We start from the raw sequence: 72,089 nt of genomic DNA on the forward strand, positions 1-72,089 counted from the left end.
TGGACTGGTGGTGCTGTATCTGCGCTTACCAGAATGTGTCAGGGTCGAGGATGAGCCCACAAGTTTCGCGTAAGGCGCTTTTCGCTCTCACCGCTTTGTGTCCTTGAGCAAATGAACTATATGAATGAAAGAAATGCACTGTCAAATAAGAATTCGAAGTGAAAAGTGATGAGAAGTATTCCTCTCAAGGAAGTTGAAGTACCTACTTGTGTCCAATGTTGCACCTGAGCAAGAGTTAAGTTTTCTCTTGGATTGCGCATTCACAAGCCGTCAGACACGTACAAGCGCAAGAAAACACGGGCAGAGAAAGACTTGGACAACACGAGCGCTTACTTCCAACTGAAGATTTATTGACCCACAAGCACAATTATATACACCTTGCTGCATGACATCAAACTGATAGGACTGCCGACATCACGTGGCCGCTCTCATTTTAGAGACTGTAATCTTTCTGAAGATCATTATGGATGTTCTGAAAAGAATAAGAAACCATGTAAACCTTTTCAGCGGATGCAAGATTGTGGCCAATCATAGTTGTCAGGATGTTAGAGAAATAATAGAGGCAGATTTGATTAGAAAAGTGGGTCTATCCTGCGTCAGCGCACCATCTGTCACTCTGACTAAAAACAAATAATGTTTTTGTTAGTGGCCACGTGATGTGCGGCAGGACTATCAGTTTGACGTCATGCAGCAAGGTGTATATAATTATGCTTGTGTGTTAATACATCTTCAGTTGGAAGTAAACGCTCGTGTTGGCCAAGTCTTTTTCTGCCGGTGTTTTTTTGCGCTTGTACGTGTCTGCTATGCACCAACTAGCCCAAAGGTCTGTGCTCACAAGGTCTGTGTAGTTTCTTTCTGGTGCTCTTCCGCCGCAGCCTAATTGAGACACAGGGAAGTGTGCGATCTCCTGCTGGCAATAATTCACTAAGCATTGCCGCCAACTTCTCGCATGTGGAAAACAGGCCTCACTGAATGCCGCACGCGATTGGCGCTTTAACTTCGCTCACACTTCACGACGGCTGCACACGTGCCACTGGAGCGGCCGGACAGAGTGTACGTTTCTTGGTGCCAAGAGCTAGTTTCGCCCACCACGGGAATAGGAGGATGCTGTTATTCACCCCTGTGGGGCTCCTACATCAGTGCATCACTGACGCACCGAGGGGAAGACTGAAAGTTTCACGAAAGTTCGTTTAGATACGGCTTCGTATTATTCCTTCACTTCACACTCCGTTGTGGGGCAAGGTCGCCCGCTGCGAGCTGATAACGGTAGGTAAAAACATTTCTTGCCTTAAATACTTTGCTTTACTACAACGCCATTGGTGTCTAAATCTCTAATAAGGATATCTTTTTGTTCAGCGAGGGAAGTTGGGTGGTCAATCCCAAATTTACATGATCAAGTAAAACTGAAAAAAATATACAGAAAAATATACATAGTTCTTCAAGAAATCGCTGCCCGACAAGAAAAACGCTGAGAGGCAAATCTCGGTTGCAATTTCATGTGTATTTAGTGCAACAGGACATGCGAGCTGTCCATGGAAATTTAAAAATGTAGCCGTTACTAGATGAACGGAAAGACAAAAGTTATATCAAGAACGCAGAGAATGAGGCCCATTAGCGTGGGGACCAACTAGATTTGCGGCAACATCGGCCACTGTTTTAAATCACGTTGTGTGCAGCGGCGATAATATATCTGCTGCCGTCCATAATATGCTTATATCTGAACACTTACCGGTATTAGGATTTCTTGGTATGGCAAAAGCTGTTGATAGCTGCAAAACACCTTTACATCAACTCAGAATCAATTACAGCTTAGTATGAAACCAACTTCAACCTTTGAAAAATAGCTGTCTTTTGCGATGGAATTATTGCTAAATTTTCGAACTTCATTTCTGTGCAGAAGCAAATAATAAAACGCTGTAGCTCATATAATCACCATATGTATACTGACCCCATATTTCCTTGGATGAATACAGATACACTTAACGAGACAAAAAAGAAAGACGCGTGGTATCAAAAGTGTACAGCGGACAAAACTAACAGCTTCTACCTACAGTAGTTTAGTGGTATTAGAAACAGAGTGGTCGGTATAATACGTACAATAAAAAAAGAAGTTAATGCCTCACTTGTACAGCAGGGACACGGAAACACGAAAGAAATGTGAGAGGTTGTTAGTACTGTAACAAGGAAATCAACTCGAGAATTCGCAGTTCCTGACTTTGTTGATTCTGACACAGCTGAAGAATTTAATAGGTGCTTCGTGAACATCGGAGTACAACTACCTAGCCGGGAAGCCTTACCTGAGACCGTTACTGATTGTGATGCAGCACAAAATAAATTTGTGCTGGACGTCGCCAGCGATGTTCAAATTTCTACAGTGGTCCCTCCAGAATATTACTCATCTCCAATTATCCTTCTCCAGTAAAAGGCTTTACGCGTTGTAACGGCTTCCAATTGGCGCAAAAAATATAAAGTTCATGTATAAAATTAGTGTACATAATTATTTGTAACAATCACTGCCTTACAATCAATCGGATTGGTCTGCCAACTCGTGAACTAGGAATGCAAAAAACTTCAATTTCCCTGTAACGCGCAACATTCGTGGCCAGCACATTATATATTTTTATGGTGCACAAAAATGGAATACTGTTCCCCTTGACCTCAAGGTATCCAGAAACATTGACTTTTCTGGGAAAACTCTTTTTATTCATAATGTATTGCGACATGCATAGTTTACAAACTTTTCCTGTTGTGTTTCACTAGCCTTTTCTTTGTGTCGGTTTTATATTAACACTGCATTATTTTTGCTGCCAAATATGTATGACTATCGACCCCAACTAGCTTCGGCAATCGGCCGAACAAGTTTTGGCCTACAGTATTTATTGCTGTCACCACTTCGCGCACTTTAGCGCGGCTTCCCAAGCACCCTTAGAGCAGGGGGGGGGGGGGGGGGGTAGCGGTCTCAGACACAAAGGAGATGCCCTCGATTCAGCGTAGCAAGCTCAACAGGGACCAGCTACCAAGTGACAAGATGATTGGTCGTTTGATACCCAGCTTTCGCCGGTTCAAAGCCAGAGGTGGCTCGTAGCCAAAGATTCACAAACAAAACAAACATTATACAGCAAATCATGATGCAGAGGATTTCACAATGACTCGTACGCGGACATACAGAGTGATTAAAGAACAATGAAACTGGGGCAAAGGTACAGTGGAGAGAGATTACCATACAAAAGAAATATTGCTTATAAAGTTCACTAAACGAAATAGCGAGGCAAACAAACTTAACATAATTTGTTCACCGGGCACTGCGACAGTCCGAGGACCAGAGGTTCACGACGGTGCCTTCCCGCTGACTGGCGCGCACGCTGCCTCGTTGGACCGTGGCTGGACGAATGGTGTGGTCCCGGTTTTCGAGCGACCTCGCTTCTCTGAAGCATAAAGGGCGGCTCTGGTGGAACGACAGCGGTCAACGCCCTTTACATATAAAGCAGCTCCGTCTCTGTTCATCGCGCCAAGGCAGGCGCGAATACACGCAGTATCGGCTGTGCAATCTTCTCGTCGCGCCGGGCGCACGTCCCCATTGGTCAGGCGCTGAGGCTGCCTTCCAGTTGCTGCGAGATCTTTCTGTGGCAGCGCCGTCACCGACACACGAATGAAGAGGTGGAGGTCATCTGTTAGCACTGGCAAGGCTATACCCTCTCCGTCAGCAATCAGTAGAAACGCATCCTTTATTCCAGAAGCTTCCACGTCATGGGCTGATGCAATTTCTTGGCGTCGTGCCGGCGAGCTATGGTGGGAAGGGCCGCAAAACACACAAGGCTAGTCGCTCTCCAGGGTTTCCTTCTCCCCTGTTTTAATACGCGCGCTGGCGAGATGCGTCCGCACGGTGCTGTTTTTGTTTCTTTTTTGAAAAATGCGTGGAGTTTTGCGACAATTGTGAACAAATAAAATAAATGGGAATGGGAATAGAAATTCCGATTGGCTAACTACAGCCACTTTCCCCTGCTCTTTAAGGTTAATCAAGGCAATTCATGGGCATCTTTATTCGAGGAAAAGAGCTTCACGAAGTGCGTTTGCTAGACAAGCGCAAACGCAGGCAGTTTATTTGTCTTCTTCAATGCCAGCTGCTGCAACCGCTTCGCTGCGGATGTTTCTCCACAAGTTCATCACCGGCGATACTTCCTCCGTCCGTCTTATCGCAGCCTCCATGCGTCGGAGATGTTCGGGAGAGAAATAGTCTTTCCAGCTGCCGGCCTTGGCTTTTCTTACCAAGTTATATTTACTGCTGTCAGCTTTATATGCATCCTTCCATGCCTCTTTATTGATTTCACTCACTCTATTTGAAGGAGGTAGTGAGTTTATGGCCAAATTTACATTCATCGCTTCTCTCATGTTCTCTGCCTTGCAGCGTTCAAGTACCTTCTGGAGTAGTTGTTCATTTTCTTGCAATTCACGGGCGTAGCTTTCTCCGAGGAAGTGCGCCAGCTTCAGTATCGTACCCTGCGTATCTGCTATGAGATCCTCATAGCAAACGAAGAACACATTAGGCTGGTCTTTAATGGCATATCCGGAAACTATGTGGTCAAAGTAGTTGCCGTGACCGGCTACGTCCTCGCTGAGGAACGCCTCAACGAACTCATCAAACGAGCCATCCTGAAAGCGGTAAAGGTTCAGGTTCGTCACCATGAGGAAAAATGAGACAGCCAAGTCCCACGGGTTTCGAGCAATATAGATGTACTTTGCTTCACGGCTTATGGCCTCTTTTTGCGGTGGCAAGTGTGTTTGCAACAGCCGCAAGGCCATGCTTGGCTTCCAGCCATCCAACAGTTCCGCTCCAAGATAGCGCATGTTATCTTTGAACTGCTCACGCGAGCTCACTGGCTGGCCTCTATACAGTATGAGCTGCACAATGTAGAGAACCCAGTGTGTCCCGGCTTTGGGGTAAGACAGGAGAACCAGGTCGCCTTTTCCTGGAATAAACCTTAGCGCTTCTCTCAAGCGCTCCGGGTTGTAGTGTGGATCCCTGGGTATGCCATCTATAAGCTGAACGTGCGGTTTCCTCTTCGCCATTGGGAGACTTCACACAATCCTCTGCACAAAGAATTTTCGTTTGAAGAATATGAGGCAAATATTCGAGCATGATGATTTTTCTTATTTTATGTATGTCCTTTAATTACACTGCCACTTGCTGGAAGAAATCGGTTTTTTTTCACCGGGGTAGCAATTACATTTCCGAAATCTAGAAATGAAACCAAGCAAAGCATGTAGAATATTTTATTTTGTGAAGGCGGAAATTAGGGAGTTTAATTATTTATGTCAATTATTTAGAGGATATTTTTTTGTAAAAAAACAAGAAAAGAAATGGTGCTCGTGATCATAGCCCTCGACCTCCGCATCTCGTGTAAAGTACTGTTCCAACTAATCTGCAACTCAAGGTAGAGCCCTTTATCGGGCATATGTGGTCTCAAGTTCGAATCACGCCGTTGGCTGGTGGTTGCCTACAGTACTGCTTAAATTGGTTACATAACTAACTACCCCATTTAATAAACTTCAAGGAGGAGTTTCTTTGGGATTTTCACGCTTTCAGCTTCCTTCTATACAACATAATTCATAACGAGCGCCTTCTTTCGACTCCCCATTCTGTTGATGTAGCGACGAAGACACCATTATTGAGTGCCTATGAATGAGAGAAAAAAACAACTAAAAAGTGATCTTCTCACAAGAATCTTTCGTGGGTGAGCTACGCTATGTACTTTTGCAACAGGTTCCAAATATATGGCTTAAAAAGAGATGGTGAAGAAGCGATTCATAAACGTCTTTTCGATACATTTTTGTTCAAGTAACTATTCTTTGGTCTGGAATGAACGGTGAAACTCTCTTTTTACAAGTGATAGGGATATTGCTTGATGCTTTGCAAAGTAAAAAAAAAGACGATGAAAGCGTAGCGCCAGAGTTAAGAGGAATAACGGTCATTGTTCGCTTAATAAAGAGACGCTCCATTTCATTCATAGCAAAAGAAGTTGACGTCGGCAGTGTTGCCTAACTGCTGTGGCGATTTTTATAAGTATTCGAGAACAAATTCCCTACAACATTTGAGCTTTATTAGTTGTTTCGTTTCACGCGATATTTCACGAAATATCGGATGAGTGTAAGGTGACGAGAGGGCTTACGCTGAAGGTGAGCTAAAGCTTTATTGGAGATTACAGGTGTATTCAAGGCTTACAGCAGCGACCTGAAACTGGAGGGGACGGTTATCGCTGCGTAAAATCAGAGTCAGCGATGAATGTCAGTGTACTTCCCTTTCGCAATCTCTGCTGTTTTAAACTCTTAGGCCTACAAAAGGCGAAATCTGCCCGTGCCCAATGCCAAGATGTGAATAGGAGCAGATGAAGAAAGCGTTTTTGCGCTGTGCCTACTAAATCTCTGATGCTTTATGATTTTCGGCCCCAGCTGCCTCGATTAATTCTTAATCAATAGATATTATTTGCACGTATATCCAAAATTAATTTCTATGCTGCAGTGAAGCACGCATAAAATATATATAGTTGCAATCATTTGCTAAAACAATTTTCATTAAAGGGACCGTTGAGATTTTTGTTATGCTAAGAGTGTTGTGTGGTTATTATTTCGCTTGCAGATTTCATCTGAGAAGTGCGTACATCTGCGCGGCGGATGCGTCTACATGTTAGCCTCCATGACTGTTATTTTCATCCCTCGAATATTGATGCACTTTTCAGAGAATATGATAGCAGGTGAAATATCCACACTTACCCCAGTGCGTGCAATATGAAGAGAAAAGCTTGTACCAGGCTGCACAGCGATAAACCAGACCGCTGTGTCGTGTGATGGAGCACAGACTGCGCTCCTTTTGTACAGCACATCTGTTTATCGAGGCCTCAGGGGACGCGCTTTTTGTTTTTTGCTAACTGCGCACCTATGTCCGGTGGAAGAACAATTTTCAGGCGCACGTGCGCTTCCCCTACGCTTCGACCTTTATGATCCGAGGGCTGCGCTAACATGCACCTCGAGGGATTTCTGCTTTGACGTGCGAGAGAGGGCGCTGCCGGAAGCTGCCAAGGAAAACAACAAATGGGTTCAATTGCGCATTCCATTTGCGCATTCTTCAGCATTGAGAAGTGGGTCCACGACAGCTGCAGCAATACTCAGTATGGCCTGCTCACGCCTCGTGACCCTTGGCCGACTGCACTTCTTCGCATCCACAATTTTTCTCTAATCTCGAAGGGAACGGATAACTATGCTCGACGATGTGTTATTTCTACGTTATATGTCTCTTTCTGCGGTACACCCTTGGCGAAATGACTGGTGATGAATTTTTCAATCTTCACTCAGAACACGTGGTGAACTTTACTCCATGACGCACGCTTGGTCGGGATTCGAATCTTATAAACCTTCAAGAGAGTGTCAGTGGCCAATGAGGATCCCTTGCACATCACGGGCGGGTGAAGATAAAGGGACGGGGTGGCATACACACTCTAGTCGGACCACTGAAAATCCACTTGTTCACTAGGGTTTCGTATCTTCACGCTGGAGCTTTGCTCCTCTCGATAGGGTTTATAGGTTTTCTATTTTTCTTCACTGCTTTCATGGGCTTCTGATCCGGTGTCCAAGAATATCTTGAGACTATAACAGCCGAAAAAGCATTTCACATCTCACCAGACAAGCATAAGATTCGCTTTTTGGAGGCATCAGTGAATGGATTGTTTTATTAGTAAATCTACAAATGCTTTGACGTAATGATACGACTATTTTATTTTAAAACGGTCTAGTTCAGGCAAACGCCTTCGCTCACGACATCATACTATAGAGTACCGTACTGATGTGAAAATGGTGCGCACATGACGAAAATACGTTCCGCTGTGAAATATTTTGTGTGGCATTTACCGAACGGTTTGTGCGTCTATGAACTGTACAGCATACCCGTTTATTCATGTGTCTTGAAACTATTTTTCCTCAAGCTGTATGGCCCACTAGAGCTTTAATCAACACGAAGAATAGAGGAGGAATGTTTTTAATTCCTTTAATTTCACAAACCGCATGCCCAATTGAAAAAAATACTGTCGTTTATTTATTTATTTATTTATTTTATTTATTTATTATTCCTCAAAGGTCCAGAAGGACATTGCATGAGGGGTGGGCTGACAAAAATCTATTATTTTGGACACAGATGATCTCGATGGCGGATTTGAAAAGGACTGGATTGATGATGGTCGCCACCTCGGATGGAAGGCCATTCCAGTCGTTGGCTGTTGTAAGAAAGAAAGACTGCTGATATGTTACAGTACGAGATTTCTCGGGGTAGACAGCGTTTGGGTGGGAGTTACGGGATATCCGATGAGCGCGTGTGATACGGGGGGCATCGTGGTTAAAGGTGTGAAAAAATCTGTGATACAAGGAAAGACGGGCGATTTTGCGACGGCAGGCTAGTGTGGGAAGACTGAGCTGGGATTTTAATGCAGAAACGCTAGTGTGATAAGAGTAGTCACACCAAATAAATCTGACAGCACGGTTCTGGACAGATTCGAGCATAGTGATAAGGTTAGCATTGAAAAGATCATACGCTGCACATGCAAACTCAAGTTTAGGACGTATAAAAGTTAAGTAAGCAAGAAGTTTTATGGAACGAGGAGCTAATGATAAGTTACGCCGTAAGTACCCGAGAACTTGGTTTGCTGAATTAGTAACATGATGAATGTGATGGGACCAGGTTAAATCTTTACTTAAGTGTACGCCAAGGTACTTGTAGGAGTCAGCTGATATGATAGGAATAGTGTTAATAATGTAAGTATTATCCTGGTGGTTGCGACGGTGATGGAAAGAAAGAAGGAACGTTTTAGTACTATTTAGTGACATAAGCCAAGTGCGGTACCAATCCTTGATACGAACAAGATCTTCCTGAAGGATGGTGATGTCAGTGTGATCAATAATTGGGCGCAGAGAACACAATCATCAGCAAATAATCGAACATTAGACCTGATGTTAGACGGTAAATCATTTATGTAGATTAGAAATAGAAGTGGTCCTAATACGGTGCCCTGGGGAACGCCAGACAAGACAGAAGAGAGGGATGACGAGTGTGAATTAGTGTGGACGAATTGATAGCGGTCAGTTAAGAAAGCTCGAATCCAATCCAGAACCAATTAAGGGATGCAGATTTAGGCGCGAGAGCTTATGTGTTAGGCGCCTATGAGGGACTTTATCAAATGCTTTTTCAAAATCTAGGAATATGGAATCCGTGGGAATGTCACGATCGAGGCATGCATGTATATCATGAAGAAAGAGAACAAGTTGGGTGTCACAAACTACTATTCAAAAGGGCGGCCAAAAGTCATTTGGCTGAAGGAGACTTGAAAGTTTGCTCGGATAAGGTGGAGGCCGCTGCCACTGGGACGAGGTGAGAGGTCAACTGAAGAAATCTGTCTCCCTGTGAACGTAGTTAGGCTTGTACTGCTACGACTGATTATGACGAGTCTGAACAGAATGATGACGAACCATTCAGAAATATTCGGCTGCAATTGGCAGTGACTATTACCTATACCACAGGTTGTCCTATTCGAATTGGTGCAAAATCCTCAGGCGTGAGGATAGCATTCGTCGCAAAGAAGAAAAGGTCACAAAACACTTTCCGCTGTTAGTGCTATAATTTCTCACGGGTGAGCTAAGTGTAATAATGCTGTGAGCCACTAGCACTGCTTGACTTCTTAAACACGTTTGCACGATGCAGATAATTTTGTCTCATGCGAATAATTCGCTTGCCACGTAGAGCTATCCTCATTCACGCGTATGGAATTTTTTGCTGAGCTTTTTTAGTTCGCTGAATTCCTCTGTTATCTCCGGCTTTGGTATATGTGGAAGGGAAGCCGCCGCGGTGGCTCAGTGGCTATGGTGCTCGGCTGCTGTGCCGAAAGACGCGGGTTCGATCCCGGCCGCGGCGGTTGAATTTCTTTGGAGGAGAAATTCGAGGCCCGTGTACTGTGCGATGTCAGTGCACGTTAAAGAACCCCAGGTGGTCGAAATTTCCGGAGCCCTCCACTACGGCGTCTCTCATAGCCTTAGTCGCTTTGGGACGTTAAACCCCATACACTAAACTATATGTGGAAGGGCATGAGCTGCTAATCTACGAATGCTCTCCTTACCTCGACAGCGGGGTTTGATCGGATGGAACGCATAAATCACTGGCAGTGGGGGTTAATGAACGCTCAATACTACCACGTGGGCGGATCTGGTGATCTCCACTACGGTTGTTTATAAGCGAAATTATCGGCTCATTGCAGAAACACCATTTATCGATTCATTGTGCTGTATCACTCTGCTGTCGAAGCTGTTTAGAAATGGCTCAAGTAATCATAGAGTATTCTTCAGCTCCCCTCATCTGCACCTTAAGGGCAGAGAGGTTAACCACCAAGACCAAATTTGAACAACATTACAAATCCCGTCATAGCATTCACCTGTGATGGCTCTGTGCCATATGCAGGAACAAATATCACCTCTTTTCCAAGAGCATGTCGAGTCAAGTGTCTGTGCGTAACGGGCGCTTTCAGGAGGCGCCATTCAGTAATGATCCAAGTAGTGCAGCATCAGTGCAAATTGTTCGCTCTTGTGAGGCTGTCCTGGTACATGCCCTCTTGACTAGGAGGAAACTTAACCCGTCGCTGGCATTGCTTCTGTTGGCCTTCAAGAGGCTGAGCGTAATGCAAGCCCGGTAATTCAATGTACTCCCAGTTTTCCACTCACACCAACTTTCCAGATGATTCCAATTAACTCTGGTACGATAACTCAATCTTCTCTGCGTAAACCCCGAAGTGGGTGGACCACTTCCGAGTTATAGGCTTTGGCTCGAGTGGAGATCTCGATTGGAGTTGGGGCCGGGGTTTTTGAGTCGCCTATCTATTCGCACTGTAGGTGGACAGAGTCCGACTTAGTTGCTTTGGCTAGTGCTGTGCTCAGACTCGGCTTTTCATTAAACATCAGTCCAGCTCTCCATGATAGTCTCTCTTCTCGGTCCATCTCGGCGATTGCTCAGGTTTGGCGCCGAGATGACTATCACAATTTTCTATCCATGATGCACGAGATTGCAATACCACCTCCACCTTCCCTTCCAAGCTTCCATGATCTCGCTTCTGTTGGTTTTCTGGCGCAGTCCTTACATTTAGGTTCTGAAACGACTAGATGGGCCCTCCTTGTGGCTGGCATGGAGTATGAAGGTCTGGCATCAGCCTTAGCAGTGCTTAAGAGTGGGGCCCTTCTCCACAACCGACTTGAGGGGCCTGTACAGAGCGTTTAGAGTTCGCATCAGACCTCCTAAGCCAAAAGAACAATGTCAGGCCCCGACTCCACCCAGGAGTTGGAGTCGCAGACATAGAGCTCGCTTCCGAGACCACCAGCTGCTCTATGCTTTCGGGCCTTAGGTGCTCGGAGACCATCTTCTCCTAGACGGTACAGCAGCTAGCTGTGGAGTAGAGGACCTCTATTCCTTATGCGACGGTATCGTCGGCAATCCATGAGCACATTTTGACTTCTCCACTTAACTCAGAGAAAAAGCTTCAGGTGGACGATACTCTTATTTTTCGCTGATGAACTGGATCAGGTTCTCTTCAATATGTTGAACCGCTCAAGCCCTGGTCCTGATTGGGTCTCAGAAAAGGGGTTAACTGAGATCCGCATATCGATACTAACAGGAATACTTAATAACTGGTTTGCCTTTGGGGGTCTTCCTCAAGGAATGAAGGAGAGTCAAAACCAACTTCAACTTCTCCTATCTTATGCCGCTCGTTTACCAAAAATCTTTTTACCCATCTCCAAATTTTAAAGTGGGTTTAATTCTTTTCAATCCGGTGTTCGCGATTACACGTCCACTTCAGCCAACCTGTATCTTCTACAAGCACTGATGATGTTTCTGAAAACTCAACGTCGACCTTTCTTTGCTGTTGGTGGTGATTTCAGGAAAGCCTTGGATTCGATCTCAATTCATGTCATGTTCGGGGCTCTTGAGGCTCATCAAGTTCCTTTAAAAATTCCCATCCTCCTCGCAGAAATGCATTTTAATTGCAATACGAAGTTTTCGTGCTCTGGCATTAGCGACAGTGGGCATTAAGCAAGAGGATTCCGTATGCCCTTTTCTTTTTTATTTAGTTTTGCACCTACTCCTCAATAAACTTAACTCCTCAGGAGGGGGTATCCATGTTGAAGACACTTCTATTTATGCTCTTGCCTTTGCTGATGACTTTTTGTTTGTCTCAGACACCTACATGGGCCTATAGACCCTAATTGATCAAAGTCCTATCTTAACAATGTTAACCTCGAAACGAATTCTGCCAGAACACAGTACTTTGGCTGGCGTCCTGACCATCGGTATAAATGGTTTAAGTCTGGCCTACACTCAATAAAAACAGCTAACGTACCCATCCATACCAAACAACACAATGAACTTGTAATTTATCCTGGAATTTCCGCATTTGTTAACAAATCTCCCAAGAAGGCAGCTGCACTGATTGGGCTGGTGGCCAGGGCTTCTCCGAAGCTATTTCACAAATTGCACTATTGGCGGCAGCTTATGCTTCCGGCCTTCTTGTATGGAGCCTCAAATAACTTTTGGTGGGACTGAAGCATGCCGTTTGGACCACCTTGTAAGACTTAGGGTCTAGAAAACCTTTCTTCTCCCAAGTGCCGTCCCCATCTCCTACATATAGATGCATTCTAAATGAGGGGATTGGGGTTTCTCCACCTTGAACACGTAGCTCGAACGGTACATTTCAAATGACTCACCCGGTTATTAAGGTTGAATGAGCGTTTCGTATTTAAAGTATTTGGTCTGCTACTACTGCCCCCCCCCCCCCTATCGGCGCCTTGATGAGCGCTTCGAGGTACCAGAAGGCAGCACTCATGAAAAAATTTTGTGCACGGCTGAGCGGCACTCTGAGAAGTGGTGGCAGCAGTATTTAACTCGGTAAAGATGACCCGAATCTCCTTGGTCATAAACATCAAACTTATTAAAATGCATGCTAAATTCTGATTGCAACCATCTTCGTCATGGGGACCGCTTTAGAGCCCTCAGACTGCGGACAAAACTTTCTTTACCGAACACGGTCTTTAACCATCAAGTAAAGCACCGATCTGAGTGCCCAGCTATGTCGGTGATGTGGACTCTGACGGGAGACCACATTCCACATACTGCAAGAATGTGAATTCATTGAACTTGCTCGTACTGAGCGTCACTATTTTATCTCTATGCAAGTCGCAAGAGCTGCGGCTGAAACTCCTTGGAGCAGATGTTAGAGAGGAGCCAGTCTTAACATCGTCTCGGGAACGCGACTGAAAACGGACATTAATAGATTCAAGTTAACAGGTGGTCGTTAGAGATGTAGAAGTTGTGCGGGACGCCAATGAGGGTGTGCTCATCCGCAATAACTTAGAAAAAGCTGCAGAGTATAGCATGCTTAGGGGCCAACTTCCCGGCAAGGAAGGAATGCCTTGTCTGCGGAATGACCTTCGGAGCCCGAAGCATGCTAAGCCCATCAACTATCAAATTGGGCAAATTACTCGGTCTGTCATATCTTTCATAGCTGTTCTTCCGTGTTCTTCTTGGTGGCGTAATACGTTTAAGACGTTTGGCTAAAAGGACGATTTGTTAGTGTATTTACCTTCTTTGATTTTTAGGGGGGGGGGGGGGGGGAAGGATTCATGAGTATGTCCTCACGTTGGATTATTTCTTGCTTTATTTGTTGTTAGAGGGTTTGGTCACTGCATTTAATATCTTCTTGAATGTGTACTATACTCTTCAAATTTATCCTCACCAGTTCAGCACCTAACTTGAGAGGTGAAAATGGGTTTGCTACTAAAGGCGGTGGGCTACGGCTCACCCATTTTGGACCGAGCAACCATGGAATTCCGAATGAGCGGCCACGAACACTCTAGGTAGATTTGTACTTAGAGCGGTATATATATTGTAGTATAGCAGCCGAGTTCGCTCACTGTGGTGAACTGTGGAGGTGAAAGACGACGACGATCTTTAGGTGTGAAGCTCGCTCGCAGCCGGAACGCTTGGCTGAGCCTTCGCTGAACGTTGCAGAGCGGCCTAGGTTTTGCTGAGCCACAACCCCCTGAGTGTGCTCACGGCGGTGTGGTGAAGACCTACACTCGTCTTCGACTCCGCTTCCACTGGCGGGGAATGTACCGTTTCATTCGACAGTACGTTCGCTCGTGCCGGGAATGCCAACGCCACAAAAGCCCTTCTCGCCGTTTCATTGCCCCGATGCAGCCCTTGCCTTGCCCCACGCGCCCATTCGACCGCGTTGGCATCGATCTCTACGGGTCCCTTCCCATCACTCCGTCTGGACACCGCCGGGTCATAGTGGCAGTCGATCACCTCACCCGCTACGTCGAAACATCATCTTTGCCATCCGCGTCTGCGCACTACGTTGCGTCTTTCATCCTGCATCATCTCGTTCTACGCCATGGTTCCCATCAGGAGCTTCTTAGCGACTGCGGCCGTGTCTTCCTCTCCGACACTGTCGAAGGCCTACTTCGCCAATGCCGCATTGTTCACCGCTCTACAACGGCCTACCACCCTCAAACGAATGGCATTACTGAACGTTTCAATCGCACATTGACCGACATGATCGCCAAGTATGCTGCCTCTGACCACTCAGACTGGGACCGCATTCTGCCATTTGTGACATATGCGTACAACTCTGCAAAATAGAGCACAACTGGCTTCTCTCCGTTGCTTCTTCTTTACGGCCGCGAGTCTACCTGTACCATGGATACCGTGCTTCAGTATCGCCCTGTTGTGTCCAAGTCTCTTACCCTTTCTCAAGCAGCGACCTATGCTGAAGAATGCAGCCAGCTTGTCGCTCTTTTACAACGCAAGATCAGAATAGCCAGAAACACCTTCGCTCCCGTACCAGTCCGCTCAAACTCATTTTAAAGTACCACGGCCCGTACGTGTCGTCTGCCGGACCTCACCAGTCAACTAGATTATTGAACTGCTTTCGCCACCCGAAGATGCGCGCCGTCGTGGCCGTGAAACAGTGCACGTTGACCGTCTCAAGCCGTACTACGATTCGCCTACCGTGTGTGCACCCTAAGTTAGCAGGGTGTCTCCTTTTTCGCTGGGAGGTAATTGTAGTGTAGCAGCCGCGCTCGCTCACTGTGGAGGTTACAGACGAGGACGATATTTAGGTGTGAAGCTCGTCGCAGCCCGAACGCTTGGCTGAACCTTTGCTGAACGACCTAGGTTCTGCTGAGCCACAACCCTCTCCTACAATATATATATATATATATATATATAGTAAGAACGTAGACTAACGTTTGAAACGCTTGAAACAATTTATTGACGTTTCGACCGTGGAACGGCCTTCGTCAGAATATCTGTATCGAGAGGGATGGCACAATATATGTAGGTAAGAACAACGCACAGGATAACAGCCAAAAAAGTCGATAAAAAAGCGATAAAAAAGGCATCAGGCGCATGTCTACAGAACGATAAATGAATGACATTGTCAATCACAAGACGATAAATGAACCACAGTACACAACAGTTACTTTGCGAAATTTAGTCTATCTGCTGCGTTAGCTCCATATAATAAGCATGGCAATGTACTTTGCTTATAATCAGTCCTAAGATGACAAGTGACCATCTTGAACAGCGAGAATGAAGAAGGAAGAAGTTACACATGATCAATGAAACGCATGGAGGCAATGGACAGCATAATCAGTAGAAAGAATATCTATTACTAAATCTAGAAAAGAAACTGATGACGACCCAGAATACACTGACCTAAAAGCGATATATTTGGCCATTAAGAGGGTATGGAACTCAATTTTCCTGTGCTTTCATTTAAACCGGAAGACACTGTATTGAACTTATAGATAAGGTAAGACTCCCTAATTTCCCAGTCATGATTAGTTTTAAAGCCTGATTCCAGAATGGTAGCAGAAATCTGATCAAATGAGTGGCCGGTGAGTTGGACATGCCTTGATAGCGGTAAGTTAGGTAGGGCTTGAACGTGAGCTTTGTGGTTGTTGAAGCGTAATCTAAACGGGGTTTCAGTCTGACCTATATATTGTAAATTACATACGGTACACTGCAGCAGGTAGATGACATTTGCAGTGTCGCAGTTGAAATCACCGCGAATGCTTAAACGAAAGAGAGAACCGGTGCTATTGACGCTACAAGATGTGGTCATGTGCAGACATACTTTACAGCGACTCTTGTTACATGGATGGCAGCCTACAGGTTCGGGGGAATTGGTCTTTGACGATGTCAGTATATCGCGTAGGTTTTTTGACCTTCTGTAAACTACTTTGGGTGGCTCTAAAAATATATTCTTCAGGCGATCACATTGCATAAGAATGTTATAGTGCTTATTTAGGACTGTTGAAATATTTGGAGCAGATGCAGAATGGGTCAAGACAAGTTTGGTATGAAAGTGCTGAACTGTCGGTTTATCTTTGGCAAGTAGACTCGATCGGTGTAGTGTATCAGCCCGCTTAATGGCGTCATCTATCAGTTGTGGTGGGTAATTCTGCTTAGTCAGCGAGTTACGAAGTGTAGCGCAGTTGCGTTCAAAATCAGATTGTTCCGAGCAGATGCGTTTGAAGCGGACCACTTGACTGTAGGGGATGCTGGTTTTAACATGCTTGACATGGCTACTGTCAAAGTGCAGGTACTGTTGGTGGTCAGTAGGTTTAAGGTACACTGTTGTAGTTAAGCGGCCTTCGTGGAGTGAGACTGTGACGTCAACAAAAATTATTGTAGATCTAGAATACGTATGGGAAAATGATATCGAGGGATGCACGCTGTTGAAATCGGCGATAAATGATAGAAGTTCGGCTTCGCCATGGGGCCAAATGAAAAAAATATCATCGATGTAACGCCTATAGCAAAATGGTACTAAAGACCGGCTTTCCAAAAATTTGTTTTCAAGCATCCCCAAAATATGTTTGCATAATTTGGGCCTATACGGGTACCCATTGAAGTACCGCTCGTCTGGACATAATGTTTGCCTTCGAATTCAAAATTATTTAACTGCAATATAAGTTTCAATAAGGTGGCCAAAGTACAACTATCTACTGTTTTTTCTATGCCAGCTTCATTATAGGCAGTCACTATGGCCGGGATACCATCTTCATGCGGAATTTTCGTGTAGAGTGATGTGACGTCGAGCGTGACGAGCAATGATTCCGGAGAAATAGTCAGGTCGATGACGTCAGAAAGGAAGTGCGTTGTGTCTTTTATGTAAGACGGAAATGTGGGCGGAATATTATTAATGAGCGCGTCGACGTACCGAGACAGATTTTCCGTGACACAGCCGACACCGGCAACTATGGGCCTACCTGGAATCTTCTCTTTATGAATTCTAGGTAACAAGTAGAATCTACCAGCTACCGGGCTGAGGGGGACGATTGAGCGAAACGCGCTTTCTGTAATTTGGTTGTCCTTATAAAGATCTAGCAAAGTGTCCTTAAGAATATTTTTGAACTGATCTGTGGGGTCATACTCCACAGGCCGATAGAAAGATTCGTCTGTTAGCTGCCTATGAGCCTCTGCAACATAATCGCTTTTATTCATTATTACCACGGCACCACCCTTGTCAGCCGGCTTAATGATGATATCGCTTCGAGACGCTAACTGCTCCATCGCTTTTGTCTCGCGAACTGAAAGGTTCCGATGAAAATGAATCTGTTTAATATACAGTTGTAGCACATCTTTTTGTACAGCACTAATGTACAATTCTAGACACTTGTCTCGCTGGATCATGACAGGGAAATTAGGGAGTCTTACCTCATCTATAAGTTCAATACAGTCTCTTCCGGTTTAAATGAAAGCACAGGAAAATTGAGTTCCATACGCTCTTAATGCCCAAATATATCGCTTTTAGGTCAGTGTATTCTGGTTCGTCATCAGTTTCTTTTCTAGATTTAGTAATAGATATTCTTTATACTGATTATGCTGTTCATTGCCTCCATGCGTTTCATTGATCATGTGTAACTTCTTCCTTCTTCATTCTCGCTGTTCAAGATGGTCACTTGTCATCTTAGGACTGATTATAGCTCCCATGAAAGGCCGCACATCAGCTATGAATGATTCATTCTTTCCAGATCCAATAGCCCGATGGAATGCCCTGCCTGATAATATTGTTTCTTGCACAGATCGAGCAATTTTCCGTACTGAATTAGCGAATCAACTGCGTCTTGCGTGATGTATTCGGCTTCATCAAATAATCTGATCCTGTGTTACTGTCTGCTTCAATGGTTTTTTTTTGCTCTGTTTCGTTTCATTGCTTTTTTGTTTCTGTTGAGCTGGTACCATATGTTACACACTGCTCTTGCCCCCGCCTTATGTAATGCCCACAGGCCCTTAAGGCTTCAATAAATGAAATGAAATAAGCAAAGTACCTTGCCATGCTTATTATATGTAGCTAACAAAGCAGACAGACTAAATTTCGCAAAGTAACTGTTGTGTATTGTGTTTCATTTATCGTCTTATGATTGACGCTGTCATTCATTTATCGTTCTGTAGACATGCGCCTGATGCCTTTATCGCTTTTTTATCAAATTTTTTGGCTCTGTAGCTTTCGATGGTTTGGTTTTATGGGGTTTAACGTCCCAAAGCGACTAAGGCTATGAGAGACGCCTCGATGGATATATATATATATATATATATATATATATATATATATATATATATATATATATATATATATATATTTATATATATATATATAGCGAAGTATACGCTTCGTTAAAGGAAATATATTTATTCTACTCGACGTTTCGATCGGAAGACCGATCTTCTTCAGGAGTGATTTTACATTGTTAATGCATCCCCTTTTATAGGGGTGGGTACAGAACAGGTAAGTGGGAAACACAAAGCACATAGCAGAAAAATACACATAAAAAATTATTAGAGGCAGCGCGACCCTCACCAAAAAAAAAAGGAGGGGGGGGGGGGCGAGTGTGAGGAACAGGGAGAAAATACAATGTCCAGATGCGGCCTCTGCTTTGTTAGGCAAAACAGGCTTGCTTGTTGACAGGCGTGTCCCACTCGGAGATGCTCGACAGGGGCGTGGCCGTGCAGCAACTCGAGGGCAAGAAAAAATAAAAAATAAGAAATAAAAATCTGACCCTTAACAAAAAGAAACTTAGGGGGAAAAAAAAGCTTAGGAAAAAAAAGGGAAAAGAAAACCTTTGAAGCAGTGCTTTTTCTTCCCACCCAGGAATAATGCACCCATGGCCGGAAGTATCGGAAGGAATGTAAAAAATGTAAGCTTACATTGTGAAAGAAAAAAATATATATTGTGAAAGAAAAAAAATAAAATAATATAGTGTGGCGTTCGCGAGACCACAAAGTGAGCAGACCCAGGGGGGGGGGGGGGGGGGAGGGAAGAAGGCAAGGCACACATGTGGCATGCAGAAAGGGGTATGACCTCAGACGACAGGGTCAGTGTTGCTTTGTTTAATTTCGTAGGCCTCTGACCTCGGAAGAGAGGTGAGGGTGCCGTAAGTTTCATTAATGCCATTTTGTACTGTGTGAAATTTAAAAATAAAATATGATTCTCGTTGCTCGCGCTCACGAGTGTTTTTGAAGCCACTCTGTAGTATTGTTACTTTAAGTTTGTCAAACTCGTGGCCTTTCTCGCGGAGGTGTTTCGAAAGGGGGAGGTTGGGGAGGGATTGGGTATGTGAGCGGTGGTTATTAAATCTGAATCGGAAGGAATTGGCTGTTTGGCCTATGTATTGCATTCGACAGTCGCCACACTCGAGCATGTAATCCACGTTGCTGGAATCGCAGTTTAGATCTTCCCGGATAGAATGCTAGAAATTTGAATGGGTGCTTTTTGCCAGTGCCGTGGTTTCCATGTGTTTGCAGACTTGGCATCGGCTTTTTTCGCATGGTGTGCAACCCACAGCTCTCGGTTTATTGACTGTCGAGTGGACAACACGGTTTTGCAGATTTTTTGGTCTTCTATATGTTACTTGGGGGACCGTTGTGAAAACTTTTGAAAGTCGGTCACTCTGTTCAATGATATTAAAGTGTTTTTTCAGGATGTTGTTAATGTTCGGGAGATTATTTGTGAAGGTTAGTATGAGATTACAGCGCTGTGATGTTGGCTGAGATTCCTTAATGACATGATTAATATTGGTTGCTTCTGCCTTTTTAATGGCATCAACGATGCCATTAAAAAGGCAGAAAAAAGGCAGACTTTGTGGTCCCGCGAACGCCACATTATATTATTTTTTTTTTCTTTCACAATATACATTTTTTTCTTTCACAATGTAAGCTTACATTTTTCACATTCCTTCCGATACTTCCGGCCATGGGTGCATTATTCCTGGGTGGGAAGAAAAAGCACTGCTTCAAAGGTTTTCTTTTCCGTGTTTTTTCCTAAGTTTTTTTTTCCCCCTAAGTTTCTTTTTGGTAATTGTCAGATTTTTATTTCTTATTTTTTATTTTTTTCTTGCCCTCGAGTTGCTGCGCGGCCACGCACCTGTCGAGCATCTCCGAGTAGGACACGCCTGTCAACAAGCAAGCCTGTTTTGCTTAACAAAGCAGAGGCTGCATCTGGACATTGTATTTTCTCCCTGTTCCTCACACTCGCCCCCCCCCTTTTTTTTTTTTGGTGTGGGTCGCGCTGCCTCTAATAATTTTTTATGTGGATTTTTCTGCTATGTGCTTTGTGTTTCCCACTTACCTGTTCTGTACCCACCCCTATAAAAGGGGATGCATTAACAATGTAAAATCACTCCTGAAGAAGATCGGTCTTCCGATCGAAACGTCGAGTAGAATAAATATATTTCCTTTAACGAAGCCTATACTTCGCTATATACTCTTGTAAGCAGTCAAGTACTCCATGCTTTCGCAACCTATATATATATATATATAAAGCCACTTTGAGGGGGTGGAGGCTGAGTGCACGTGCCTTGGTCGGAAGGCACTCGTGAAGGCGAGTCCATGACACGGCGGATAGAGAACAGATGTTTGGCGCTGGATGAGACCGGCATCAGGGGGGATTGTCGGCTTTTGCCCGCTCCTGGAACCAACAAGTAGCAGGGAACTCAAGTGTGAGGAATGCGGCAGGTGAAACGGCTCGACTGCTGGCTGAATGTGTCCGAATGTGTCCACAACGTAGGTGCTGGACACCACCCCACATTGACTGAAGAAGTGTTGAAACACGAGGAGCGGTGGCTGCCAAGCGTATAATACGTGCACTAAGCCTTAGTGCCTACGTAATCAGTTTGTTTGATGTCCGTTCACTAGAAAATGTTGGAAAGGAAAGCAGAAGGGGAAAACGGCTGTGGCAATAAAATGCTGTCAACATCGCTCGGTGTTGCGCAACTAGGGTTTTGTAGCGAAAGCTACATTGGCCACGAACTTGCGATTTCGCAGAGACCGACCGCGAGCCGTTGCCAAGCAACCGCCGCAGCTGGCGGACTCCCCGCACTCGCCGCGCCTTCTGGCATGACGTCACACCGCTTGCCTTGTCGTTGCGCTCGCCTCCGCTCGCTTCGCCAGCTCTGTCGCATGCCAGCTTTCGCTACGTTTATCCTGGCATAGCCGAGCTAAGCCACCGGCAACCCTTCTCATACATATTTCTTTACCTAGTGCATATCGTCGACCCGACCCCTACCTTTCAGCGCGAAGTCAACGAGAGCTCACGTTCTAGGGCATTACTTTTTCGTCTCAAGTGCCTCATAGCTTTTTAGCACAAACGAGGCTTCAGAAATGCGCTCGATGGAGTTGATTTTTGCGTCCAGTGTTGTCATGGGGATCATCAGCTGCAGACCAGGCCTGGTCAGTCGCACATGTTCTCTGCGCGTCTGGTAAGTGCAGCTTTGCGCTCGTACGGGTATAGAGTCGCTGGTCCAGGGAGAGTACAGAAGCTGTCTTTGCCGCTCTCCAAGCCGCAATATTTGTCCTTGCTTGGCGGGGGCCCACTCACTTGGAAAGCTTCCGCGCGTCTAGTGGACGTCAAAGGCACTCCTCATTGGATGTATTTTTAAATAGACTGCCAAAGCGTATGTGTTTTCAAAATATTATGTTTAGCATTAGGTTTTGGTTGCCTGCATAGCTCGTATTGCTGGGTGTGCAATCACCTTTATACCATGGAAGCCTGACTGGTATGTGGTTTTGTCTACGCTTCTTTCCACCATTTTTACGAGGAACATTGATATTGTAGTAGTATGTTCTGCCTAGACAGCGTGCAAATGCTGATGTTTTTTCCTGATGTAATATACTCGGGTTCTACAGGTACCATGTCTAATTTTGCTTCGTGATAGGCGCTGCCGCTCAAGCCAGGATGGCTTTGGTAGGCCTGAATATATGCAAGGGTTTGGCTGCTGGCGATTAAGGTATCATTCTGAATAATATTATAATTCTTCACCTAACTGACTGGGCAAGCATTCTTAGATTGGAAAAGAAAAAAAATCATACAGAGCTTTGCTTTTGCAAGAGACAAATTGGAATGGTGCCATGAGATGGTAATTAAAAAAAAAGCGCATTGCGTGTACTGCACACAGCTTTCTCAACAATTTGTTGCTGAAGGTGTTTGTTTGGAACCCTTCAGGTAGAGGACTTCCACGACTGGAACAATGAGCATTCACTTCAATGGTGGCGGCCTTCTGGCTTTTCAAATATCTTTTCGCTTCACGCCTGAATAAGCGCGTCCATCGCTCAGGACATAACGCTCTTAGTGATGATGACTGGTACTCTACTAATAATCTGCACAAATCAATTTAAATTCCTCAGATTTCATTTAGCATATTATAATAATTATTCAAAAACCAAGCTTTTTTTCTTGCCCTTCGTTATTCATTATAAGCCTCCACTATATCAATGCGTGTGCTGTCTACAGGAAAGAAAGCTCTTAAAAGTTAAGAGAGGTGCCACGAATATGTTAGGCACTTTGAATGCGCACGCCGCTTTATTTTTAAACATTTTAGCTATATTTGATGATTCTTAACGGCAGCACTTTTTCTGTTTATCGCTAGTTAAACTGTTCTTTCCTTTTGCACAGTTGAAACCTTAGTCTGAAAATGAGACTTCTATTTACTTTTCTAAGCAGCTGCATGATGGAACAAGATACACTGCAAGTGCATGTCGAAGGAAAGTTTGGTATAGTTTGGCTTTATATAGAAGAAAAATTCCATGAAATATTCTGGTTTCAGCTGTCTTAATTCATGTGCTCATCTGCCATAGATAAAAGCTGCTCAAAAAAATTAGCAAAAACTTTAATGTGTCTTGCTTACTGCGCCGACGCATATTAGGCTTTAATATTCGTCTATTTAGTTCAAGAAACGCCTTTTGCAGGAAGGTGAACATAGATGCAAAGAGCAAAAAAATAATAAATCAAAGTAGCTGCTTTCTGTTGTCGGCCCAGTATGCAAGCTCAACATTTCACTTGAACGCCGCGAGTGAACATCACTGTCGCCTTGATTCTTTCTCTTTATATTAAATGTGTGTTGACGTATGCGAAATGTAATCCTGAAAATGATTCCTCCCTGATTGCTCGAACGGCACTGTACTCTGTGGAAAAAGCACTTTAAAGTTACTAAGACGCATTGCTCATTATTTCTGTCGATTCTGAATATTAAAGGAAAACAGTGGAGCAATCTGCAAAGATAAAAACTATAGCAAGCAAAGAGGTGTCGTCATTAACATCAAAAGTGAACAGATATGATTATTCTTATCATTATCCTAAGCCATTTATGTCAGACTGATTGCATGCTTGCAACATGGTATGTGCTTAACTTATTGAACAGCACCATGTGTCTAACCTTGATGGAGCTATCTTTTTGTGTAGAGTGCGTGCAGTATGAATTGTAAGTCCACATGGTGCCTAGGTCCGAAAGACCAGCAGGCTCAATTTTCAGGTCTTTCGATATCAGATTCTCTGAAATGCTTAGATGGGTGACGTCATTGGGTGTCTTACCGGCTTCGGGAGGACCCGGAAAGTGTTTAGCTTGAACGGCCATCAGAAGCAATGGTTACGAATCTAGTTAGCATTACTATACAGTGATACAACCACTACGATAAGACTCAGTTATAATGTTCTTTCCTGCAAGCAGTGTTTACAAAATATGAGCGCGAAAACACAATTCCGATGGGTAACCCCGATCGAGATCTTGCGATGTTTGTCAGTTTGTGTCAAGTATCTTGCGATCATTGTGAGTTTGTGCAAAGTAAAATAAATATATAAAAATAAATAAACACATAATGCGCGACTGAGATTCAAACTGGCGGAGGCACGAACAAATTGATTCTCTTGCCAGTGCTCGAGAGCACTAGGCTATCACCGCAGCTGAGCATACCTCGCATTGCTAAACTTCTACATGCTTTCACGCTGTGCAATGCACATCGTCATCTTCTTCAACTTCCAGCTGCTGCGCGAATACACAGAGAATTCTCCGTTTTTATCGCCGTTTTTATCGTTCATGCAGTTATGCTTTCGCGGATTTATAGAATTTAGGCAAAAATTCTCAATCATTTTTGCTCATAAATGAATGCACTGCTAAACAGTCTGCCTGTGATACCGGAGGACGTGAGCAGTAATTCATGGAAGATCTGTTCATCTGCCCTCGTTAACACGAACCTGGCTTAAACCCTGTGCAAGACGCGAACCCGTATGACATGTTCATTGAGCCGAAGTTACCATGTTCGAAATTGTTATGCATTAGTGGTCATAGTCATTTAATTCTTGCTTTAGCACATTGTGAAGTCTTTACCACGGACGCGGCTCCACGCTTAGAGCCAAAAGCGCTGCACACATGTGTCCACGAAGAACAACACACCGAAGAATAGCCCGCAGGCATTCCGTTAATTTGGCCCTCGGAGTGGTTCCGTCCGCTCAATGCATTCTCTCCCAACCCTGCGACCATTACCAGGAACTTCCGACAGCTCCCAGACTGTGCCGCTAAGCATAATGTCCTATCACGTTCTGGTATGCAGCCTTTCCGTGATTTGTTTGTTCTCACGCCTTTGATGGTGTCAACCTGCTATGTTTTAATGTTCAGAGCCATCCGCCATGTGGTGGCAGTGAAGGGAACTAGAAGCGTTTGTGCCACATTCTTCGTAATGGGCCAGCGCTGCTCGCGAGGACGACAGGGGGTGGGAGCTGAAGCTACCCATGGGGGCACGCTAGGGGCTCTACACAGCCTTTTCCGCTACCCCGTCGAGGGACGCTGGAAGAGGAATGGTGGGCCAAAAAAGAGAGTTTGGGAGGATGTCCGTCGCCTCGGACAGTCAAGGCGCAGAGCGAATTCCCAACGCCCAGAGTCAGGAGGAACAGTTCGCAAACTATATGAGTAACTAAGCGTATAAGCTTCAGCGTTATTTCGTGTGTTGTGGTTCTTTTCGTCTGGGACTGGAGAGACCAGTCGGTCTTGCCGCAGACGGTTTGCAGTCGGTTTCAGTCTGGTTGGAGTTCTTCAGGCGCGTCGATGTGATCACTCTCCTACCGACCAGCGAGGAGCACTGAGACTTCATGTCATGCGAGGTTACATTTTACATGCCAGCTGAAGCAGTGGATGAAGAAATACAAACTCTGTTGGAAATTTGCCGCACGCATGCCGTCATCATCAATAGGAGCAGCCTCACTATGTGCATTGTAAAATGAGGGTTGCTCCCAAATATCAACAATAAGTCCTCTCTTGTGCCAGCTGCAGCTGCCCTGTCTCCGCAAACCTCTTAATCACGTCTACTCAAATAACGTACTGCCGCACCCTGCTACGCCTGCTTTCTCTTCGAATCCAGACCGTTGCCCTTAATGACTATCGGCCATCTTGCCAGCGCATCAATGCCTTAGCTGAGCCCAGTGTTTCTTGATTTCGGCTTGGATGTAATTAACCCGAACGTGTTGCGTGACCCACTCCGCCCTCTTTTTGTGTCTTAACGTTACACTTGTGATTTTCCTTTCCATAGCTCGCTGCGTTGCCCTCAATTTAAGATGAACCCTTTTCGTTAGCCTCCACGTTTCTGTCCAATAGGCGAGTACCAGTAAGATGTAGCCGTTATATTGTTTTCTTTTGTGAGACAATGGCGAACTGCAATTCACGATCTGAGAGAACCTGCAGATGTGTGCCAGCGCAACCTTATTCTTCTAGTTATTTAACTCTCGTGATCCGGATGCGAGGTCAGTACGTACCCTAAGTATACGTATTCCCTTTCCATTTGGAATGCCTGGATACCAGTTTTAAACTACTCTTCTCTGCCGAGACTCTTGAACAATTTTCTGTATATTAATTTTAGCCATTGTACTCTTCTCCCTGTCTAAGTCATTGGTCATGCTTTGCAATTCGTACCCTAACTGACTAGGCAACGTAACGACATGAGCTAATCGCAGGCGATGAAGGTATTCGCCATTAATTATTATCCCCCCCTTCTCAAAATCATGGATTCTAAATAGCTGCTGTAAGCAGGCGGCGAATAGCAATGGCGAAATCCTCTCTGCGTGCCTCACATCCTTCCTTATTGGAACCTTACTGCTGACTTTATGCAGGAATATGGAGGCTGCACAGCCGTTCTAGGTATCTTCCGCTATTTTGCATAAGGGTGATTGAGCGCGTTCTGGCACATTAAACATTACCTTCGCGATGCGCGCTGTCGAAGCGACTTGCACGTCATTTATTGAAGCACTCCTGCTGCAAGTGGCGAGAGTGCGACTTGTCGGGAAAGGAACGTCTAACGAATATCGCAAGAACGGTAATAAAACTAACCTCTTTGATAATGAAAGAAATCGATGCCACAGGTATGTACCATGCGTGTCACGCACGAATGTGTCTGCCAACTGCTGAAACTACCCCTGTCAGCCACCACGACGGCGGAGCGGAGCAAGCGGGCCTTTCTTTGAGAAAAAAGAAAAACGCCATGAAAGACAGACTATTGCCCTCGGCTCAAGGCACAAAAATAAACTTCTCTTACACGTTTCATACATTATGTGGCAACCACCTGTATTGGGATTATTGCCTGCCATTTCATTTTTCTTTACTAAACTTATGAGAAACATTCATCTTAATACTGACCGGTTTCACACAGGCAGGTGACCACTCCATTCTCCATTTCGGTATGGCATACATGGCTTGGAACTAAGTACTATTTTATTTACCCAGTTGAGGAAGGAGCTGTTGTTGAAAAATTTATTCCGAACTGTTTAGCACATTCTCATTGCATTTTAAGTTATATGTAGCGCTCTCATGCTTTGCTCCACAAAAACGTCTCGGTGAATGCTGTATGCTTTCTGGCACACGCCGAAAAACCTTTATCCCAGTTTTGCCCCATCCTTGTGGAATCGCTTTTTATCCATCCCCAGCGTTTTTTAGTGTTTTTTGTGTGTGTGTTGCGGGGACGCGCCCTCGTCATACGGCGATGAATGTGGATCCTCCTGGGTATCCGGCCAGGCTGCAGCCTCCTTCCTCGAGTTCTTCAAGGAAGCGTTGCAGCCTTCCGACTGACCCCTTGTGCTGGGGGGGAAATCCGACTGTGCGGCCTGCCCGTGGCCCCCCCTGCCACCGGATACGGGCCGGTGTAGTTTCGGCTACTAGGCTTTGTTCCGGTGCAACGCACAGCGGTGGGTGGATCCGCCGGAATCCACTCTTGGGGTTGCGAATCCCCAGGAAAGGTGCAGCAGACTTTCTGCGACATTGTGAGCGTGTCGCGCCCACGATGCCCTATGCCTGAGTGGGAGGGCAGGTCCGAGAAGGGAGACGGACTGGGCACGTGGAATCCGGCTTAAAAGCAGATCTGGTGACTAGAACAACTGTTTGCTTTTGGCGTGGTCGACCGGGTAGACGCGGTCGGGACTTTGTCGTTTTGCCGTTGGTGCTGGCGCCTCGGTAGACGCGGTTCCGACTTAGCTGCTTTGCCGAGCGACGAGATCGCCCGGGCAGACGCGGTCGTTCCAAAATTCGCAAAAATTGAAAGTCACGGTTCCCTCTCGGTACGAGGGCGTATCACCCAGCCGCGGACGCGTTGGTTTCCGATCATGAAGAGCTCGGTGTCTCGCGGGGGCATGCGGCTGGGCGATCCAAGCTTAGGTTTTGGGGAAGTCACCCTTGGCCTGAAAGCACGAAAAGAGATGGAGTAAGTAGCAGCAAACTCCGAGGCCAGTAAGCTCCGAAACGCGGGAAAGCCCGGCGGCTATCTGAGTAACGGTTAGTAGACTGGTGAAATCGCAGCGAGCATCAAGCCTGGCCCGGGCCCGTGCAGATATACCTTGTGGTAGCACTTGATGTCACTGCGGACATCAGTCGAGACTTCAACCATGACAGAGTGGGCGTATGGATTGAGGTTTCACATACTATGCCAGGGTGATCGTTCTCGATCGCTGCGAAAACTGTGAAAGGATGGCTGCAGCGTGTGCGAGTACTGCAGGAGTAAGAGCCGAAGTACCGAACGAGTGCTGCGAAATATCCGTCTCTTAGTACTGTGGCAGGGTCGGGGGGGGGGGGGGGGGCGGAACCTGGCTTGGGGGAGGGGATCCTGGTCGAGCCCCTCTAGGATTTTTCCTGTCTCGGACGGTCGGAGATCGCCGGCAAAACGTTCTCTGTGATGTGGGAGTACGCTCGACGCCGAGGGCCCACTATTGGTGCACTGAGTGCTCGCCCTTCAAGGAGGCCTGAAAAGGAACTCAGGATCAAATCAAACCAAATGTGGTCAAAATCCTGCGGTCCCCAATCCCACCTAATTCCCATAACCCGATCCAACTTCCAAGTTCCCATCCATGTATCCCATCCCTCCGCTACTTCCCAGGGGAGATCAGGGGAGTCTCCCCGGGCCCGCTCCCCCGGTTGTGGGTCGCTAATGTAGCATTTTCCCTATTATTTTATTTTTCCACCCACGGGTGGCGAAAACATATTTTGCCTACGGGCCTCATCTTTTATTTTTCAATTGGGTTAAGCCTGTCGTGCGTAAGCGGTGCAGGCAGGGGCATATTATTTTTATTTCCTTTTTGGTTGCCCCAACCTAATAAATGACCCCTTGTGCTGCAGTGCAGGCAGGGACATATTCGGAGGTCGTGGGTTCGGATCCCACCGGCGGCATGTGGTTGTTTTTTCTCCTGCTTTTCTAATCAATTAGCTTTAAGCGACAGTAATATTCTGACTTGATCAGCACCGCAAAAAAATAAATTAATTAAAAAAAAAACCTTGTGCTCCTTGGTTTCTGTGGCTGTTGGCTTCTCTCATATATATATATATATATATATATATATATATATATATATATATATATATCAGTTAGGGCTCATATGAAGAGAACAAAAAAGAAACTAAATAAGGCATCTCTAAAGCATAACGACGGATAATGAACCTGCAATGAAGCAGCAAACACTGGAGCTGCTCAGGTGCAGCAGTGAGCAGGAAAATGGAACTGCACTGCCATAGGAGGAATGCAGTCCATTGCTTTTCACTTCAGATTCTTAGGCGACAGCGTCCATCTTTCATCCATATACTTCATTTGCTCAAGGACATGAACTGATGAAAGCGAAAAGGTGCCTCATTAAAGGCATGCAAATTCAGCCTCCCGCCTTACTCATAGATACAAGAGCAGATAAAGCGCCAGCTGTCTCTGAAAATTAGAAATGAAACTTCTAAACCACCACACTATGAACGTGAAATTGTTTGACACCCTGCGGAACACAACACACGCGCCGCGCGCTAATTTTGATCACACGTCACGAGGACAAACCGCGGCTCCTGGGGCTGCAGGACAGAGTTCCTTGGCGCCAAGCGCTGGCTTCGCGCAGGAAGGAAATAGGAGGATCCTGTTATTGACCTATGCGGTGCTCTAATGGCAGTGCAGCACCGATGCATCACTGAAAAGGCTGAAAGTTTTGGCCGAATTCGTTTAGATTCAGCTCCGTGCTCTCCCTTGAATTCACACTCCGTTATTGGGCCAAGGTCAGCAGGGGCGCCGGCAGCAAGAGCTAAAAAGTTTCATGGGTTATAAAATATTGACACAGGGTTTACCAAGTCACCTTTAGTGTCTGAATTTATAATAAGCAGTTCTTTTTATTCAGACATATCTGACGGCTGGTAAATCCTTAAGTTACATGATGAAGTAAAGCTAAAGAAAAATACAGCAAACATGGCCGCGCAAACAAAGGGTAGCTGACCAAAAACATTGTGGGAGGCAATATGGGAAAGAAACTCATTTGTCTTGAGTGGGACAGGACATGTAAGCTGATGGCGGTAATGTAAAAATGTAGGCCGTGGTATATGAATGGGGACGAAGGAAGTTAATCAAAAACGCAGACCCAAGCGGGTGGCGGCCAACTACAAATCCACCAATTGTGAAATACAAGCTTTTTATACTCCTTCTTAAGGTCAAAACAAAGCAATTCGTGACATCCTTATACGAGAAAAAGAACTCGACGAAGGTCATTTGCAATAGAAGAGGAAACGGTGGCAGTTTATTTCTCATATTCTATGCCAGCCGCTTCAGCAGCCTCTTTGCGGATGTTTCTCCACAGGTCCATCACAGGCGATGTTTCTTCCGTCCTTTTTATCGCTGCCTCCATGCGTCGGAGTTGTTCTGGAGAGAAATATTCTCTCCAGCTGCCAACCTTGGCTTTTCTTACAAGGTTATATTTACTGTTGTCACCCTGATATGCGTCCTTCCATACTTTTTTATGGTTTTCACTCCAAGCAGTTCCCTCAGTTAGTGGGCTGATGGCTAAATTTGTAACCATTACTTCTCTCATACTCTCGGCCACGCTACGTTCAAGTAGCTTCTGGAGCAATTGTTCATTTTCTTGCAACTCACGGCCGTAGCTTTCTCCGAGGAAGTGCGCCAATTTTAGTATCGTACCCTGCGTGTCTTCCATGAGGTCCTCATAGCAAACGAAGAACACGTTAGGCTCATCCTTAATGGCATATCCGGAAACTACGTGGTCAAAGTAGGTGCCGTAGCCGGCTATGCCCTCAGTGAGGAAGGCATCAACAAACTCATCAAAAGAGCCATCCTTAAAGCGGTAAAGGCTGAGGTCGGTCACGAAGTGAAAAAGAGATACAGCCAAGTCCCACGGGTTCCGAGCTACGTAGATGTACTTTGCTTCGGCGCTTACGGCCCCCTGTGGCGGTGACAGGTGTGTTTGCAGCAGCCGCAAGGGCAGGCTTGGCTTCCAGCCTTCCAACTCTGATACTCCAAGATAGCGCATGTTCTCTTGGAACTGCTCATAAGAGCTCACGGGCTGGCCTCTATTTAGTATGAGCTGCACAATGTATAGAACCCAGTGCGCCCCTGCTTTTGGGTAAGAAAGCAGGGCCAGGTCGCCCACTCCTGGTAGAAACCTTAGCGCGTCCCTCAAGATGACCGGGTTGTAGTGAGGATCCCTGGGTACGCCATCTATAAGTTGAACGTGCGGCTTCCTCTTCGCCATGAGGAGACTCCGTACCGTCCACCTGCACAAAATAATAATTTTCGAGTAAAGAATTTTTGTAAAATACCAGAACATAACCTTTTTCTCCAATTAAACTTCAATTGGCACTCACATTAAAATACCAACGAACTGTAACCAAATAAAGAATGCAGCATTATTTCTTTTTTTTTGGGGGGGGGGGGCGTGGGGTGGAACATGAGGTGTATTGCAACATAAGTTTAAAGAGCTACAGAATGAAGAAGAATCACAGCGCTTGTGACCAGAACCCGCAGTTTACACATGTCGCGTGGAGTGCGCTACCAAATGAGTCTACCCAGGCGGGCGCGTCTGGCAGCAGCCGTCACCGAAGAAGTGTACTACATTCATCCGCTGTCGCTGCACGCTCCTAGTTCAACGGCAACCGACACTCCCTTTGATTCTTCTTTGAGCCCTCCTCCTCCCACGGGTGGTATCCGTTGCAACCACCATCCCGTTGACCGTTTCACCAAAATCACCATACCCTCCTCTTCACATGCTGACCCTACACTCCTTCCTCTTGGTTTCCATCTTCCAGTTACACAGCCTACTCCCACGTTGCTGAACTCAGGAAAAGGCAATTAACAGCTGTGTCTGGAAAAAAAAGTTTGGAAAGGCAAGCTTTACTCTAAAAAAACAAGGGGCTTTTCTCTGTGTTGAGCATGGTGCCTGTGCTTAGTGACATTTTTCGCGCTCAGAATTGCTGACTGATCGGTGGCCAGGTGATTTCCTGTTATTCGAGGACGTCCAGGCATGTGGACGGTTAATTGGTTTTCATCGACGCCGCTGGTCTCAACAACCAACTCGTAGAAATGCCCTCTTCATAATGCTGTGCCTCAGAGTACACTTACGCTCATAGCGGTAATGCAAAGCCAGCGCCAAATGCGCTCAATGGTGCTCGCCCTGAAACCGATTCAGCAGGGTTCTACTGCGAGTAGAACGAAATTATTTGGCCTAGTCGATGATGCCGCTGTTGAAGTTTCGCTCGGTGCTTTCACACGCATCGTGGACTCGGCGAATCTGGTCGTCGGGAGACGCTAGGTTGCTTGATGTTCGCATAATCAACCCAAAGTTAAACACGGCAGATGCGCTACCCGGAATGTGTTGATGTTGTGAGCGGCGTTCTTTTAGTTGCAACGCAATATTTCGTAGGTTTTGATTTGAGTAAACAATTCTATATTCGCTGCTTTAACAGCTTACACTTGACCCCACGTCGCACGCCATCTCGGCACTCCCCATTAGACAGCCGCCGCCAAATCACAGCGACGCTCCGAACGAATTACAACTGGACTGAACTAGATCGCAAGCAGTCTTCGACTAGACCGATGGCGCTCCCCAGTTGCAGGCCGACGGAATTCACAGGCCGCCGCGGTGGCTCAGTGGCTATGGTGCTCGGCTGCTGGCCCGAAAGACGCGGGTTCGATCCCGGCCGCGGCGGCTGAATTTCTTTGGAGGAGAAATTCGAAGCCCGTGTACTTTGCGATGTCAGTGCACGTTAAAGAACCCCAGGTGGTCGAAATTTCCGGAGCCCTCCACTACGGCGTCTCTCATAGCCTTAGTCGCTTTGGGACGTTAAACCCCATAAAACGAAAACGAAACGAATTCACAGTGTCGCTGACAAAAATCGCTTGCATGTGAAACGGGCCTAACGCAGCGCTGTTGGTTGTCGCGGAGGTATTATGCCCCGAGTGGTGGTCACCTATCTTGCTTTCTGATGAACTTTCGTTCAGCCAAGGTCGCGTTTGCCAGACAACAAAAGCAAATCAGGGATACTATTCGCAGGCGGTGTTGTTACCGCCTGTGCCTTATTTGTCTCGAAGATATGTTCACTCACTGCTGCACTGCAACTGCACACCGAAGCGTCATTGACTTCTGTTCTTCCTGTTTACGAAGCCACTGCCTGCGACCGGATGTGAACAGCATGAATCTGATAAAAAAAAAAACACACCCTCATGTTTCGCTGCAATTAAATGTGCACCCCTTGGGGTGAAAGGCCAAGATAAGTTGTTTTAAAATGCGGTTAAATAGTAGTGGGGTGCGCATATACTTTTTACAGCTACCTCACCCAGATTAACAGATGTATCCATTTTCGAGGTGGCACTCACCGCAGATGGACCAATAAAGCGCCGAGCGTGCGTACTTATGACCGGTCGGATCGTCAGCTAAGACAGCTTAGTCGCAGGCCAGTTGGTGCGACATTATCAAGGAAAAAAAATCTGAGGGGAGACCAGCTCCGCCTCAGGGCCTAGCCTAATCAATTAATTCCCATATATCCAGAACTGGTCTTCACAACTTGACATTGATAGGTTCCTGGGAGTCCTCATTCCCCTCCTGGCGCAGTGGTGCAGCGGTTAAGCGATGCGATGGAAGGCGCTGCCATCGGTGGGGCTTACTTAGGTTCATCTTGCAGGGAACCTTTACCGACCGATCGTTATTTAACTGCCACCTGCTCCGGCTGTTTGCCCACAATCCAATGGGCAGGTTGCGATGGCGCCAAAAGGCTTCGTAACCTAGGTGGCCCACCTGCCTCTTAGCTTGCTTCTCCATAGATTTGTCGTGAATTCTTCGTGCGGTCAACGACGCCGATGGTAATGATGCCGAATTTTCTGCGACACGATCCCCTTGACGCTATACCGTTAAAAACCGAAAAAGAGACGGGATACAAAACTGGACTGCCCTCTGTTGCCGGCTGCCTCTGTGCCGTCGCTTTTCGTAGTTTTTTTCGTCATAATGTCGGATTGTCAGCACGCCTGGGCTCACGCGCTACGTCTGTGTGGCGTCCCCGTGCCGAACTTAAGCACTTCACATGTCGGACATGATGGGGCCTCACAAGCGACTACGACTCCCAGTAGAAGAGCGCCATGATAGTGCCGCGAATCTTTGTTGCGTTTGTTTGTTGTGCTTATTTGTTCATGCTTCAAGGCTGCCACACGCCGCTTTATCGCTTCGTTTGTGACGCAAGACGCGCCTAGAATTATCTCGATTTATCGCATCCAGACGGAGCCGATTCTACTTTGTGCCAGAATGTTCTAGTAACTTCCCAAGCTTTATCTCGAAGACAACTTTAAAAAGAGCACGGCCGACAGCGGCAGGCATTCTGTTCGATGACCGCCGTGCACGCTTGTTGCTACGCCGCCGCCGAGTGATTGAGTTCTTTGCGGGCGCAAGTCAGCCCAAATAAAGAGTTCCGTTTCGAAGACATCCTCGTTGTATTCCTGTTCGCCGTACTGCAGTCACAACTACGTGACAATAGAAAACGTCGACGCGCAGCCGCCAAACTATGCATCGACGATGCAAGACGGTGCGAAGCAGCAGCGGCTACTCCAGCCTCGTGAAGCAGGCCATCACCGATGCCCAGTGGAGGCTGAGAAGAAACGGCGGCTATAACTCAAGCAGTAAGCCGTCCGACAATGGTTCGCCCACTAGACTGCCGACGAACGTGCAGGGAAACTCGCAAATATGCGTGAAATTATGTGTCGTCGTGTGCCAGCAAAACTGTTGGGCTCGGTGCCCACTTCTCGTAACACTTCATTCATGAGGAGTTTGGTGGACCTTGCAGCGTTTGTGATGGACTACGGTTTACGTTGGACCTCGTGCGTGTACAACATCACTATGAGGTACTATTAATGCGCTGTTATTTTAATAGTGAATTGTGTCGTGAGCGTCATGAGCAATGCTCTCTCAGTTCATCGTCAACGAGCACATTCCTTTCTACAACACTTCTCAAGGCTGAATGGAATACGTAAGGCATAGGTGTGCTAAAGAATCGAAGTGAAATCATGTAGCTAATGGTTGAATTCAATACGAATCGAATATTCATAAGAACCTTCCATTCGATTTGAGGCGTGAGAAAACGGAGTGATGGTCGACCGTCGCCCTGAGGTATGACGCTATAAACCATGCAGTTATAACTATAGCTGTCCTATTTGATTTGTGGCGCGAGTGAACACAGTGAAGCTCCATCGACGCACTGAGGTACGACGCTATGACCCATGCAGTTTTGCTGTAGGTATCAAAGGGCTAGCACTACCCTATGCTAAGTGAACGCTACATAGCTAATGTATTATTTCATTGAGCCTACGACTCTCATGTGGCAAGTATAACAAAATTTACTTTCATTAGAGATGCTAACTGCAGCGTGTGAACTAGTGCCATATGTCAGTATATGAGCGAAAGCGAGCTCTTAGCCGACTCAATCTTAGAGGAAATGTATGGGAGAAGTATGAACGTTGCCGAGAGAATGCACCACATAGCGGCGGTCAACCTTAGTGAAATCGGCGAAGGCCGATTTCATATGCTGTGCAGATTATAAGTGGTCACTGTCTTTGAAATAGTCGTCGATAAAATGCATGGCTTTTCTTCATGAAATTTATAAAAAAATAATTGGAATACTTGGAAAGACCTTCGAATAGCGCCCACTTATTTAAAATATTTAGTTTTATTCCTTCGGCGATCTGGTAAGAGGTTATTCAAATAAGTATTAAAAAAAATTAGTACTGGTGGCTACCTATATAAAAGGAAACCACTATACCGGTGAGACGAATTTTGAAAGAACGTACATAACTTTTGCTTCCACGTAATGTGCTTAGAAAGACCCACGAGATCCTTGTGAGCCAGGCGCTTAATGTACCATTCTTCGGAGGTACTGAACTAGACTAGCCAAAAATAAAAAAGGAATCAATTTTGCTCACTACGCCGTCCTTTGCGAAACTGCAAGTATTACGGGGCCCTAACATTCTGGCGAAATATATTTTCGCGCTTTTACGTAGAGGCGGATACGTTTTGCGCGGGAAATAATCTTTACGGCAATGTAGAGAGAGCAAACATTTCATTAACAATCCTTGCCTACAATAACAACTAAAAATGCTATCTTGCTTTTTGTTATTTACCTCTTCTGACTATCAAGTGTGCGTGCATTAATTTTGAATATTGTGCTTTCTGTGAGTCTTTTTTTTTGTTGTTCTATCGCTGCCCGCTTTGTAGGGGGGCTGCGGGCTTCAGCCAAGTCGCTTGTTGTCAAGCGGCTTTTATCCGCAGTCTCCCCCATCACTGATGGAAATAAACACATTATTATTATTATTATTATTTGTTGGAAGGAAAAAATAGGACACTGTATCTATATAAGCCAATCTGAAACGACCGAAGGGATGCCGGTGACACGTGGGCGCCAGAACAGGCTGAGGAAACTGGAGTATTCCATCCTTTCGCTAGTGGCGTCACCGCCTCAAGTTCACGCTTCCTCTGCCTGTCGGTAGCCTTCACCGATCAATGCACCCTACTTGACGCAACATTCGGCTTGACTGCACAAGTGGACAGCAATAGAAAAGATAGCGCCAACACCAATGTTCTTTTCAGCTCTCTGAACACAAAGCCTAATTCCTGCCTTTGCACTCCCTAACGCCAGGATGCGACGAGTTGCAGTTTGCAAACCTCACTGCACTGTTGTTAAAAGCAGCTGGTACTTTAAGAGAGGTTGTACTTCTGCGTCTGGCGTTCAACTCTGATCAATGCTGAATATTTGAAGGTGTATCAAAATTTCACTGCAGTGAACCACTGTGTGAGTCGCCCAAAGTCTTGCATTTATTTGCTGAAACCACATTTATGAATGTCCCGTGCGGAATTTTTTTTTTCAGACTGCGCTTTAGCCTATCTTTATTTCGTTATAAATTTCAATGGCGAAACCTAGAATATATAGAGCGCCGCAAATATTTCTTAAGAAGCCTTACTAGATTTTCTTTTCAGTGCTCTAATGATGCGCTTTGCGACAAGTCGAGAGCCTGTAAAATTACTCCACTTACCCTTCTATAGGCGGTACGAACAGAAAGATGCCTGCGACAAGCTCGACGGCCACAAAACAGGGCTGTGCGCTGTGATAGACGGCAGACTATGCCCTCAGTGCAGGTAGCCTATTTTGTGACACCTGAGCGGATGCACTTTTTATTCTTCACTGCTCACCTGTGTCCCATGGAAATTTTATTGTAATGTTTTTTATCTCTGTCCTGATTCTTCTATCGGACCACTTTTTCTCCCATCTTTCGCTTCAGATGTTTTCCCGACTGCTCTCGCTTTTGTACGGAAAGCGGTGCGTCAAATTGGGGTCAAACACCGCTTGTATTTTTATGGGAGTAATTCCCAGCAGATTTTCTGGTGAAGAAGAAACTTACGCGAGAACGAAAAGAAAAAACGGTATCGGATTGACGTTGTTAGGCCAGCTGCAAAAACGTGCGCTAGCAGGTTGTGTTTTTAAATGTAGATTTAAAAAAAATATTGCTGACGATCACCTTACTTCCTACTGGGAAATTTGAGAGCAGCTCATCTATAGATTCAGGGCAAGAATTTGAGCTAAACATGTGTGTACGATTATAGACTACTGCTTATATTTCACAGGCATTTCTTCTTCAAGAAACATCCCGATAACCTTTCTTGATTGCCATGAAGGAAGCTTTGTGGTCGGAGAAATAGATGAATATAAGCTCGACTACCTGCATGAATGCCTGGCTTTCAAAGACGATGTCTATGCAAGTATTTCGCGATGTTGTCACAGCCATGGGAGGCATTACGAGCGAGAGGAACGGGAAGCCCTCCCGCATAAGTGGTAAGAAATTCCTGTTTGTCTCTATATCCAAATTAAAGTCTCCACCCACCCTGCCACCCTGGCAGGTGGCAGTTAATGGTTGATCGCGAGCACTAAGGCATGCACTAACGCATGCATCCCGCATCTCTCTCTCATCACGCCGTGTAGCCCCATCGGTCCTGTCAACATATCATCAAATCAGCACATTCTACTAACTCAGCCGGATCACATCGCCACCGCCGCGGTGGCTCAGTGGTTGTGGCGCTCGGCTGCTGACCCGAAAGACGAGAGTTCGATCCCGGCCGTGGTGGTGGAATTTCCGTGGAGGCAAAATTCTTAACGCCCGTGTACTGTGCGATGTCAGTGCACGTAAAAGAACTCGAAATTTCCGGAGCCCTTCACTACGGCGTCACTCATAGCCTTAGTCGCTTTGGGATGTTAAACCCCAAGAAACCAAACTAAACCAAACCACCCCATAGTTACTTGTCGCCCTCATCGAGAGCCATTTGGCGACAATTACAGACAGGCTCCTTTATTTCGCCTACAGTTACTCATGCTTTCACCCCACCTTTCTTCCTGATTGCAACACCGGGGGCGTGCCCAGATCCACACTGTTCCACTATCTTTGGGAATGTCCTGCCCCACAGGCAGTACCCCCCCATCCCCACTTCCACTCATTCTTCCTGGGAGGCAGCTTTACGGACCGCTCAGCCGGCCAGCCAGAAACAGCTGGTGGACCGGGCGTTATGTGAAGCACAAGCCTGTGGGCTCCTGGACCATTAGGAGACCACCGTGGAAGATTTCTTTTGTCTAATAAAAATTGTTCCCTTCCAGCAATTCCCACGTACTTATAAGAGCGATTCAGGCGTCCACTGACCCAGGGAGCCAGCTTTGCGCACTTCCTTTCTGTAAAATGGCATAACGTTGCCAATGCGAACGCATGCGGCGCACATCTGTCACCATCCCTGCGTAACTTAATGCACGATTAGGTGTTCACTGTTCCAAGAGGGCAGTTATGCTTCTTTGCTTTCCAAGCTCCCGCTGCATTGCTTTTGCTGCATTGTCCAGTGCTGGTTGCAACGGACAATGGCGACAGCGACGCGACGCCGCGAAGCGCAGAAATGGGCGCCAAAGAGGTGCGCTCTAAAATAAGCTGGGGCTTAACTACTACTGTACCTGGTTAGAAAGCGAAAGCTATGGTGTACCGCGCAACTAGACACCGCTGGGCGTTTGTAAAGATTAGTACATTCCGGACACTGGATAGTTAACGCGGCTACCCTGCTCCCCTTGCGGGTGACATTTAATGGTTGATCGCGAGAGATTGCTCACCCGGTGAACGCTGCGGCCTATTCCTGAATTGCCGCGTGTCTGACACAACGCTGTCAGTGCTAACACATGCAGGCTACATTTCTCTCTCTCTAACCAACACACGCACCTCAAACCGCGATTCAGGCGTCCACTGACACATGGAGCCAGTTATACGCACTTTCGCTAAAGAAATCGGAGTCTAAAAGGTTGTCAATGCCAAATCCAACGAACACAATGAACTCCCAAGGCCTATGGTATCAGTGCCGCGTGTCTGCCGCAACGGTTTCAGTCAAATGTCTCAAAGCGACTATGGCTATGAGGGACTCCACAAACTTCGACGATCTGGGGTTCATTAAAGCGCACTGACAATGCTGACATCGCACAATACAAAGGCCTATAGAATTGAAATTGAAAATTAGTTTTTGGCGAAAGGAAATGACGCAGTAGTGGTCTCAAATATCTCAGTGTACACCCAAAACACGCTGTAAGGGAAAGCATAAAGGAGGGAGTGAAAGAAGAAAGGAACAAAGAGGTGTCGCAGTGGACGGCTGCGGAAAAATTTCGACAACCGGGAGATCTTTAGCCTGCACTGACATCGCAGACCACACGGGCGCCTTTTGCGTTTCGCCTCCAGCGAAACGTTGCCAGAGTACTCAGGTTCGAACTCTAGAATTTCGGCTTCATCGAAATTCGACCACCGTAGCCGGGATAGAACACGCGTCTTTCGGGTCAGGATGCCAGTGCCATATCCACTAAGCCACCGAAGCGGTGTTTCTGCAACAACGTTGCCCACACTGTAAAAAATTTCACACCTTTAAAGGGAACATACTGACAAACACACCCTCGCACCCGACAAAATAGGAGTTTCTGTTACTCGTGCACCCGTCCTGCACCCGTCTGCAACCTAGCATTTTAGGGGCGGGTGCATATGGTCAAAATACCCGCCAGTGCAGGCAAGGGTGTTCCTTTAAAAAATGTAAAGCTGGCTTCACCTCAGTTATGCATGCCGGACTAATTGGGGAAGGGAACTGTAAAAAACATAAAATATAGCTGTAGCTCGTGCGTTTTATGGGACAAAATGTGTTGGCGTGGTTAGTGTGACAACAACACGTGCACGTGTGAAGCAGTAACATGCGTTTTCGGCATTTTATCCACGTTTCACTGATGCATCGACGCGATTGTTAAGGCAACATTCCACATTGCGATCCCAACTTAACTAATTATGAAGGTAGTACAAACGCTCTGACGGGGGCGATAGTATGCGCTTTTGAGGATTGCACTTTGAGGCATGGTTTACATCTTTCGCACCCGAGAACATACATGCAGCGGCGAGAAAAATATTGGTTCACTCGCAGCTGAAAAAAAAAAAGAGTTATTGATTTTATTACGGCCGCCGCGCCGCTGCGGAAAGTGCTGACGCACTGTCAAGCCGCTGCTAAGAGCGGCGGCCGTTCACTTCGCCACGGTCAGCGGGCACACTCAGTTTCCATGCTCAGTTTGCTCGAAAACGCCGTTGAGAGCGTTGCAATTTGGTAGCGCACGAGCGTAGTCACGTGGTATCTTTTCATATTTCGTTGGCTTTCTTTAGATGCCGGAAAAAAGGACCCCGTAGGAGATACGATGCTACAATAAACTGTATTCGTTGTTTATAAACCTGCTCTACAACCTAACGTAATGGTCTTGGCACTAAAGTGAATATATGAAAAATTGCATAATTCATCTTAGTTAATTAATTAAGCGCAATACAAAATATTCTGAGGAGCGCCACATGATGGCGAACAATGCATCGTTGGTTTCAGCTGGCTGCGGTGTACCGCTTTTTTTAAATCCTTGGTTCAAGTTGCGTGAAACACCCTGCATATTTTTCAAACGGAGTACTGTCAGCGCGAAATCATTCTACTTTCCGCACGAAACTACGCCAAAAAACAAGACCAAAATTAGCAATTTCTTGAAGTAACCTCTGTGTCAACTGGAAGAAAGGTAATGATGGAGACCTGAAGTTAATTAGGGTCCCAGAAGAGCTTGAGAAGCTCAAAGAGCAAAGGGAAGAAAACAAAAATTTTATTTTGCCCCGACGTACGTAGCTCTCCAAAACTGAGCGAGTAGCAGAAGGTACCTGTGCAAACCCATTACAAAAAAGTTAAATGCTGCGGTATACAGCGTTTAATGTCTGAAAGCTAAACCTGAGCTATCGGAGACACCGTAGTGGAGGACTCCATACCATTTTCGGCAATCGTGGGTCCTTTAACGTGCACTGACATTCGCACAACACACGGACAATTTAGGCATTTAGTGCTTCCAGTTTCCGTTCTGGACAAACTAGCGAACATCGTCTACGCACAGCAGCGCACAGGACAGAGAACATGAGCTAGAACTTTTAGAACCTTAAGCGAACATTTCGATCCTCCCGCTGATCTCGTAACAGGCGCGCCGCGAGTGGAAGCACGCTGTGCGGGCCCATGAGAGCGCCAAGGGAGCTGAAGGTCTACTGGACCGCAGAAAAATCTGTCGCGATCAGACCTTGCAGTCGGCATTCGGCCTTATGTGTTGCTCTCAATCACCGCTGCGTTTTGTTGATTAATTTAAGTTTATGAAGAGCAATGCCACAGGCCTTGGAGCATTATGCCTATCCATCATAACATAGCGCCCTCCCGCTCATCTTCTACCTCTCTGAGCCTCCTCACCACGAATGCCCTGGCACCGTCCCTGTGCGGCCCTTCGAAGGTGTCGCTTGACGGTGGGGGTGCCGTCCCAAAATATGCTACGCCGTGACTGCCATACATTTCATGCTCCCTCCACTTTCGACGACGATATAGGCTACACTTTTTTATATATATTTCGCCACCATCGAAATGCAGCCGCTGGAGTGAACGTAAAAAGAAAGAAACGGCAAGGGGGCCAATTCATGGTAACTTTTGAATACGAAGAAATATATCTAATTTAATCACTTCGCATTTTCCGTAACTGGTAACGGTTGGCAATCGTTGCGTATGCTGTTCCGATGCTGCAAATACATTCTAGCTTCCGTACGCACTGTAAAAAACCCAATAAACTGAATTCAAAACTGAAAGTAAAACTGAAACTGAAACTACATTTCCGCCGCTAGGCGGCCATCGGTACCGTCGGGCCTTTGTTGATTTTTTCCTGCCTGTTGTGTACGGTGTGGCGTCGGTCGTGGTGTGCGGATTTCAGCAGTTGACGTGAACTGCGTTTTCGACCGCGTTTTTCGAGGTACCGCGTTGAACTGAAGTGTTTTTTGTGCATATATAACTGGAGTAGTGCGTAGGTTCGTTCACTGCTGTCCAAGTACTCGTATCTCACGTATCGGAACAGAAGCACACTTTGGAGGCTCTGCCGAATGCGTTTCTTTGTTGTAGATTGGCAGAAAGGCCGGCGCTCGCTCACGTTTTAAAGGTTTGATATCAGAAATCAGGGGCGAAGTTATAATGTGCGCGTGTTTATGCACCAGAATGCATTTTGTAATGTAGAAACGTCCTGAAGTCGGCGTTAATGAAAAACTAGCGTTGCCGTGACTTGGAGACGTACTTCATCAGCTCGGCACGACTACACACCTGCCTCGAATGGTAAGCAATACTATGTCTTCATGCATGCTGGTGTTCATTATTCAAAGCATATTTTATGGAAGAGCGGCCTCAAGACTTGCCGCTTCTAGTACCAAAGTGCCAAGGTCTGCAGACAGGCAGCTCTTTCCATGTATCCAGGAAGAGAAGCAGCACTGAACAGAGTTCGCCGAGAATGATTCTACTCAGAGCTGTTTTTGGTTTGACGAAACGAATGTTGCAGAGTACTGCCTCATGCTACTTAAGAGCTCTAGTATGTGTGTTCTGTCAAATTTAAAGCCGTTTAACGCTATTTCGTCAAACTCCTTGTCCTACGGTTTATCTGCACGTGGTAATTTTTCCGCCCGTGCGTAAGGTCTATTCCGTATCTGTGCGTAAAATGCGTTGCGTCAGCGTGACGTCTGAGATAAGCTTTCAATTTTGTGTGCTGCAGGCGCTGACCACTGATCGTTTGTGCATCAGGCCATGTTTTTGCATAAATTTGTTGACGCTGCTATCTATTTTGGTTTTTAATTGTTTTTAGAACGGCATCCAGATTAAAGAATCCAGTGCTGTGCCAGCTAGGTATATTTAGCTTGCTTTTTCAAGTTTTTAAAAGCTTCATTGTTTGGCCGTAGTAACCTAATTTCTGAATTTTGGCGGCCTCTAATCGTGATGGTATTAAATGGATGTCTGCAGGGGAAACATCTACATCCACATGGGAGTCCACAGCCACAGCTTGCACCTTGTTGCCGCTGGCAAATATTCACGAGCAGTATGGAAGCAAAGGTGTGTTTTAGTTCTTGCTGCAAGCTTCTTTTTATGTTGTATGCTAGGTTCTTTTTTGGGCCATTTTCCCTTCTTTCCTTCATCAGGCTGCTTCATGAAACAGGGTACATAGCCTAACCATAATCAAGGGTTCAACAGAATCCTGTCTGGCGAGGGAGAGGCATAGTGGTGAAATAAAACGTACACTCGCCAAAAGATGGTTTATAAAAAAAACTTAGTTTGGCGTTTTGGGACCCGTACGTTTCCCCGGAGTGGTGTACAAAATCCCCTGCAAAAACTGCGATGCATCATACATTGGCGAATCAGGCGATTTCAGAAGAAGATTAAGAGAACATGAAAACGACGTCAACAAATGTCGCACCTCATCGAACCCGCTGGCAGAGCATGCTCAAGAAAAGAACCACACCATTGATTGGGAGAACGCCACAATATTAGATACCATGAAACCCACATCGTCACGACTGCTTTTAGAATCTTTTTATATACACACCACGGATCATGTCATTAACAGGACGAAGGGTAATCTCCCGGATAACTACGCCCACTCACTGCGTTGTCAAGTGCGCATATAAGAAGCGGCCCATTCCGTCCATCATTCATTGTGAACAAGGGACCCGTACGGGTCCCGAAACGTCAAACTAAGTTTTTTTTATAAACCATCTTTTGGCGAGTGTACGTTTTATTTCACCACCATAGCCTAACCATGCCCTCATTTATTTGTACATCCTTGCTAGTTCGTTGTCAGCATGGGGTTATTGCAAACCAGTTTGAGTGTCGTTAAACGTAGTTTTCTCGTCATCATCATCATCCTGATTACACCCACTGCAGGGCAAAGGCAGTCCTTTGCCAGCTGCGGCTACCATATCCCTGCGAACTTGGTACTAGCATTTGGTGATAAAAAGTGCGCTACCACGTAATGTCTTAATCTCCTCCTCTCAAAAAGTATGTGTTCACAAACAGGAGAAGTACACAGTCCTGTGTACTTCTGCTTGTGAACGCATCCTTTCCACGAGTGTCTCACAATTTGAAAAGAATAGGAACTAGGCCTGGTGTGCGAGTAGTATTCTCTGCTCCAAGCAAATTGCAATGTCTCCGCAAGAGTGTCAACCGTGAAGGGTTGCCACCTGCAGAATGCGAAAAGAACCGAGAATTCTCTTATGTACAAGTGCCCCAAAAATGTGACGCACAGAAGTGAGCTATCCCGCGCAACGTGCTCTATCAGTCAAACAGAACATGTCTAAACGACTGTCTGAGCGAACACAAGAGCCCCTTAAAACCACCTCCTGAAAGCAATATGGTCAAATATTGGCTGTCGTGTGAAAACTGCACCTCTGCTTTCAGCCGTACAACCATACTGTACACGCATAAGGACCAGCACACGCGGGAGATTGTTGTTGATGCGTTTTATCCGTCAGGAGCAAGACAAATGCATCTGCAAACATTCTGTTGTGCTCAGATGCAAAGAACTATACTTCGTCTCACAAGATGTTTGCAGCACTACGGAAGGTAGAGCTCTCTCGTCCAATCAGGACTGCAGAAACGCAGAAAATAGTCCCTCGAATATTTGAGGAGCGTATGACTATTAATCAAAACAATAAGCATTGCAACTAAAAACATGGTTTGGACAGGTATATTTAAATGGTAGGGAGTGTTTCAATCACTGGTGATATTACCAGACAAAGCCCGTACGGACACAGCTCTGCGGAGGCCTGCTGCGAGGTAGTGATGCGTTGCCACTTTCCAACATGGCGTCGGTCGAGTCTGTTGTGTCTCCTGTGTGCTCTACACCGACAGTGCGCTATTTCCCCAAGCAGGCGAAGCAGGTGGCTTCGCGACAACAGAGGAACTGATCAGAACAGGTTGCGACAAAAAAAAAAGTGGGGCTAGTCCCTTTGGAACGGGCGTCTGCCTGTCCAAAAACAAACCAAAATAGAATAAAAAGACATCAAGTGCCACCTGCTAGAGGTAGAAAGAAGCCACCTGGACATCAGGTGGATTGAGCCACAGGCGCGTAGGAACACACTAATTTAGTGCGCGCCATCCTGATTGGACGAGAGAGCTCTACCTTTCGTAGTGCTGCAAACATCTTGTGAGACGGAGTATAGGCTACCTCAGCAGCTTAGACGGCAGGGTAACAGTTTCTTCTACATTTTAAACATTTTTTTTTGTTTTTATTCACCAGCATTTTTGCCTTTCGCAGTCAATCTTTAATGCAGTGCCACATGTTTTGCAAGCTGGCAAACTGTCGCGAAAAAAAATGTTTATGCTCTTTTTTCACCTGTTTATTGTGTGGCAGCAATTAAGATCGTCAGTCTTGAGTCAGCGCCTAGTCTGTCTTGTTCTTTCATACCATTATAGTCATGCTGTGCCCTTCATGCTGACAAACATGTACCGACTAGCTCAAGAAAGTAACCTTTTACATTGTGGAGCCATTTTACCCATTGCATTCGCATGGTTTGAATGAATGACCATTCAGGTTGCTATTGCATATTTTTGGAACCGAACAAGCTTAAATTTTGCAAGCTTACCAAACTCTTAGGATGCTTATGTTTGTTATTACCTGCATTAAGTCTCCTTTCCTGCTCACGTCTACAGAGGGCAAAATGCTAGACTCATTATATTGCGGGGACTATATTTGGTAGACTGGCAGGAACAATACCACCATCCAAGTGCGTAGGGGAGTGGGAGTTCTCAGTGTCACGGTTATACATCTGCACAATGTAAAGATTCAGATTGGTGTCCTCTTTGTAACTTGTAATTGTAATTTTTCTAGTGTTACAGAAGCCTCTTACAGCCAATTTATTGACCTATATGGAAGCTGCTATATGCCTGGTGATAAGTAGGCTGTGTATTGTGTTGCTGTGCAATTCTGAATAAGGTGATTCCACGCCACGTTGTCCAGACTTTTGTACTCGACTGCACTTGATTTCCTACAGAAACAAAAAAATCATGGCTTATTTTATTACCATGACAAAGATTTTTAAAGCATGTTCTTGGCAGAAAAAAAGTTTCGTGTTGTGGCCACAGTCTTATGTTTACAAGCAATAGCAAAGCTAAGTCTTACAAAAAACTTGTTAAAAATAAACACTTTATGCATGACTGAAACTTTTTCATATAAATAAAGGACGTGCTTTTATATCCAATAAATTGGACTCATGTATAAAACATGAAAGAAGGTACAAAAATATTGGAAATTGATATTTTTTATTCAATTTATGTTCTCATAACAGTCATTTCAACTATTTTTCTGGGTTATCCAAAAGGCAAAGAATGTGATAAAAGTGTTTCAGAGATGAAAAAAATGCAAGGCATGTCAGTCAGCTGAAAAAAAAATATTTTTGAGGCATATTCAGCCGCCAGTGGCTCAGTGAGGTTGGCCTCATTTATTTTCTAATGGCTGTGACATTTCTAAAATTTTAATTGGAGCAATTTTCGTTTTAGGCGTGAAAATAATTTCGCAATTTGAGTCTCTACCTTCAACCCCAGCATTGCTGGCTGCTTGCTTGACACTGCGGTGCACGCTAGAGCCGGCATCAAGGAGACACAAAGCTTCGCTGCACGGTGCTCCATGTGGATGCTCCTCAAATTTTGGTTTTGACGTGTCTGCTGGCATGTTCGCTCACATTTTGTCAGTTTGAACTCGAGCATGACTTATGTCCAGCGTGCACCATTGAGAGAGATAAAAAAGGCTTGATGTGGTGAAAAATGCTTATTTTAATGGTAGCACTCTTGTAAACCGCCTAGTGAGTTCACCTTTGTTTTCTTGAATCATTTGTTGGAGCACCCAGATAGCTACGACACTCTTAATGGTTTTCTCCGCCCATGTAAACAGCTTATAGAGGATCAGTATTTAACCTTTCTATGGCCTCTGAATGCTTTCTGTTGCTGCAGGGGGCCTCACACTTCCACCAATGCCGTCATAAGCGCTCTTCCCATGTGATCAGGTGAAAAAGTCTATTCCACTGAAAAGTTTAAGTAATTTTCATGGTAGTAGAGGTTTTAACTCTGATTGGTCATACCACAAACAGTGCTTCCCTGTGTCGAGGAACGAGAGCCGTTCTGCCATGTGGCCCCTTCATTTTTACTTTTTGTAAATCTATCCTTCAGCAGATTTCTTTATTGCCGAAGCTGCTGGCATCGAAGACCAGCACACCATTGTATTCGTGCAGCGGAGTGCTGGTTTTGTGTAATTTACAGCTGGTGGCAAAGTGTGCTGGAGTGAAAAGGAAGCACTGAGCAGTGTCGATGTTGAACGCAGGGACTCAACTTGTAAGATTGTTTTCTCGCTTAAAAAAAAAAAGAGCCCCAAATAAACTAAAAATAAATGCCATTAAATGGTACTGTTTAAATTTCTATCTTTCATAATTTAATTAAGATCACCTCATTATGTAGTAGACTACTGAATATGTCACAAAAAGCAAATTCTCTCGACTTTAGAATCCTTTCGCTGTCTTGCCTTACATGTTTTGCTCTCTGAAACGTTTTTATCACATTTGCCTTCTCGACAGCTTAGAAAATAGAATAACTACTGTGAGAACATGAAATTTGATAAAAGATTTCAAATTTTTATATTTTGTACTTACTACATGTTTTATTTAAAACAAAATAAGTTCAATTTACTGCATTGGATATAGAATACCTTTAATTTATATAACAGAAACTTCATAGTCCTGCGTAAGAACGTTTCTTTTTACAAATTTTTTTGCAAGGTTAGGTTTGGCTATCACTTTCAAACATGAAATGGCGGCCACAACGGGAAAAAATTACTCCGCCTAAAACAAGCTGGGAGAATGTTTGCCTAGGTAATGCAATAAGCCATGAATTTTTTTAAAGAAATAGAAGATTCAGTGCTAAGCCTGGAACAGTTGGCATGGAATGACCCAATGGCATATAAATGCCAACTGTGCGCTGATTTGAAGAAGCCTTTATAATATTTTTGTAGCTCAATTAATATTGCAGTGTAGGTTGAATGCAATTTTTTCTGCTTGCATAATTGGAATGGTTCCATGTCATGCCGTTTATTTCGCATCTTGTATGCAAACTTGTATTGCATTGCCAATATTTTTTGCTGCTAGCATTCACCCCATATGAATACTGCTGCTCCTGAGCAGCATGCTCAACTGATCCACTGGAATGGTATCACTGTGTGTACCTTTGGTAAATTTCTGGGAAAAATGTATTCATTCACCTGGCTGCTTCATAGTTTCATGTTTCATATGTAATGACAGATGAAATGCGGATCTGTCCTAAGGATGAATGTGGCCATTTGTTAACACCATTTTACAGTAGTGATATTTGCAAGATGATCAATTCTATTTATCTACTTTGTACTTTTGTTCACTACATGGTGCATGTATGCCTCTAAGAAAGGAAACGCGAACCAGAAAGGAAACAGCTTGGAACCCCTTGTGGTCTTTTTCCAGATGTAGACTTCATCTCTTAATGTGTGATAGTATATTAGTCTAGGCAAAGCAGCGTGCAGGGTAACAGGGCACTGACAGGAACACACAGGTACTGCGCTGACTAACAATTGAGGAATTTATCGCTTTGCTCACTATAAGTACAGGAAATATGATCCAAAATACAAAAGAAGGAAAGTCATGGAATCATCATTTGGTCAAATCTGTTGGGCTTATTTATCCAGATAGTCAATTTCTTTTTTCGTTGGCGTTAGTGATGATGTGCTTCCATAGGTTGAACAATTCTTATGTGTCATGCACGTCTCTTATATCTCGGCATGAGCTGTTAATTATATTTCCTAAGAATTTTACATCATCGAAAGTGGGGGGTGCACTCACAGTTCGACACATGTCTTGCTAGTTTGCTACTGTATCCTGTCTCAGTATTGCCGACTTGTTCTATTAGACAAATGTTGACACGCTGACCTTATTTCCCAACATACGACGCTCCGCATGAGAGAGGGATCTCGTAAGCGAAGCCATAGCCGCATGTTGTGAATTTGTTTCGGTGCTTCATCTTGTGTTGGCGCGTTGCATACTACGTTCAGCTACTTTCTGCAAAAAAAGCAAATGAATCCATCACAAAGAACTTCCGCAAGCTGCAAAAGAAGGTTAAGCGCCAAACAGGGAAGAACGAAACCTAAAAACTTGTGTAAAGCCAACAACTTGTCCAAATTAGGTCTGGCTATGACGAAAAGTGATGGACTATGCCTGAATGCCTTCGCTATTGCAAAAACACGGAACAATAACTGGCCTTTCAGAGTAATTGTCGCTGAACAAGGATCAAGGCAGCAACCCTTAGGGCAGTATCTGCAAGAATTGCTCTCCTTGTTCACCGTGGGAGACCTCTTCCTGGTGAAGAAGCCAGAAGTGTCCGCATTCCTCTCGAACAGCTGTACAGAAGAGTTGTCATCTCATTCTGATCAAGGACTTAGACTGCACGCTGCTAAATGCTGCCTTGTTTGAGACGATAAGAGAAGGCATTAATTCAGTGGGAGCAGTACAATTCCAGAACCTGTGCAGAATTAATGCGGATAGATTCCTCGAGTTGCTAACCATCTACTTCCGTTCTACCTATGTAAAGTTTAATGATGTGTGCATACAGTGGCAGGGAGTATGCACCAGTTCCAGCGTTGCACTAATTCTCATTGTGCAGCTAGCCTGTAAAGATAGCCAACTATTAAAAAGCTGTGCATGGCGCCAGTTTGATAATGACCTTTCGATTTGTGGACGACTTCTTAGTAACCCACAAGCTTCATTACCAAGGGTAACACAAAGTCATTGTTGACATCTTCAAGACCTTCTCCAAAGTTCTTGCTAACTTTGAGCTGACCAAAGAAATGCCACTGGAGGTACAGCTTCCCGATCTATGGCTGTACTTTGTAGAGACCCATATGTGCTTGCGTTACTTCCCAAGGTCGAAAAAAAGGCTGTTGCTACTGGCGCACTGAAAAATATCCTAAATAGCTCGTGTATTGACCGTCAGCAAGAATTCCTTGAGGCCCACCTGACATGGCTACCTGAAGCTGATTTCCCAGATGACCTCATCTGCAGCCTTGGCTTCAGGATAAAGAAATTTGCCTGTCTACCTGTAAAAAGCTTCAGAAAGAACGGAACGTAGCTGTCATAGCATATTACTATGGGGTTTAGCTCAGCAGCAGGCGCGACGGGTTGCACTCAGAAGGCACCCCAAACCAAGTCACTCCGAGCGCTAGCTGCAGCGTGCCTGTTGTCGTCAACTGCCCAGTGTCAAAACAACGTCCTCTTCGCCTTGCAACTTGCACTGTAGCACTACCCCATCCGCCTCGCGGAAGGAAGCACAGCCCCTGGGCGCCCTAAGGTGGTGTGAATGGTAGGGCTTAAGACAGGTGACGTGCACGAGCTTTGTGGAGTGGGCCGGGGGAACAGTGCGGGAGTGCAGGGACGTGATTTCATAGGTCACATTGCTCAGTTGCCTGAAGAGAAGACGCGGTAAGGACCCACGTAACGAGGCAGCAGCTTCTCACCCAGGCCCACATGGTGCGCAGGGAGCCAGGGGAGTACGTGGAAGCCGGGAGGGTAGTGGGCAACACGGTGATTAAGGTCATAGGTGCATGGTATCAGCCACGCACTAAAGAAAGTGGTCAGGCAGGCTGGTGTGAACTTAGTATGCAACACGCCCAGCTAGGGTGCTTCAAAGACAGCCTGGTATAAAAGAAGGCTGTCAAATCCGCAGCATGCGACAGTGACTTAGGCACCTTGTTTACTAAGTTCACACCAGCTCGCCTTACCACTTTCTCTTGCGCGTGGCTGATACCATGCACATATGCCGTCACAGCTAACTTCCGTTCTTTCTGAAGCCTCGTTGGGGTGGATCAGCAAATTTTTTTCATTATCTTCAAGCCAAGGCTGCAGACGAGGTCATCCGGGAAACCAGCTTCAGGTAACTATGTCAGTTGGGCCTCAACGCTTTCCTACTGACAGTCAATACACAATCCGTTTGAGACATTTTTTAGTGTGCCAGTAGCAACAGTCTTTTTTTCGACTGTGGGACATAACACCAGTACATATGGGCCTCTGATGTGCAGCCATAAATCGAGAAGCTGTACCTCCAGCAAGGACTTCGGAGAAGGTCTTGAATATGTGAACAATGCCGTTGTGTTGCCCTTGTTTATGAAGCTTGTGGATTACTAGGAAGTCGTCCAAAAATTGGGAGGTCATTATCAAATTGGTGATAAGCAAAGCTTTTTAATAGTTCGCTATCTTGACAGGCTAGCAGGACAATGAGAATTAGTGCAACGCAGGAACTGGTGCATAATCCTTGCCACTGTATGTGCAGATAATTAAACTAAAATAACAGATGGTTAGCAACTCGAGGAATCTATCAGCATTAATTCTGCATTGGTTCTGGAATCATGCTGCTCCCATTGAATCAATGCCTTCTCTTACCGTCTCAAACAAGGTGGAATGTGGCAGCGTGTAATGTTAGTCCTTGATGACAATGAGAAGACACTCCTTCTGTACGGCTGTTCAAGAGGAATGCGGACACTTCTGGCTTCTTTACCAGGAAAAGGTCTTCCATGGTGAGCTAGGAGAGCAATTCTTGCAGATACTGCACTAAGGGTTGCTGCCACGATCCTTGTTCAGAGACAATTACTCTGAAAGGCCAGTTATCGTTCCGTGTTTTTGCCATAAAGAAGGCATTCAGGCATAGGCCCTCACTCTTCTTCACAACCAGCCCTACTTTGGTCAAGTTGTTGGCTTGACCTTCTTTTGCAGCTTGTGGAAGTTCTTTGCAGTGGCTTCATTTGCTTTTTCACAGAAAGTAGCTGAATGTAGTATGCAATGCTCCTAGCAAAGGTGCTTCAAAAACAGCCCAGCATAAGACGAAGCACAGAAACAAATTCACGACATGCGACAGTGGCTTAGTTTACAAGATCTATCCGCCACGCGGAGCGTCCTGTGTTGGGAAATAAGGTCAGCATGTTAACATTTATGTAATGCAACATGTCGGCAATACGAGAAAGGATATCGTAGCAAGCTACCAAGACACATATCGGACTGTGAGTGTGTATCACACTTTCGACAATGTAAAATTCTGAGGAAATGTAAGAGATGTGTATGGTACATAAGAATTGTTCAACCTGTTTAAGCACATCATCACTAACTCTAAGGAAAAAGAAATTGACTACCTGGATAAATAATCACGACAGATTTGACAAAATGACGATTCCATGACTTTCCTTCTTTGTAATTTGGATGATGCTTTCTGTATTCATTGCAAACTAAACAATAAATTCCTCAGTTATCACTGCACCTGTCTTGTCTGTGTCCTGTTATCCTGCGTGGTTTTGCAAAGATTCATGCACCAACTGGCCCAGCTCCTTTTCTTGTAGTTTAGTGGCCTTGTGCAAATCTTTCTTGATGGATTTTTGAGTTTACTGGCTGCAGACATGGGAGATATGTTAACTTAGCACTGTTGCCTGCCTTTCAAGATGTCACTTGCTTGATATATTAATGAATGCATGCTTTGCATTAGTTGCAGCTGACCACTCTCATGGAAGGGGTTGTGTTGCTGACTTTGATCAGATACTGTGCTTTCTGTTGTTACAGTGAATTTTGCACATTACTTGTTGTTCGGTTTATTGTAAAGCATTTTCAAGTGCGCTATTTTCGTCTTTGTTGTCATGGTGTTTTGTGCCTTTTATAGTCAGTTTACCCTCCATACAGGCCAGTGGTTTGCACTAGCTTGTAGCAGTTCGTGCAGAATTAATTGCACGACCTGACCACCTTCGTTCTATTTCATAACATCTAGCTTTTTAGCTAAAACATTGTTTGTATAATGCCGTTTAGAGCTATTTTTTCTAAACCACAGTGGCCTCTTTGGAATGTTTCAAAAAATAACAGCTGGTGCTTGCTCGCCACATGGGCAGATTTTCTTCTTTCTGTTAGCGTTAGCATGCATAATAAAACACATTGTTAATGAGCAATATGTTGGAATTTATCAGCAACATTGAACAGTGTAAACTGGTGTGAAATATTTTACTGTTTTTGTCTAAAATGCAGACTCGCACCATGTATGCTGTTCACCGAAGACAATCCTGAGGTGGCTGAGAACCTGTTCGTCGAGGGAGGATGGCTACTCAGCAGGCTTACCACTGCGGCTCACTCCACAACTGCGCCATAATGTCAGGAATATGGGTGTTCAGCATAAGTTGCCTTAAGTTTGCTTTTTGCTTATTCTTGGGAGTTAGCGTCACAGTTCAAGCCTTCTTCAGGCTGGTATATAAGGCTGCACAAGCATGAATTTTTCATTCTGTTTGCTCTGAAAAATTTGGGAGGTAGAGTAAGTGCTATGGAACCTTATTCTTGCAGCACCATAAGCCCAATAAAAGCAGGTATGGTGCTGTTGTACCTTAAAATTTTTAGTTCTTTGGATGGCAGTAAGGAATTCATTGGAGAAGCTTCTTGTGCCTTGTTTTATGGATGTGTTTTGTTCTAATAAAAATTTTCCACATTTCTGCAGTTTTGTGATTTGTTTGTCAATAAACGTTTTTCTTAGGTGCACACCGCCTGTTTACTGCTATGAAGAGCTCCAGTAATACAGGTATATTGCATTACTTAGGCATTATAATGGTAAATTTAAAGAACGCTTAAGAAAAGTAATAAAAGTGGGGACAAATTATGAACCCATTGCATGCTTTTTTCCTGAAGGGTGTAGGGGTGTAAGAAGCGTAAAACGCCTGTGGCTCGGTGGTAAAGTGTGTGATACACCTCAGCACCTTTGGGTCAAATTTTATCATTTTCGGGCTGGTTCTTTCCTGAAACACCCCACCTTTAAGATGTATTCAAGTCACAAAACTCCTTTCTGGGCCGGGTGCAAGGGTGCGAGTTATAGACACCTGGAAACTCCTTTACAGGTGTTTTATTTTTTACAGTGCATGTCAGCGTATGCCCTGCACAGATCTGTCACTACCTTCACGTACTCACCTTAAAGCACGACTGTGGTGTCCACTGTCCCAGGGGGCCAGTTATGCACCTTTCTTTTGTTTCTGAAGCTCCCGCTCCTCATCGGTGTCGTAGCTTAAAGTGGGAGTAATGTGGTGTTGAAAAACGTTTATTATTATTTCTTTTATTGAAGGCCTAAAAAGAAACGAAAATTATGCAGCAGCATTGCGGGCGGCCTCCAGGCTGTCGGTGGCGGTGTCCAGGGCGTGCATAGTCGCGGCGTTCTCTGCCCAGGTCACCAGCCGAATTTGGAGATTCGCCTCAGTGCTGGACAAAGCAGCCTCCCAGTGCTGCCGACTGTTTAGGTGCCAAGAGGCAGTGGGCAAGTTTGCGGGGAAGGAGAATGGGATACTCCGCTGTCAAGGGGGCCAGTTACGCACCTTTCTTTTGATTTCTTTGGAGGCGAAATGAAGGTAAAATCTCCAGACGCGGTGAACTTGGTTCTACCTTGTGTAGTGAAGATTTCGCTTCAAAAGTTAAGTATTCACTATGAGCTAACCAGCCTGCTAATCAGCACTTATTAACTGTATTCTGATGTACTACACCGCTAGCACGTCATGCCGAAAGAAGCGCTGCTCTAACTCGAAATGCCCACATTTAAAACACCGGTAAGGTCTTAGGTGAAACTCTCTGCATAAGCAAACTGAACCTTCCGCAGCGACAGTCGAGCTCATCGTCGAAAGTAGATGTAAGCATGAAAAACATTGCAGGAAAAGTCTATACCATTTCAGAACGACTCAAGGATGGCAGTACCTACATTTGAGTAATGAGGAGCCATCAGCAGCGTTTCTTAGTTACCGTGCTCGGCCTCCCGGTTTGAAACACGGCCATTGTAGCCGCGTTTCTTCGGCGGCAAAAGGCAAAAAGTGTCAATGTGCTGTGCGATGTCAGTGGGGGTTAACAATCCCCTGGTGGTCGAAATTATTTTCCAAAATTTGGTTTAGAAGAAATGAAATACGCAGTAACTGCCCCACTTCTTACAGGAATTTCATCGCCTGTACTCTCGCCCATGTAACGGCCTCAAGAAGGTGGACGAGCGGCTCCTTTTCTGCCTTCCAATACATTGCTGTAGCCAGCAGGACTAAAAAAATTGGCCCTCCTTTAACGGCAGCTGCTTGCAATGTAGAGCGGTATCTTCGGACACCTATCACATGGTGTGGGCCTGCCACTCCGACCCGGCTATTCTCCCCATTCCTAACCAAATCCGGGAGGACAGGGAGTTGATCCTGCTCGGCTGCCACGACTTACAGGCCCAACTAGCCGTAGTCGAGCGCGCCCAGGCGGCGGCCACCGCCACTGGGGTCCCAAACTAGGAACCTACTCCTATTAATTCTAAGGATCAGTTCCTTACGGCTGATCCAATCCTGTCCCTTCCTAATAAATGTTTTCCGCCACTACAACCCCTCCCCCCCCCCCCCCCCCCAGCTCTGTGAACACTTCAATCGAGCTATGAGTGGAATGAGCGAAAGGAGTGATGCCGTAGTTGAGAGGTCCGTATAATTTTGACCACCTGAGGATCTTTAAAGTGCTCTGATATCGGAAAGCACACGGGCTCGCTTAGGAAGTCTTCGAAAACTGGCCGCCGCAGCCGGGTTTCAACCCGGTTACTGAGCGCCCTAACCCCTATGCTACCATGGAGAGTATTGTAGCGAACAGCTGCACTAGTCAGACAGCAGCAAATTTCGCGATGCCTGCAAAAGACCACTACTGCGCATGCGCGATTACCATGACAACCAGTACCTTGGCAACCATGGTCCCGCAGCCACTGCGCCTCACTACTCATGCGCAGAGCCGCGCCGTGCAGCTGAAATATAAGCAGAAAGCGATGTGCTCGCTCTTCAGACGCACACACGGAAGGACAGCGGCTGTGCTCGTCACGCCGGTAGCACAGGCTGCGTGAAATTGAGTCTTCTGATCCAGGAGTCGTCGCACAAAGCCAGCCAACAGCGTGAATACGAGGCGAGACAGGCTAAGCAGGCGGTCCAGACGCCCGAAGACCGAGAGGAACGGCTCGCGAAGAGACGCCGCCAAGCTGCTGAACAACGACAGTGTGTCGCTACGGAAATATTAGTAGACAAAACTGATTTCGCAACGTATGTCCTGGCCCAGCCGAGCTAAGCCACTGTGATTTTTTTTATTTGGGATGCCCTAAATAACGAATCCAGTTTGGCTCTCTTCTTTCACCATCACTTTCCCGCCTCTCTCATAGTGCCGCTGATGCTTTCACCGAGAAGCCATAAGGTTACCGCACCTTTCAATTCCTCACGAATCAATCCCAATCCTCGATGGCAGGCTTAAGGTATCCACGAGTAGTGAGAGTGTTACTCCATCCTTCCTCTCTACAGAAACATTTCTTCTGGCGCTTGTTTTGTGTGTAAAGGCAGAACCCAATAAAGAGAACTCTAGTTGCTTACTATCAAACAACGCCTGCTTGCGGCATCTACCTTTCTTCGGGGGATGTTCCGGCCTTCTCTCGCAGCGCGGTTGAGGCATTCGGAAAGAAGCGAGATAGTTTCATTCTTGTCAATCATTTTCTCAAAACCAATTTTTCGAGATGTACTGCAAAGAAATGAGAAATAGCACGAGCACAGAAAAAATAATCAGGGAGAGCTGAAGAAAATTAGCGACTGAGAGGCAAGAAGAGTTGGAACGCGCCGGTACGGCCTCCTGATGGTTATTCTTAGTTAGGATGGCTACGCAGGGAACAGTGAGGACATACCAGTGATCGCATGGCCGGACACGACTGCAAGACCGCGCGTACGGGCGGGTTGCCAGGATCATTCGACTAGCAGCAAGTTCACCGGGTACCCCTCCTTGTCCAGCAGCAGGCACCCAAAATCAGCGTGCCGGGAGGGTGTTATTGGTGCTGAAGCGCCTTTGATGGAAGGCAGGGAGGACTGCCTCCCCTCTCGTAGCCGCTGCATACTGCTCGCCCTAGACTCCGCAGCTTACGACGACTCACGGCCGCTGGGGAGCAGGCATGGACGCCGACAAAGGAGAGCAGGTCAGGGCGCCTTCTCTCTAACTCTGCATATCACTCCTACGATGTGGAAATGCTTGAATCAAAGGCAATCGAGACCACGCAAACTGACCATTTGGTAAAATGAGGAGCAATGCGAGTGCCAAACCATTTTATCCGGTACTGCCCAAACGCTCGGTTCATTTGAACGTAGCTGGCTGTCTTTGGTCGAAGCGCATTTCCGGTTCGCTTTCCGGCGTGATTATGCTAATCTCAGTTTAACCGCATCAGCGTCTCTTGTTCAGCGAAATTATAAATTCGCTCCGCAGTCGAGAAAAAATATCGAGTTCGTCTGAACAAAGCCAGCTTTCTGTAGCTGAGCTAGACTTCTCGGCTCTAGCGAGATTGATATAAAAAAACAAGCAAACACGTTTGCGCATCCTCGTGACACGGTACGGCTGCTTCCTCCCAAAATCAACAGGCAGCTCCCAAAGAGCCTTCGGCCTACTCACTTTGACCCTTGCAGGTGAGAACCAAGGGCCAGGGACAGCAGCTAGAACACAACGCTACGATGAGATACGTTTCTGCCATGGTGACCCTACTCGCTCGCTGCTGTACCAGAAACTTCTGAGCGAACGACGCCCACCGCTTCCTGCAGTGTCGGAGTGCCCCGGTGCTTTTCCTGAGATCCTGCTGCAATACAAGCCAGCAGTTAACGACATACGGCTCCCAGAGTCAAACATACAGAATAGAGAGTATTTACACTATACGAGGTCTGTTAGAAAAGTATCCGACTTTATTTTTTTTTGCGAACACCTGATGGATATGAAACAAGCGCGCTTACAGCAGCCGACCTTGAACCCTCGTGCGCATGCACGAATTTTTTCCCGCCTGCCGATAGCGTCAGTCACTGGGAAGCAGCGTTTGAGTGAGGGAGTGCGCAGTGCTCTCGTCGGTTTTTTGTTGCAAGGAAAATGGCGGAGCGAGAGGAGCAGCGCTACTACCTCAAATTTTGCCAGAAACTTGACGATAGCCAAGTGGAAATTATTCGAAATGTTCAGACGGCTTTCGGTGATGATGCTATGAGCAGCACACAGATTAAGCAGTGGAGCAACTGGTTTAAAGACGGCCACACATCCGTGGAGAGAGAGCCACGCTCCGGCCGGCCATCAACATGCCGAAATGACCGGGTAATTGCCGAAGTGAACGCTGTGGCGATGCGGGACTGTTGTGTGACTATCCGAGAAATTGCGGAAGAGGTGGACATCAGCAATTTTTCTGCACATTCCATTATCACCGAAGATTTGGCCATGGAGAGAGTTGCGGCGAAATTCGTGCCGAAGCTGCTGACGGTGGAGAAAAAGCAGATTCGTGTTGAAGTCTCACAGGAGATGCTGGATTCCACAAACAGTTACCCTGACTTCACCGACGCCGTAATCACTAGTGACGAGTCTTGGGTGTACAGGTACGACCCGGAGACCAAATCCCAGTCGTCACAGAGGACGCATTCCACGTCACCAAGACCAAAGAAGGCCCGACAAGTGCGCAGCAATGTCAAAGTGATGCTGACTGCTTTTTTCACTCCCTCTGTGTGGCACACACCGAGTACGCACCCCACAGGGTCAAAGAATGACTAAACAGTACTACAGGGATGTCCTCCATCGCCTACGTGGTGCTGTGCGGCGCAAGAGACCGGAATTAAGGTCAACAAGAAATCGGCGCATCCCTCGCGGCATTGCTCCTGCACATTCCTCGCATTTGATTCAGACTTTTCTGGCGAAAAACCAGACTCCTGTAGTTCAACAGGCTCCTTACTCTCCTGATATGTCCCCCTACGACTTCTGGCTGTTTCCTAAAATCAAGAGGTCATTGAAAGGAGCGCGATTTCAGAAAAGAAAGGACATTATGGCTGCAAGGACAGCAGAGCTAAATTCCATTCCGAAAAGGGTCTTTTCGGAATACTTCCAACAATGGCAGCACCGCTGGGAGATGCATATGGAGCCCCAAGGAGACTACTTTGAAGGTTATTAGGTTTTTAACGCTCCAGTTATGCGAGTTGTTTTTATTCGGCCAAAGGTCGGATACTTTTCTAACAGTCCTCGTATACAAGAAAAATCGGACCACCCTTAAGGCTTCCGCATTCACTCGCTTCTTGCTTGCTGTGCTCCGTAAAGAGCTTGGTCTCGCTCTCCATGTGCGGACCTCGTACGGTCACCTTCCAAAGGGGTATCGATGAAGTGCTAATCAAAAGCGTAGCATGCACGGCAATTCCCTCTTGCTGCCATTCTTCTCATCTCACTGTCAAGAAAGCATATTAGCCTTGCTAGCAACTCCGAAATCGGGTCACGGCTAACGCTTTTCAAGTGCGGGCGGGCATTCCATTAACCGAACTAAGTGTCGTTCCTTGGCTCAAGAGCTTGCCCCACGCTGGGCGCCATTGTGTTGGGCGCCCCACTCCGCGGATGCAGCATTCCCGCTCTCTCACCGCGGAGGGATTCGTGTTGCAGGGAACAAAGGGAGGGGTTAGAAAGCGTGAGAACTCATATGCTATTTATTACGTTTGCAATGAATACATAGGTTAGCTACACAACATAGACGGGGCATTCCCCTGAAATAGAAGGCTGCGTAAGAAGGGCTTCCGACTTACCGACTGGGGCAGGGGCGCGACTTCGGAGGTATCGGCGGCGAACGTTTGTACGCGTCGACTATGGCTGCTGGGTTTTCCCGTGCGCGCCGCATTCTGGGAGCAAAGCCATCCCCAAGCATCGAATGGGGAAGGTGACAAGAGCACGCGGCTGTGGTGCTCGTTTCCCTGCCTGGAACCAGAAGTCCACCGGCAAGGCGCAACAGATCTCCGTGCGCCTGCCGCGGAAAGTGCAGAGAGCGTGCGGCGGCAACAACTCGCGGCCCTGGCCGGATCCCGAAGAGACTCTCACCGGCTGCATGGAGTTCCGCGTAGCCTTCGAGGTGGCGCTCCCGTTTGTTGCTTCCTCGTCCCTCATGAGGGACCTCCCTTCTCGCCCAGCCGGTGCTGTCCTGAAGCACGATGATGATGGTCGGCGGCTTCGAAACGAAGGGCGAAAACAGGCTTTCCACATTTCCTATCAGGAGATCATACGTTCCCAAATATCTCGACTAGGTAGCGTCAGAAGAGGACAAAAAGGAAACTGCTTACAGTGTCCGTACAGCCTAATGACGGTAAGGGAATGTGCAATCCAGGAGCAAACACAAGTGTTCCTCAGGTGCAACAATGGACACCAATGATTACTTTGAGACCATGAGAGGGATTCTTCCCACAGCTTTTTACTTCGAATTCTTAGGCGACAGTACACATCTTACTTCATTTGCTCAAAGACATGTAGCCGTGAGTGCGAAAAAGTGCCTCTTGGGAAACTTGTGGGTTCACCCTCCCCCCTTACACATAGAGGCAAGTGCAGGTAAAGCGCCAGGTGTTCGTAGACATTGGAAATAAAACCTGCGAACCAGCACAGGAACTGCACCTAATCAGTTGAACCACTCGGCATACGGCACAAGAGTGGGGCTTTAGCTTCGCTCACAGATCACAAGGGCAGCACACGTGCCGCTGGGACTGCCGGACAAAGTGTAAGGTCCTTGGTGCCCAGCACTAGTTTCGCCCACCACGGGAATACGAGGATGCTGTTATTGACGCCTGCAGTCCTCCTACGGCAGCGCAGCAGAGACGCACCTAGGGGCTAACTGAAAGTTTCACGAAAGTTTGTTTAGGTTCGGCTTCGTGTTCTCCATTCAGATCACACTCCATTCTAAAGCAATGTCACCTGGAGAATGCTGACAATGGGAGCTACAAGCATTTCAAGCGTTCAAAGCTGTAACACAGCGTTTACTAAAGCCATTAGCGTCTAACTCTCTAATAAGGATTTCTTTTTGTTCTGCGATATACGATGGGTGCCTAGTCCCAAATTTACATGATGAAGTAAACCTGAACGAACATACCGCGGCATATATATAGTTGTGCAAAAAACGCTGCCTAAGAAACACGCTAGGAGCCAAATCTCGGAACCAAATTAATGTGTCTTGAGTGTAACAGGACACGCGAGCTGATCAGAAGAATTTAAAAGCGTAGCCGATAGCAGATCAACAGGAAGATGAAAGTTATATCAACAACACAGAGAATAAATCCCAAGGGTATGGCGATCAACTATAAATTTATCGTTTGTGAAATACGAGCTTGTTCTCCTGCTTTTTAAGGTTCAAACAAGGCAGTTCATGGACATCTTTATTCGAGAGAAAGAGCTCGACGAAGAACATTGTCCACAAAAGAGCAAACGCAGGCAGTTTATTTCTCACGCTTTAAGCCAGCTGCTGCAGCAGCCTCTTTCCGTATGTTTCTCCACAGGTCCGTCACCGGTGATATTTCTTCTGTGCGTCTTATCGCAGCCTCCACGCATCGGAGATGTTCTGGAGAGAAGTATTCGTTCCATCTGCCGACCTTGCCTTTTCTTACGAAGTTCAATTTGCGGTTGTCAGCCTTATATGCGTCGTTCACCGCCTCTTTATTGCTTTCACTCCGTCTATTCGAATGAGGCATTGAGCTGATTGCGAAACTTGCATTGATCGCTACTCTCATATTCTCCGCCGCAGAGCGCCAGAGTAGCTTTTAGAATAATTGCTCATTTTCTTGCAACTCACGGGCGTAGCTTTCTTCGAGGAAGTGCGCTAGTTTCAGAATAGTACCTTGCGTATCTTCCATCAGGGCCTCATATGTAAGGAAGAACACGTTGGGCTTGTCCTACACGGCATATCCCGAAATTACGTGATCAAAGTATGTGCCGTGACCGGCTATGCCGTCGTCATCGTCAGACTTTGTTGCCATCACTGTAGGCCGCCTCCGCCCACAGGTGGACCCCATTGCAAAAACCCTGCCGTTCAGCGTTTCACCACATTCACCATACTAACCTCTTCACACGCTGACCGTGAACTCCTTCCCTGTGGTTTAGAACCTCCCGTTACGCTGCCTACTCCAGCGTTACTGTAGTCAGGGAGGTGCAATTAACAGCTGTAGGCGTAAAACAAGGTTTTCGAGGGCAAGTGTTAGTGTCAAAAGACGAGGGGCTTTGCTCTTTGTTGGACGCGGTGCCAGTGTTTAGCGATATTTGTTGCCGCGATATTTGCAGAATGATCGTTGGCAAGGTGTTATGTCTTCATCTGAGATTGTTCATATCCATGGACGGTTGTTTGTCTTTCATCGACGCTGCTGGTCTCACTAAGAACGTCAACAATGTTGTTGAACATTTCAGAGGCTTTGGTTTTGTCCAGCAATCGTCATGTGAGATGGCGAAGGAGAGCGCGCCGGTCGACCTTGACTGCAGCTTGAAGTTCGAGAATGGCGTTTTATTTTTCTCTTACAATTTTAGGACGTCATAACTGCTTCTCAGCGACAACTTGGCGTATTAAAATGTTATGAAGTATGCCCTAATTCAATGTCAAATGCAATTTTGCATGACAAAGTGCTTTCCTCGCTCTTTCGAGAGGTTTCAGATACAATCTGTGCGGTTAAACGAGCTCCGTTACCACAGTTGTGTTGCACAGTTGTGTTCCTCTTTAGTCATAATGGCAAAGGATTAACCAAAGTTACAAAAGGTAAAAGGAGGAAGCCAATATAGTAAGGCACTGCGGACAGCAGTTATATGCGTACAACATATATCATAGCGCGTAACGATTGCGGCATGGAGGCATGATATTGATGTGCATGAACTCCGCAAAAAGTGTCACGTGTGCTCTAAGATTCAAGGAAAGCGCCTTCACCATGTTTTGCGCGCTAGGGATGTTGTGTTGCACGAAGGTGAAACATGTGGTGCTCTGCAAAGTATACCTCTTTCATGTGGCGCAATCTGTGTGGGACAGTCTAGCAGGTTCTTGAACACTCAGTTGCGTAAAGGGCAGAGAAATTTGGAAGAATCACCTGAATCATTTAATTACCCATTTCGGCATCAGAAATTGCACAGCCGTTTTCGACCGCATACGAGTCTTACGAGTATCCAAACCACGAACTACATTATAGAGCCGTATCTTAACGCATTCAAAGGCAATAAACAGGCCCACGTTTGGTGTGAAGGGACCAGAAAGTGTACTATTGAAACATTAAATTCGGTAATGATTTGGAAATTTTTTGTCTTTCAATCGCTTTTCTTGCGGATTCAGTTCTGCAGTAAGGATATTTATTCACAACTTTTTCGAAGAATAAAACCATAGTTCAGTGTCAGCGCTTGTTGTGTATTCATCCTATACTCGTCATTTGGTCGTCTGTCCTGTTTTCCGTTGAAAATGAACCTAGCTGTCGCGGTGGTTCAGTAGTTAAGGCGCTCGGCTCCTGACACTAAAGACACTGGTTAGATGCCGGCCGCGGCGGTCGTATTTCGATCGAGTCGAAATTCTAGAGGCCCGTGTACTGTGGAATGCGACTGCATGTTAAAGTACCTCATGTGGTCAAAATTTCTGGACGCCTTTACTACGGCGTTCCTCATGCCTGAGTATATTTGGGATGTAAACCCTCAAAAACCTAAACCATAACCAACTAGCCGAGATATCTGTTCAGCTGCAGTATATTTCCATGCGACATTTAGATTTATATCTTTAGTCGTCGAGTGATCTCGGTTTGTAAAGGTTTGGTTTCAATATGTTTATCTTTACAGTACACCTTAAAAGCTTAGCGGTGCTATAGTAATGTTGACACAAAAGCATTAACGGTTCCTTATCGCAGAAGAGCCGGCGACGGCTTCGTTGCCCGTGAGCGAGAAATCTATGCAAGTTCCTCAGTGAGGTAACTTTGGTGTGAGGTGGTACCCTTTGGTTACGTGACGTTAATTGTGCCACCATCACAACCTGCTCAACGAATTTTGAGCACACTGGCCGTAATGCAGGTGGCTGTTAAAAATGGTTGGTTGAGGGAGGTTGCTCGGGAAGAACAAGCTCAGTCTCACAAGCCCTGCAGGTGGCAGCACTTGCCATTGCATGGCTGCTGCGCCACTGCGTCATCAGTTGTACGAGGGCTCCCAGGGATTTATGAATGTGCAGTAGAGAATAACCAAGGCCGCATACATAGGCATGAACTGATTAACGGTATGGCGTCATACACTTAAGGCGGAACATAAATCGTCTCAGCAGTTTTTTCTGAAGTTGCTCCTTTTGCGCACTGCAAAGTGGGAAAATAGAATAAATTCGAAATCTTTTTGTGAAGTTGTCAGTCAAGTGTGAGGAATGAACTTTGTTCAACAAGGTATCCGCCTGACCAGGAAACTGAACTCAGTATTGATTCTTGGTAGTTTTTATTACGTTTTTGAAGCTTCATTCATTTGCAGTGTCACACAGTTCAGTACCACAGGTTTGGGCCAGCTGATATGCACAAAACTCTCTCTGCCAGACTAGAGAATGTTGTGAACTTTCTTTGAGACAAGTGCACCGTCGAACCAGTATCCACAATAACATCACCATGGCGCTAACGCATATCGGTAATATATATTTGTTCTTTCTTGCATCTTTTGGTGGAAGAAAAATGTAGAGTTTAATTCGGACATCTCAGGGACAAATTGCTTGAAATGGCTCTCTCAGGATATGTGGTTCACGGAAGGACTTGCTTAATACCTTAATCTGGAAAGAACCAATGATTACAGAGGAAACTAGTTTGGTTTCATATCCAAAAACAAAATTGCCACTCTATGCACGCTGCATATCAGGACCAGGAAGCCTTCGTTTCACTTGAAAACGCACATATGGGAGTCGCATAGCCGGCGTTGCTTTCTTGTGTGTCACTTTCTTTACGTGCGGTGCACAGTTAAGTAGATGTGGCAGCACGCAATGCGTTGAAAGTAGTTTGGGACTTTCCCCTTCATGGAGACAAAAACAACTAAGCTCACTCTTCGCCAAGCGTTCGTGGTCGCGTCATCGGAAGCTGTCGCGAGATGCACCTACCCTTTTATTAAACTATGTTCTGTCTCAAAAAGGTTATTCAAGTTGGTAATTAGCACAACACCCACTGGCTGTAAGAGGTCTTGATTCTTGGCGATGTGGAACCGTAAATAGATAATACCAGTTTAGAGAAAAAAACTGACGCCTACCAATATTTTTTTTTTCCCAACGTTTCAGGACCAACTCGGTCCCTTTTCCGCACTGTAAAAAAATTTGCATCCTTAAGGGTGTATTTCCGTGTCTATAACTAACACCCTCCCAAAAGGGTGCAAAGTATGCTCGTCGCACCCATAGCAAGGGTTGGATCGTTACAGTTGCACCCTTATTTTTTGGCTGCCTAAAAGGGTGCAAAGTATGCTTGTCGCGCCCTTTTTACGACTGCTTTAAAGTTTCTTAGGTTTTTATTGGTTTAAAAGGCGGTGATCAATTTTTTTGGGGGGTCCACTCTCGAATGGGAGCTAAACATTTCCTACGAAAAGCTGCCAACGACCTGTCTAACTTTGCACTAACGTTACGGCACCTGCAACTATAATTATAATACCCAGATGAAGAGTGTCTCATATTGTTTCTGAATCACCTCTCTAGGGAGTCACATTTGTTGTTGTTGCGACTGAAATAAGGATGAAAACCTTTGTAAATGTGTTATGACTGTGCATGTAACCATTGGTTTTGTCTATATATTTTGTGCTTTTAATAAATTTTGTCAGTTGTTAATGAGCACTTGTGTCATTGTCACTCTGTCTCTGTCCGTGTCCTTGTGGTGCCACAGCAGTATGAATTCGTACCAACTCGCCCAATTCTCAACGCTTTTGATGAAAAGGAAAGTGCACGGGCCTGCCAACTGGCTCTAGCCGAGCCACCACCGCTGCCACGTGCAGATAGAGGAGTTAAACAAAAAGTGAGAAGAAAGAGTGAAAGAACAGACGCGCATCGAGGCAACCACGTCCGCCGAAGCGAAAACGCCGGCTGAAACAACGGATACCCTTCTGCGCACAATTTCTCTAAGTTTATATGTGCCATTTTAACGACCCCCTATTTGGGGTCAGTGAGGCTTAGCCCTTCAGCTAAAATAATTCAGTTAATTATCACATTCTGGGGACGCAGATCCAAGTCATAGCTGCTCGCATCAAGGTTGCCGCTGTCTTTTAATGGAAAACTCGAATAGCTCACATCATATTAAAAGCACGCATGATTGAACCACTGAAATGTTGTTCGACAAGTCAAAGAATACCGTACACGCTTACGCACCCTTGCACCCGCAGGAGCTACAACACCCTTGCACCCGTGCAGCTTTGAAGGGCCCAGGGGTGCTTTAAAGGTGCTAACATGCTCAGCGCACCCTTTTCCAAAAAAACTAAGACAAAATGAGGGCGTGGAAAGGGTGCAGCCATGAGCGCTACACCTTTAAAGCCCGACCCACATGGAGCGGTTTTCTCGCGGAAAACCTGCGTACGGCCGCCCGGCGGCGGCCGCTTGGCCGCCGGCGGCCGTTCGCCGCCGACCAAGCAGTGCTAGATACGTTCGCCCGGCGGTCAGCCGCTCACCGGAAGCGGCGAATGCGAGCTGCCAGCGCGGACCAATGAGGGCGCTCTCTTCCCGCATCTAGCTTCCGCCCGCACGCGGCGACAAACATGGCGGCGCCTTTCGAAGCCGGACCCCTCGCTTTGGACTGAATTCTCGTTGTTGCTGCCTTTTTCTCTGCGTTCACTGGCCGTAAATGGAGCACCGGTCTTTCGCTTCGTCTCGCCTTGCCTATAATAAAACTTATAAGTGATAAATTTGCCTTATTTTTTTATTTAGAGTGACGATTCTCCCACTTCTAGGCTTAAGAGGAGAGCCGGTTAGTTTACAATAATGGTTCCTGTCCCGAGAACCAGATTGCGCTACTATAGGCTGAGTCTATTTTTGCGTCTCTGCTAGCAGCAGCTGCCGGTGGCTCGGCGCGCAGGGTGTCGGTTGCAGTCGGTTGCCTGGAGACAACTGCAGACTAATACATACCCCAATCTGAGTTTACTCAGCAAAATTTATCCTTCCACATATGCCAACAAATGCCCGCTATGCGGTGAACACCCAACGCTTTACCACGTTACATGGGCCTGTCAGAAAATGCAGGCAGTGCCGATAAACAACACACCAACACCGGAGCAGTGGGAGGCTGCGCTGTCCAGCTCGAAGCCTGAAGAGCAGCTCAAGCTGATCGACAGGGCTTGCAAGACTGCAAAGGCCGCTGGGGCCCTGGACTGAGGGCTCCACCTACTCTTCGATAAAGAACACTTGTTGTACAATAAAGTTTTTCATTCAGGGTGAAACCGAGTGGGGGTGGAGTGGAGAGGGGAGATAGCATACGCTGAACTAAAAAGTGAGAATGCGCCCTCCAATAAACAATGGCTTTAGAGTAAGCTTACAAATCTTTTTTTTTTGTTTTTGTCGGCAGCGGTTTGGCGGCAGCCGCCCGTTTTCCGCCTCTTTCCGCAATTTTTTTTTACTGTGCGGGGTGACTAAATTGTGCCAGCAGCAGCGAGGTGTTGCCTTCGCTCTTCCTTTGCTAGCACGTGGCGCAGTCCACTAAGGTACGCAGAGGGGAGCGTTCCTGGAGTTCTATTCATCGCCCCCTTTGTGAGCCGGATGTGTCATGACTCCACATGCCGCCTCTAGAACAGGTTTGGCTCCACGGCCAAGGCGCTCACCTCTTCGAAGGCTATTGGGTGGTCGGCGCGCTCGCAGTGTTCGGCGAGGGGGTTGGCTTCCGACTTCAGTAGCCGGACGGCATTCTTGTGTTGCCTTATTCCTTGGGGGAGGTTTTTTGTTTCGCCGACGTATGAAGCCGGGCACTTGGAGCACGGGATTTTGTAAATGACGCCCGGTTGTTTTTCTCTGGGGACGCGGTCTTTCGGTCGTGGTAAGAAGCGGCTTATTGCCGAAACAGGTTTGTGAGCAACTTAAATTCCATGTTTTCCCAGAATGCGTGCAAGTGCCTCGTTGGTTCCCCTCACGTATGGAAGCACCACGAGCGCGTGTTTCGTTGTTTCATTGTTGGCTGTTGTTCCCCCTGTCCTCTGAGCCTGACGGCGACCAACACGTTGAATGAAGCCACGTGTGTAGCCATTCTTCTGTATGTCGGCGAGAACGGTGGCCTCTTATGCTTTTTTCTCTGCTTCGGAGGAGTAGATTGCCTTTGATCTTCTCAGAAGAGAGGAGAGGACTGATTCCTTGTGGCTAGTAGGGTGGTTGGAATTAAAATTTAGGTAGCGGCCGGAGTGGGTTGGCTTCCTATAGGCACCGAACTTTAGATCTGCCCCTTCTCTTCTTATGAATACGTCCAGGAATGGCAATGTGTTATTCACTTCTCGTTCCATTGTAAACTGAATTCAAGGTTCGACTGAGTTGAGGTGTGGCAGGAAATTTTCGACCTGCGATGTCATCAGAATGCAGAAGCAGTCGTCATCGGCCATCTTGCCAGCGCCTCGAATGCCCTGTCCGAGCCCAATTTTTCTTTATTTCGACTTGAATGTAATTAACCCGCGGGTGTTGCCTCTTACTGTCTCTTAAAATTACACTTCCCAATTTCTTTCCCATAGCTCGGAATGTTGTCCTGAATTTAAGATGAACCCTTTTCGCTAGCCTCCACGTTTCTGTCCCATACATGAGTGCCGGTAAGATACAGCCGTTATATAGTTTTCTCTTGTGGGATATTGGGGAACTGTAATTCATGATCTGAGAGAACCTTCAAATGGGTGCCAGCGCATCCTTATTCTTCTGGTTATTATACTCTCTAATCCGGATGTGAGGTTGCTACGTACCCTAAGTATACATATTCCTTCTCCACTTCCAATGCCTGGATACCTGTTGCAAACTACTATTCACTGCCGAGTATGTTGAACAATTTTCTGTATAATAATTTTCTGCATCATCGTACAGCTCTTCCTAAGTCATTGAATATGCTTTGTAATTCGTACGCTTGGTGACCTAGCAAACCAATGTCATCAGCTAACCGCAGGTGACGAAGGTATTCTTCATTAGCTATTATCCCCCACCTGTTGGAAATTCAAGCTTCTTAATAGCTCCAGTAAACAGGCGGCGAATAGTATTGGCATGATCCTGTCTGCCTGCCTGACAGCCTTCCTTATTGGAACCTTAATGCAGACTTTATGGAGGAATGTGGAGGCTGTGCAGCCGTTATAGATATCGTCCCGTATTTTGCATAAAGTTGATCAAACATGTTTGGGCACCTTAAAAATGACCTTCGCAATGCGCGCTCTTGAAGTGACTTGCGCGTAATTTATTGAAGTACTCCTTTTGGAAGTGGCGAGAGTGTCACTTGTCGGAAACGGAACGTCTAACGAATGTCGCAAAAGCAGTTATAAAAGTGATGTCTTTGATAATGAAAATACCGACACCACATGTACGTACAATGCGTGTCACGCACGAATGGGTCTGCCAAAAGCTGAAGCCAACATCTCAGCTGCAAAGAGGGTGGAGCGGAGTAGATGGGCTTTTTTTCTTGAGAAAAAAGAAAAATGCCATGAAAGAGATTATTGCCCTCGGCTCAAGGCACAAAAACAGAGGCTTATTTTACGCGTTGTCTACACTAAGCGGCAGCCGATGGTATTAGGATTATTGGCTGCTCTTTCATTTTTCTTTACTAAAAATTACGAGAGACCTTGCGCTTAACACCGACCGGTTTTACATAGGAAGGTTACTGCACTCTTGTCCATATGGGTATGGCATACACGACATGGAACTATGTACTATGTTATTTATGCAGTTAAGGAACGAGCTATTGTTGAAAAATTTATTCCCAACTATTAATCACATTCTTAGTGGTTTTTATCTTATATGTAGCACTCTCATGCTTTGTTGTACGAAACCGTCTCTGAGAAAGCTGTATGCTTCCTGGCCGACGCCGAAAGGTCTTTACCCATTTTTGGCTCCTTGCGTTATTTTTAAGTTGCGCTCTTTCATCAATTCTGAAGTTTGTGCAGAATGACGGCTTGATGACTTGAACGCCTACCGTCAGTAACCGAGATACATTAAATTAGAAACAAGGATTGCGAGAGCAGTCGTGAGAAGATACACGAACTGGCTATACATATAGAGGATGCAGTTTGTTAAGGACGAAATGGAAGCCCGTAGGGAAGTAGTAGAACAGCAATATGAATTTTGCAATGAAAACTTTTCTACAGATGCGATAACACTTCAACAGAAAAATAGCCAAATGTGTACGGATCATGTGCCATACAGAATGTAAATACACAGAATGTATATTGTGCACTATTTCGGCGCTTATGTTTTCAGTCACCTACTGTAATTGTGTTAATTTCCATGGCTCACTTGAGGAGTCCGTCAGAGCTGTAATTTCATGAGTGCCAGGTTTGCACAAAAGTGGGATTTATTAGCGTGGATTTATTAACGAGTCGAACCACTGTTGCTTTAATAGGGCTGCTATTACATAGTAATTAGGCTATTATAACATTTTTTTAGTCACTCATGTGTGCCTAATCAGACATGGCATCCATACTGCAGAGAATATAGCAGGATTAAAGAGGAGAGCAGCTTCTGCTTGAAGAGATGGATGGCCGTCACCCACGGACCGAATATATGGGAGAAGAAAGTCAAAACACAAAAGCAACTTCTTTTGAAGTAATTTGCCGCCTCTTACCTTGTTGGCCCCAGCCCTGCACATCTCAGTCTCTGTATATGACTGCTAGGAATGGCCCACCAAATCTCGAAAAGCGCTTCAAACCTCCGATTTTGTCAGAAGCTGCCAACGCATAGCATTATTAAGTGAGAAGCGCTCTGTTTCCTCGGAAGCAAATAGATACGAGGAGCACTTTTTAGTCTGCTTCAAGCTATACTTGTTACTACGTCAAGAAACTTCGGCACAATCTTCAAATTGCATTTTTCAAACTTTACTAGACAATGAAGCGAAGGGCTGTGTCAGCCACTGCTAGTAGTACCTCACCTACCCCGTCCCAAAAATGAAGATAACCTAGAAGAGCTGCAACAAGTGTGAACCTCAAACGGAAACGTTTTTGGCTTGAAGCCATTCTTGGTTACTATGTCAAACAACAGCCTTAGGCACCATCTTGAAATGAAACTTTCAAAAACATATTTTTCGACATTGCGTGCGCTCTATCAGTAGGTTTATGGATTAGACTTAGCCGTGGGCTTCTGGTTCTGCTTCCGGAGATGTCTGGTTGGGGTCTTCTTGAGAGTGAAGGAGGCTTTAGTGGAAAAGCGGGAGGAGGGCTCTGGGTGCCAGACTGTGGCTCATTGGCACGATATGCATTTTTGCCTGCGGGTTTCCGTATCTGCAAAGACGGGATTGTGCCATGGAAGCTTTTCTGGAGCCCACAGGGGGCCCTGATGCTTTCCAGCCCTTCAGGGGCGCTGGACACACACACACACACACACACACACACACACACACACACACACACACACACACACACACACACACACACACACACACACACACACACACACACACACGCACGCACGCACACGCGCACGCACGCGCGCACACGCACGCGCACGCACGCGCGCACACACACGCACGCACACACACACTCACGCACACACACAGCCTTGTGAATTCATAAT

General features: G+C 46.0%; 2 protein-coding genes and 1 long non-coding RNA gene across 4 annotated transcripts; 1 reads left to right on the forward strand and 2 right to left on the reverse strand.

Annotated features, from left to right (window-relative positions):
• Positions 1–1,589: 1,589 nt before the first annotated feature.
• LOC149333171 (sulfotransferase ssu-1-like) lies at positions 1,590–6,921 on the reverse strand. The gene is made up of 2 exons (XM_089558581.1): positions 6,769–6,921; positions 1,590–5,088 (listed from the first exon to the last, which is right to left on the reverse strand). The coding sequence occupies exon 2, from the start codon at positions 5,065–5,067 to the stop codon at positions 4,099–4,101; it is 969 nt and encodes a 322-aa protein (XP_089414707.1). The 5' UTR covers positions 5,068–5,088; positions 6,769–6,921; the 3' UTR covers positions 1,590–4,098.
• A 23,501-nt stretch (positions 6,922–30,422) lies between these two features.
• LOC149333172 (sulfotransferase 1B1-like) lies at positions 30,423–31,391 on the reverse strand. The gene has a single exon (XM_089557672.1). It carries the CDS (start codon positions 31,389–31,391, stop codon positions 30,423–30,425), a length of 969 nt encoding a protein of 322 aa, XP_089413798.1.
• An 11,040-nt stretch (positions 31,392–42,431) lies between these two features.
• LOC149333173 (uncharacterized) lies at positions 42,432–54,100 on the forward strand. 2 transcript variants are annotated; one of them, XR_016285290.1, is made up of 4 exons: positions 42,432–42,872; positions 43,548–43,637; positions 47,529–47,581; positions 53,642–54,100. It is a non-coding gene; the product is annotated as an uncharacterized LOC149333173 (long non-coding RNA). The 2 variants fall into 2 exon arrangements; XR_016285292.1 differs by lacking the exon at positions 47,529–47,581.
• Positions 54,101–72,089: the final 17,989 nt, after the last annotated feature.

Source organism: Amblyomma mixtum, chromosome 8, assembly GCF_055824585.1.
Source record: "Amblyomma mixtum isolate Tamu chromosome 8, ASM5582458v1, whole genome shotgun sequence".
Lineage (NCBI taxonomy): Eukaryota > Metazoa > Arthropoda > Arachnida > Ixodida > Ixodidae > Amblyomma > Amblyomma mixtum.

Excerpts from the sequence above, each read along its gene's own strand:
- LOC149333171 (XM_089558581.1), bottom strand. The coding sequence starts at position 5,067 with ATGGCGAAGAGGAAACCGCACGTTCAGCTTATAGATGGCATACCCAGG.
- LOC149333172 (XM_089557672.1), bottom strand. The coding sequence starts at position 31,391 with ATGGCGAAGAGGAAGCCGCACGTTCAACTTATAGATGGCGTACCCAGG.